Source organism: Archocentrus centrarchus, chromosome 23 (genome assembly GCF_007364275.1).
Source record: "Archocentrus centrarchus isolate MPI-CPG fArcCen1 chromosome 23, fArcCen1, whole genome shotgun sequence".
NCBI classification, from domain to species: Eukaryota; Metazoa; Chordata; class Actinopteri; order Cichliformes; family Cichlidae; genus Archocentrus; species Archocentrus centrarchus.
Window position 1 is genome coordinate 14,682,866 of NC_044368.1, and position 72,089 is coordinate 14,754,954.

Below are 72,089 nucleotides of genomic sequence, written 5' to 3' on the forward strand. Positions count from 1 at the left end.
AAGAAAAAAAAAAGAAATACTACTGGAGTTACCATACAACAGCTACCATCAATGCCTGGAGCACTGCAATGAATATGTTTTCATATGCCTTTCTGACAAAGATGGCAATAATGAATGCAAAATGTGGAGAATTATTCAAAAAAGAAAAGGCTGCAAGACACAAGTTGAATAGCCTTTAGTTTGACTTCAGTCCTCACAGGGGATTGCACCAGAATCAAATCCCTTATTTTTGCATAATTGCAAAGAAAACCTTGTCTCCCCTCATCCAAAAGAATTCTCCACTTGTCTTCAACTGGCCCATAATGTCTTAAGTAATGCAAGTTAACCTCAGTATGATGTGTGCTCACTAAAAAAGTTACTTTCTTAGTCAGAAGATGAAGATGGTTATGATAGTCACAGATGAACTCTAAGAGAAATATTCAGTTATCCATCATTGTCAAAAACCACCAAACACACTGAGGATATGAAATATTTATCAGGTTTAGAGTCACGCTCCAGTGTAGCGTTATATAAGGCATCAAGTAGGTGCTGTTGGCTATATCAGATATTTCTCCACACGAAACCTACAAAAAAGTAGCTTCTGCTGCAGCTTCATGCCCTCCTAATTGCCTTGTATCTTCCACTCTGTAGGACTTGTACCGCTCCTCCTCTGCATTCCCACAATGTGCAAGTGAGCACAGACTCAAACTGCCCACCAGTAATTGGCTTGGTTCTGAGGATCTATTCCCTGGTGTTTACATTAAACAAGAAGAGCAACTAATGTATTGGTGTCAGAAAAGGTTAAACGTCTACACCGGCGTGAAAGTGTAATTAAGCTCTTCTCCTGACATGAAAAATGAAATCAAACGCTAAATTCCATATTTTGAACACAAAACATTTATAAAAGATGCATTATTTTAACGTCCCACACTATATTCCTCTCATATAATAGTGCCACAGAAACAGATGCAAAAATACAGATATACAGCAGCAAATATCCCGAGACCCCAGAAGTAGCACTGCACCATCAGTTATTGGAGCCGAGGTCTACAATGCAGCTAAAATGTCCCTTGGCTGTTTGGAGGCAAAGCACAGTAATATAAAAATACAGGTTTAGTTATTTGATTGTAACTAACTGTACTAATCAAATAACAACATGAATGTCTGTTGGGGTGTGTGTTAATTCCTGGGAGGCTGTGGGTTACAGAAGCGATGGTTAACCATTAGCATTTAGATTATGTTCAACACACTATACAGACAAATGGCCCTGTGATTAAGGCACAAAGGACCAGAGAGTTTGCTTACTATGTTTTTGTATATCTGTTAAGCTAGGCTACTTTTAATAGCCATGAAGACGTCTCTCCCCCACGGGTCTTTCTCTTATCACTGGTGAAGAAATGGAGGATTCGTGGTATTAGTTTCACTTTATTTTATTGCTTATTAGCAGGCCTGAACACCCTGAGGGTGCCATGGAGGTAAATATAAGTGAGATTTAAGAAGACTTCACCTAGTGAATGGGTGGATTACATGATTACAAACACCCCTGCAGGGAAAGCGTTGGCGTTAGCAGAGACAAGACGCGAAAAGGAAAACATAAGTAAGCGGAAGAGGACAGAAATTAAGGCGCATTCAATATGTGATACAAATGGAACTTTTCTGTGGGTAAACACAATCAATATTATCACCTTATATCGAATTTGTTAGCTATTGGTTTTCCGTTTACACGTCCAGAAGCGATAGAACAGCATTATCATTTCTTATATCGCTGAGTGGGTTTCCAATTTCTGTGGCTGCAAGAGAGCATCAAAAATGAAGTAAAACTAAAACAACTGTAGCAGCTGAAGAGTCCGGAGATCAACATCCCTGCACAGGGTGTGATTTGTGACAGTCGCACCATGTGTCCTCCTGTGTGTCCCACACAAAATAATTCAGAAACCACAGTGGTCCTATATGTTCTGAAGCCTGTTAGGCTTTGAGAATGAAATGTTTATGAACTCATGAATATAACAGCAGTGTTTACAATAATATTGTAACGTGTTTTTTTATATGTCAAATTAAATCCCCCTTCCGCTTGGTGCTATTTGGCATATAACTTCAATATTTAACATGAAATAATGCCAAAATGCAACCACACAAAATGCTGTTGGTTTAAAGAAAGAATTAAATATTCCACTACAGCAGATTCCTGGGAAAACAGTCTGCTTTGGTAACAATTATTTCTGCTTTCCTGCCGTGTGTCAGAATTTTTTACCCACATCTGCAAAACTCTGGAGAGGGAATGTGTTTGACAGCATCATGGACTGCAAAGCCAACAAACTTTCTTCAGCAATGGCCTTCATAGTGATCAGCAAGACTTTCTAAATTCAGGATGTTACAGGCAGGAGCCCTGGCACATTGCTACAATTCAACAAGATGAATAAGAAGATGGCGAACTCGCCTTTGTAGGGAATTCTGATGCAAATGATCAGGCATGTGTTTGAGACTCATTATAAAATACTTGTAGGAGTTTTTGTGAGGCTTCTGTAAAATCTGAATAATTTTGATTGCTCTTTTATTTAGTTAGTGTTAGTTTTCACATGGGAACAGCAGCAGTATAATGGTGGCATAATGAAAAGTTGGAGGAGAACCACATCTGGATCACTCTCCTGCACATGCAGTGGATCATGCAAGTGTTTAAAGTTAAAGTCAGTTTCTGATTTTATTGTTGTTTGTCCTGTAACTGTAAAAATCAGAAGGCAAGACAAATTTAAGACAATTATGGCAATTTTATTATGCCAAGCATTACTTTGTGTTTCAAAAATATTTCAAGTGAGCACTGCCCCAGCAGGACAATGCACCATCTACAGTGCAAAATCTGCTCAGGAACACATTGAGGAACATATCAAAAAGCTCAAACTGCTTATCTGGACTCCCAGTCTAATCGAGCAGGCCAAATCCCCAGAGGTCCCCTCCCCTAATCCAGAGGACCCCAGGTCCCAGACACGAAGAGATCCCCATTCTTATCCCATAGAGTCACAGCTGCACAAGTTTTGTTTAATGTCAGGTGCAACTTGATACTCAGCAGCACATGGTTTTAATGTTGTGGCAGATTTGAAACACAAATTTGTTGTGTATCTTCTTGCCTAAGGGCAATTCTGCGGGCACCGCAGTCTTTTATTCGGCCCACTCTCCTACCCTTAATCAAATGACAGTTACTTATGAGACTGTTACACTGTCTGATAATAGGAAGGTCTGCTCCAGGGTCTGCAGCTGACTGGTGACAGACCCTCTAAAAATGGTGACTCAATCGATCAGTGCATGAAGCAAACAGATGTTAAAGTCAGAGGGAGAGACAAATGCAACATGTACGGTTTGTCTTTATTGAATTGTTGCTCAGTTGATTTTTAATGGGCTCTGCTGTGTGAAAATATTTAACAAGCATGATTGATCTCAAAGCATGCACTTCTATCATGATTTACAACAAGATGCTTAAAGAGTTTTTTTTTTTTATTGATATTCTTCAAAGTTTATCTTGTTTTCTTTTTCTTTCCTCACTCTCCTTGCTTAGATTAATCTTTTATTGATACCCATCCCTCAGAACTCTGTTTCCTTTGCTGCTAAAAGTCTGGAGGTGTTCTTTATGTGGTGAAAACTGTTTTCAGCCTTCAACTAGTGCATAAGTCATATGCACTCAAAAGAGAGAGACAAGGGGCCAGCAAAATACACCAGCCCTGTCAGTATCCAATGTAACATCTTATTTAGAGAATCTACAGTGAATATCCTTTAAGTTATTCATGTAGGATTCAGGATACCTGAGGGCAGTTTGACAGAGGTTGTTGTAAATGTGGGTATATTAATTCTTGAATCATTTTTATAGTTATAGTCTTTTTGTAGCTAATGACCAAATACATGCTAAACTAATTTTATTCCAGCCTTCGTGAGTTTAGTGCTTCTTCTTTGCATGCTGACGTCAGCATATTTAATTCAAAGCTGCACTGTGCTGAAGGGGCTGAGTTACACTGGAAAAGTGGCATTATCTGAAGTGAGAAGCAAGCTGTCATTGGAAATAGTATTGCTCAGAATGGAAAGTGGGAGATGAAGTGAGAGCTTAATGTTAAAGGCTCAGCTCTATCTCAACTAAACACGGACATTACAGTCATGGCATGAAGTGGGCGGGATTTTTGTCTGGTTTTAGAAAGTTACAGAAAAAAAAAAGGTAAAATTAGGTAAATACAACTTCAGATGAACAATGACACAGGACATATATATTGTACAATAGCATTATTGATTCAACAGAAACTAAATCCAGAAGCAGTGCATGAAAAGCAAAGCATACCCCATGATTCAGTAGCTTGTAGAACCACTTTTAGCAGCAGTAAGTTCAATTGTTTTCTGTGTGACTTTATCAGTGTCTCACATCATTGTGGAGGAATTTTGGCCCTCTCTTCTTTACAATGTTGCTTCAGTTAATAGAAGTTTGTTGGCATGCCTTTATGCACAGCTTTCTTAGGGTCCCACCACAGCATTTCAATCAGGTTGAGGTCTGGACTTTGACTGGGCCAGTGCAACATTGTTATTCTTTTCTTTTTCAGACGCTCTGTTGTGCTGTGCTTGAGACCATTGTCCTGTTACATGACCCAGTTTCAGACAAACTTTAGCTGTTGGATAGATGGCCTCATTTGATTATATACCACTTTGTTATACAGAGGAATTCATGATTGACTCACTGACTGAGATAGCTGTTGGATTTTTTGCAGTTTCTCAGAGAATGACCTTGGGGGTGAACTTTTCGTTTTCTCTTATATTTTGTATTTGGATGGTTTGATGCTGGAAACTAATGTCACCATGGCAATGAATGCGGTCAAAACATTAGACAAAGGAACAAACAGTACTCAAAAGTATGGATTTTGACTGCCACAGAGGGTACATATGAATGAGCGAACTCTGATATCCTGTGTGATATCATAAAATTACAGAAACTATGAAGATAGGATATATATATTTTTCTTTGTATAATCATGTCATTTGGTCACAAGTGGGGAAAAAAAAGCTCATACTAAACACCTTTTATTGCCTTTATGCAAATTCACTATATTCAACGCAGACTCATATAGTGCAGCTTTAAAGCAGCCTTTAACCAAGATCCTCTCAGCGTGTCCTCCACCCACCCCATGATTTAACTACAATATCACTGTGAAGTTTCTCATAAACCCAGATCAGTTGATTTGAGTGGGACTTGTCTCATTTCCTGTGTTCATTTTCAACAGCTTCACAGGGACTGTAGAAGAAGAGGGCACCATCTGTGCACCTTTGCCCAAACAGAAAAAAAAAGAAAAAAGATGAAGAAGAAAAACATGTCATCTCTGTGTTTGAGATAATCTCATCGAGGCTCTTGTTCTATTGGAAATCCTCTTGCCACTGAAATCAATTTGCTTTCATCAGGTTTAATGACACTTGGTTAGGAACCCCATTTCCACATTGGCTGCTCAGGGAGCTATTTGTCCAGAATGAAGTAACTTGGTGAAAACACTTCAGTAGCCCATCCAGTGATCCATATGGTCAATAGACTTAGCTGAAAGGATCAAAAGAAGTGCACACACCCGTTGTTATTGGGCTTGACAGAGAAGGACGTTAATGGGGATACATCTTATTAGCTCACATTTGCAGAACAACGTCGTACATCTGGATGTCTCGTTGTTTATGTCTGCAAAACCTTTTTGGTGTACACTCCCGTTTCAACTTTAAATCTGCTCCAGCTCTCCTTAATACAGTCTACAACCTAGCATAACATCTAGATAAATGTAAGCCTCTAGCTACACACAAGAAGATTAACATACCCTTAGCAGTAATGCTAACATAATTACCATTTGTACCATCTTATTTTTCATTTTCATTTCATTTTTATTTTTATTTTTATTTCATTCAATCAACATATAAATAATTCTAATAACAACTAAAAAAAGGAAAGAAAAAAAATCATGACTGAAAGAAGTATAAACTTATTATATCTGCCCCTCATTCACACACATACAATTTTTTTTTTTTAGCTATTCATTTTGGAAGACTGTTAGTGGCATATTTCAAATACACAAAATTGCAATACAGTGGCTTGCAAAAGTATTCATACCCCTTGAACTTTTCCATATTTTGTCACATTACAACCACAAACATAAATATATTTCACTGGAATTTAATGTGAAATACCAACACAAAGTGGTATACAATTGTGAAGTGGAAAGAAAATTATACATGATTCAAAACATTTTTTTACAAATAAAAAACTGAAAAGTGCGGTGTGCAAAAGTATTCAGCCCCCCTGAGTCAATACTTTGTCAACTGCATTGAGCTAATATGATTGCCACAGTAACTCAAATAATCACTCATTACAACCACAGTTTGCAGAAGGCCATCTCTGAACATACAATATGTTAAACTTTGATGCAGATGGGCTACGGCAGAAGCCCATGTAGAGTCCCACGTTGCTTGATTTGACAAGTCTTGTTTTCTGGCTGCTGCTGGTGGTGGTTGTATAAAGCCTTAATACAAATTAAGCATTATCAAAGTGCCACAGACTGTCTGAATTTTGCTGCTGACCACGTCCACGCCTTTATGACCACAGTGAGCCCATCTTCTGATGGCTGCTTCCAGCAGGATAACACGTCATGTGACAAAGCTCAGATCATCTCACACGGGTTTCTTGAACATGACAGTGAGTTCACTATACTCAAATGGGCCTCCACAGTCACCAGATCTCAATCCAATAGAGCACCTTTGGTATGTGGTGTCTGAAGAAGGGCACTCCGGCCCGAAACAACCATGTTTTAACGTTATGATGGATTAAAAAATTTTCCAAGGAGCTCTTTGGTGTGCGGACCTCCTCTTTTTTGTTTATTGAGTTTTGCTTGGATCCAGCACCCTAGTTAATGTTTGGATGTGCGTGTTTTTCTTCAATTAAGTGGAACTTAATTGAAGAAAATTAAGTTCATCCCATCATGGATGTCCAGCTGACTGATCTACGTGATGCCATCATATCAATATGGACTGAAACCCTGAGGAATGCTTCCAGTACCTTCTTGAATCTATGTTACAAGGAATTAAGGCAACTCTGAAGGCAACCAGGCATCCAACCCAGTGCTGGTGTACCTAAAAAAAAAAGGTGTCAGGTGAGTTTATAATAAGTAGTAAAAGTCATATATATAATACATTTCATTGAACAGTCTCTTGAGAAGTCATTGTTTCACCTGAAGTCCTGATTTGACAATAGTATTGTGAATACATGATTTATGGCTTATATTAACATTTAAGAGCCATCTTAAATATAATTAGCTAAGTTTAAAAGCACAAGAAATTGCTGCAACAGAAACTTGTTGGATTGCCGGCACTGAGTAGTCGGTTTGTGGAAGTAATTGTCTCTTTTACCACAGTCTACCATATAATTGGCTGTCTGGCACTGTTAATTCTGTAAAACTCAGCATGTTGCAGTGTAACTCCTCGGGATAAAACAGGCACACTTTAAGTAGCCAGCTCTGCAGGCACAGAGACCACATATTCACCATAATTAAAGGGAATGTGAAGCATCTCATCAGCTGGCAGTCCAAAACCGGAGGTCCTACTTCAGATATGAACAGCTGTGGGCAAGTAACTGGCATCAGTTGGTATTTATATGTTGTCTTGTGGAAGGATGAGATATTTAAATTAGTGTGATTAATTAGAAGAAGAGTATTTCCTATGCATATTTTATTACAACATTTGAAAAGTTTTTAGAAAAAAAGTGTTTCTTTTTATCCACGCCCTCTCTCTACACAAGGGAGCTTTAAACCCCCCCCAAGCGGAGCAGAGCTGGTATTCCCAGCACAGCACTCTAAACCACTAAGCCCATCAAGATGCTTGCAGTAAACCAGTAATAACTGAGCAAGATAAGGAGCAGTCAGGCAGATCAATGGCTGAGCACATCACTGTCTAATCAAAGCCTTCACCCCACAGGAGAGACTGAAACAGAATACCTTTGTCTCTCAGGATAAACCGGGATTTAGAATTGCTGGGTTATGAAACCAGCTGCAACCATCTGCCATTGTCACTGCTGAGACAGAAAAGTCCTTGAGAGGGACTGTTTCAAATTATTATGCTCATATTACAGATCTGTTTACACTGTTACAAGAAAGTTTGAATAAATCAAAAAAGACAAGAAGGGAGGTGTCAGGTATGCATATTTTTTTTCTTGTGTTTTTGAAGTAAATCCCTTTGTAAAATGTAAATTGCAATTTCGCTCAGGATTCAGGATTTGAGAAAAAAAGCAGCTCATCTTGAGCATGTGATGTTTTGTATTTATTCCACTTGCATTCAGAGAGGCTGATCTAAGAGAAATATTTGAAACAAATTATAATGTGGCCATGGAAGCAATGTCATCCACAAAAACATCCCATTTCAGGCTTAAAACCATTCCCAAATCACAGTCTTTAAGTAAACTAAACCAAATGACAATCTGAATCTAAGAATTCATAAAAAATAAAGAATACATAAATAATGATAGTCCAACGCTGGACGTAGTCCAAAGTCTCCTGTGTGAAAATCCATCGATCTGTTTTCTACCACATATCTGCGTCCAGGTTGCACCTCTCTATATGTTCTCAGGGACAGCTTGCCTCTGGTAGAATCCCTCAAGACAAAATGGTCCAATGAAATTCAGGTGTTCCTCTCAGTAGCTATCAACCTTGTTCAGGATACCAGGGCCCACCCTAGAGCCAGGCCTCAGGGAGGTTCATATGAAAGTGTGTAGTTGTCCTAATCTTTCACCATGGGGCAAAGTTAGTGGTGTAAGACTTTGTGAATTGAGCGAAGGTCAAATGCAGTGACCTGTGCAGGTCAAAGTAAGATATGCTCATGTGAACCCAACCAAACAGTAACAGATAATGAAGGAAATCCATCCATCCATCCATCCATCCATCCATCCATCCATCCATCCTCTTCTACTTGTCTTTGTCAGGGTTGTGGAGGGGCTGGAGCCTATCCCAGCTGTCATAGGGTGAGAGGCAGGGTACATACCGGACAGGCCGTGAAAGAAATCATAATATAAAATAATATTAATATTATTTTATATAATATTAAAAAACAAATACTAATAACGGGCCAAAACAGACTCTGCCTCTTTCCCAGTGACAACTAGGAATTACTTAAGCAGAAGAGAATGGATGGATGGATGGATGAATGGATGGATGAATGGATGGATGAATGGATGAATGGATGGATGAATGGATGGATGGATCAAAACAGGAGACAAACCCCAGTTTCCGGGGTGAAAGTCTGCTACACCACAACGGCCTTTGTCTTCTAAAGAGGAACCCACCTGTCATTGATATCTTCTTCATATGAACCAGGACATTTATGTAGATTTCTCGATAGAGTTCCTTTCCATTAAAATTGTTTCCATAGTTCCAGCACATAACCTGAACATGTCGCATGTCACCAGTGAATATAAGGTTGTGCTTTTGTATTTCTGTGAGTCCTGAAAGTCCTGAAATTACACACCAGAAGGGAATCGTGTAATGCAGCATTCTCCAAAACACACAAACCTGCTGTGCCACACCTAGCAAATCCTATGAGGATCTAATTCATGTACCATTTGCTTCTTTGTCCGCCATCCCATAGAAAAAAAAGTTACAGACTCTGTTTCCCACCACTCTGCCTTCGGTTCCAATTACCACAAGTGTTAAATCTACACCGGGTCTGGGCCTTTGAATATTTTATGCCACTCATTAAGCACAAGTTGAGCCATTTTTCCTGTGAGTCTTCCAGCTCGGTGTGAGTTTTCTTTCAAAAGTAACAGCTCTTTAGCTGCAAAGTCTTTGAATGTAGAGACTTTGAAAAAAGACTGAAGTGACAAAGTAAAGCAAAAGTGGAACTGCTGAAACTGCACATTGTGATAGTGTTGTAGTACTGATCCTAATGTAAGGCAACTCAAAAGAAAAGGTTTGATATTGATCTCAGTGTCTTTTTTAACTACTTAGTGAGCCTTATTTATGCTGCATCCCGGCCTAAAGACGTACAAAAGAGTGAACATAACAGAAACAGCTGCTTTCAGCAAACAATCCTACAGTGCAGTGAAGCTCACACAAAAACTTTGTGGTGTCAGGATTCAAGAAACCTCAATTTAATGTTTACTAATGAGTGCTTGTTGCCTTGGAGCCTTGTATTTAATATAGATGTGAAGGCTTCCATGTCTTAAAAAAAAATACAACACAGATTGAGACACACACTGATTAATGTTTGAGTAAATGTGTCGGGCAGACCCCAAAAGCACCATGACCCGGGCCAGTAAGATTCTGATGACTCTGATTTTTGTTTGCTACAGAAGTTATACGAGAGTACAGTCAGCTGTCCTTCATGGGGAAAAGATGGTGAAAAATATCCATTTGTTAATTAGAAGTCTGAATGAGCCATTACTGCATAATTGGGGCCATAAATAGAAGTTTAATGAATGGAAAATTATCAGTCATTACCCCACCCTAATCAGTCATTTATTCCACGATAAGACACAACTCTTGATTGTGCTGCATATTATGATGTATGGCAGACTTTTTTCAATTCTGGTGGCATGATAAACACTGACTGATCAAATCGTCATCTGCAGGTCATTCATACCGCACTGCACAAAGATTTGAACTGAGTTCACATTGTTAATTGTTTTTCTCCCTTATGCGCTTGGCATATTAATATAGTGAGACACTCATGTGACTTTAAACCGCAGTCTTACCCTGTAGCGATTTCGCAGGAGCAACTGGGTGCTAAGTGCTGAAATTACCACACAGCAGCACAGTTAATCAACCTTTAGGCTGCATATACCTTAATTAGTTGAAACAGCATGTGTAAATGAAACATGTGTCCAGCTGTCCTATTATTGTTCTTGTGATAATTACAACTTTTATTATGGATGTATTATTATCTCTTCTCCCAACACTCAACAACAGGCTATTCATGACAATAAATAAAAATAAATACAAATCATAGTAAAATTTTCAGAAATGATTTCGTTTCTTCATTTTAAATATTATACAGTATTTTTTTTATTAGTAGTGATATATAGTAATTATTAGAGGTACTAGTTGTGCTTGCAATTGCAAAAAGTAGCATAACTGTTTTATTGTCTCTTTCTCACCCATATTTTCTCATTGTTTCTCTCCCTCATGCACCTATTTCCTGCTCAAGATTAGAGTGCATCATGACTAATGGGAAGGTCATTGGTTCGATCTCCAGCTCCTCCAGTTTGCATGATAAAGTATCCTCGGGCAATTTCAAATTGCCCACAATGCATTACAGATGTATGTATATGTGGAAAAAGCACTGTATGAGCAACAGAAAAACAACAGAAAACGTCCTGCTAATTTTCTGCCAGCACATGAGGATTATGGGCATTTCTGCAAATGGTAAATTGTACAATTCAATGCATAGTTAAAAAATACGGAAAAACAGCCATAAAAAAAAAAAAAATCCTTCATTTTAAAATGCTACATTTCACTGCATGTGCATACAACACAACATCAACACACAAAACATTTATTTGTTTCTCTGCCCTTTGATTATCATTTTATTTTGTGCATGCTGCCCTGTTAATGTTCTGTCTTGAAGTAATGCAAAAACATAAAAAACAAAAAAAAACCCATTATGCTTTTACTCCAAGATGATCTTTTTCCTTCTTATAATGGAGCATCAACTGAGCATCTTCTGTTTTATTCCTATTATTGGTACACTATATCACACACGCGCAGTCAGCATCCAAACACATGCATAATGTGCCTCCCTTCTCCCGTCACAGTGTCTAAACCAGCATCACAGCAAAGAACACCTGACTTTGTTCTACTTTCCCCTCACTCGCTACTCCTTCAAAGGAATCGTTAGATTAAAGAGAGGCAGGATGCTGCGCTTTTTCACGAGCTGCGCTGCAGCAGCAGGCCCACTCTGCTCACTTCACCTGCTGGAATTTGAATGAGACAGATGAGAAGAATGAAGGGAGAGGAATCAGGATGGAATGCATACGTGTGTTTGCGTTCAGGGCGCCACTTATTACTGCTTGTGTCTCAAACAAACAATAGTCTAACATCAGCAATGTTCCAGCAACATTCGATCTTCCTGCAGCGCTTTTGTGATGGTGCAGCCCACATTTAATCAGGCAAAACAATAGATGAGACCTTTTGTTTGGACACTTTTTTCTGTACATGTTTCTTTTTTTCTTCAACTAATAATGAACATCACATTGCATCTGTTAATTAAACAATAGTTCCACACAAAAAATGGTTAGTTCAATGAAAAAATCTATATGTGCCTCCCACTCAACCCTGTAATGAAAGTATGCAGTAAAGATACACGAAAATAGAGGCTGGAGATAGAATATGGTTTTGACGCTTGCTAGAAGAAAAGCCTGGTATCAAAACGTTGGTAAAAAGGAAAACTTTATGTTATAACCTCTTCTGACCAGACACCCACATGGTGATACGACCCTTTGAAATTTACCCAAAACTCACTTTTTCAAGATTTCTCCAGCGAGTTGTCAGAACACATATAAAAGATCCAGGATAACAGTGTTAGTTTCTGTTACTCTGTATCACAGGCATTCAATCGTGGCAGTTTTGTTGTTGAAACTAAGATGTATCTAATGATCTTCATGCTCAAAAAAGCTGGTTATAGAAAAAAAAGTGAGGATAGAAACAAGATATTAGATTTCAATTAGAGTGAGTGCAAAATTGAATTTGGGTGCAGATTTATTTATTTATTGAGTTATTTTACAAAGCTTTCATGTGTTTCCTGACCCTTAAAAAGGTGAAGTGTCTGTCACCTATACTTTAAATTTATGAGAGCTCAAAATGCTGGAAAAAGATTTAATTAAAAGAGCAACCCCTGTCTTTGCCCAGTCTCTTTCTAATTGTTGAATCGTGAACTCTGACCTTAACTGAGGGAACTGAGGCCTGCAATTCTTTAGATGTTGTTCTGGGGTTTATTTGTCACCTTCTGGATGAGTCACTGATGCACCCTTGGAGTAATTTTGGTAGGCCAGTCTCTCGTGGGAGCGTTCACCACTTCCAGGTTTCCTCCATTTGTGGATAATTGCCCTCACCGTGGTTCACTGCGGTCCCAAAGCCTTAGAAGTAGTTTAGTAATAGGTGTCAGTGCCTTTGTTGCTGGTTTCTTATAGTGTTTTTAGTTTAAAAAATAAAGAGGTCAGTATGAATGTTGTTGGACAGATTTATTAATGCAAAATCCAGCCCTGCTGTCCAACCAGCAGAACCACTGTGGAGATGTGTTACCTGCATTGTATCCCACAAACAGTCACAAAATGTCATCTTTGCTCGTATCATGCAATCCAGTTAAACTAGTGAACCCCATTTACTTTTATGAACATCAAAAAAATATATACTGGATGATAAACCATGGTGAGGAAACAGCTTGTTACATATCAATGCTATAGTGGATCAGTATTAGAATGGTGTTGCCATCTAAATGTGGCATGACAGTTGCCAAAGGCAAGGGTTGGCAGTCTGGGAGATATGTTTAACCTCATGATCTGAATCTATATATCACCTGACCTTGTTCTGATTGTCAGATATTAATCATCAGTGACTGAATCTGATTCATCAAGTATTTCTCAGTATATGCATGCCTCTGCATCTAAAATAAACTTAAGAAGTGTTTTCTTCTGTAGAGCGGATTTTCTGTGATAACAGCTTACTTACAAAACACTGAAGTAAATGGAAAGCTTGTTATTCTCTTATCTCGAGAGCCTGAAGCTTGTGTGCAACCCAAGTTTCAAGGCTTAGTGTTAAGCTATGTATTTTTGCTCATGCTATTGTGCTTCGTACATGTATGGAAATCCAAGCCTGTTCACGCCTAGGCCACCATAATACCGCTGGTGTGTAACAGATCAACATTCAAATACATTCAATTATCTTTGCATTGCACATTGGGATTAATCATTTATAATACTAGGATGACTGCAGCGAATTATTCCTCGGTTCCTGTGTCACTTCTGTCACACGGATATAACTGGCTAGATATTATATGAGGAGATGGGTAGCTGTGAGAAAAGTGGGTGCAGTGCTTACCTGATTTAATATTATGCATAAAGGCGCTGGTGATGGGGATGTCGTTCTGATGTCTCTCATTAATTCCTCAGTTCAGTGGGCTGTGGACAGACACAGCAGACTGACAGGGAATGAGGAGACTTCACTGGTGTCTCTTTAATGCTTTGAAATGGGAGTATAGTTTAGCTTTGATGCCCCCTATCACTAAATGGACATGTACCCCCCCCCCCCCCCCCCCCCCCCCCCCCACACACACACACACACACACATACACACATTCCCTGCACAAATATCCCACCCCCCACAATGTGAGTCAGTCATCCTGGTATGAATACATGAATACTGTAAACTGTAGCGACAGGCAAAATTACTATGCGTGCTATCAAGCTACAAAAAAAAAAAAAACATGCTTTATGCATTCTTGTGAATATGAAGATTTGGAGACTTGGTAAAGCCTTGAGGCAGGTGTGGCATTTTTCCAGGTGTAGCATTCATTCATAAAGAATATAAGGAAATGAGCAATCATTTCTTTATGATCATTCACAATGATTTGAGAGTAGCCGATTGCACAGTATTGATCAGCAACTTCGCTTTCCATCAGCTACATTCCTTTATTATGAGTCTCGTATAAACAGCGCGCCTACCTTCTCTCATGCTGCCTGATGCACATCCATGCACATCAAATGTGTTGTCGCTCTGCAGGAGACAATGCAGTCTACAAAGAGTACACGTTCATAAGAATGCCTCTCATATCCAAACATGTAAACTTCTGTCCCCAGCATGCATAATGCATGGTTTATTTGAAGAAGACATTCAAAGTGAATCACTAAAAAATGGTGTTCGGGGCTCTTTGACACGCAGGAGAGAAATGTGTAGTGGAAACAATTTTGTCGAGTATTCTGATTTTAGCAACTAATATTTACAGCAACAGTATATAGGGACACTCCTTGAGCATGCCACTGAATTGGTTCCAGTGTAAGGATTGACAGTGTTTCATAATCAACAATTATATTAGGAAAACATAGACTTAAAGGCTGTGTGAATTAACATACTGTGGTTCAAGGTTCAACTAATCGCGTGTTCAGAAATGCTCTTCTGCATACCTTGGTCGTAACGTGTGGTTAACTTAAATAATTGCTGTTGCCTTACTATCAGCTCAAAGCAGTCTGGCCACTCTCCTTTGCCATCTCTTGCATCAACGAGGCATCTTCTCCCAAATAAGTCACCTAAATCATTTCTTCCCCCTTCTGATGCTCAGTTTGAACTTCACCTGTTCATCTTGACCTACATGATCAACATGAATAAATGCATTGAGTAGTTACCATGTGACAGACTGTTTAGGGTTTCAGTGTTTAGGAGGTCATTACTGACTAAAAAAAGAAAAAAAAATCTTTCTACAGATTTCTTTTTTTTTCATTATTCATTTATTACAAACATCACCATCAACAAATACTGAACTCAAGGCCTCTTCAATTAACTTTACAGTGAAAACAGCAGTTTGAGTTGAAAGGCTGCAAATTAGATACATTTTCACTGACAGCGCCTTGAAAAGTGTTGCCATTTCAAGGCTAGCTGCTCTGAAACATTTTAGACAGGTTATAAAAATTAATTTACAATAAATACAAATAACAGTAAACAATATAAATAAGAATCTGTTTAACATGTTTAACGCAATTCACGCCTTTATGTTTCAAAGGGAGGGTTGAAGGTCAGTGATTCCTTTTGCCCAGAATTCGAATACTTGACAAGTCAGTTTGTTTTTTCTGTAAGTTGAGGTAAAGCTGTATTAAAAAGCCCTCCCAGCTCATAAACAAAATGAGCTTTTGAGATGGCATATTGAGTCTTTCAGTGCCTTAAATTCAGTGCTGTTTATCAGACAAGTCTGACTCAAGTGACTTTATCAACACAGTAAAAGCAGTGGTTTGCGGAGTCGTAGTCCTTCAGCATTTTAATTAGGTCTCTCTCACTGCGGGCTACAATACAATCAATTAGTGTCACCTCTGACATCGATGATTTGGTGATAACGAACATAAATAAGAAATTATAATAAATGTTTACAGTACATTGACATTCAGTGTAAAAAATTCTTTACAAAAAGCAGTGTGAAAAATATTGTATTTTCCCCATTACTAAAAAAAAAGCCACCTTGATCGAGGCAAGTGAAGTTGCTTCATGTGCAATGAAACAAAAGAATCGACAGTATGGACACAAAATGCACAGTATACACAACGTTAATGTGTTGGTCCCTCAGTCTGTTACTTGAATCTCTTTGAACCAACATGCTACCAGAAGCAGGGAGTATTACCAAAATGCCAGTGTAAAAAACAGTTTGTATGGCCGAGGTCTGGTAATTGATTGTTGAACTATTCAAACATTCTTAAAGTGTTAGTTCCAAAGTGGCTTTGGGAATGCTACAGACGTCCTCAGCATTGACATATTTGATTTAATCTCAAAAATGTACACTTTTTAAAAACCAAGCAGTAGTTCCACGATTGCTGTCCACCTGACTCGATATCTTGTATTAAACAGTTGTGACAGAAAGAAAGGCATTATGGACTTTGGAGCCCTCTGGGACTCTGGCCCCATGGCTCATCAACTCCTGGATAGTCATCCAGTTATCCAGGATCTTTTTGTTTCGTTTCTTCATCATCTTTTTGTGACTGAGCTCTAAGATATTGATCTCCTTCCTGCCTTCAGCTCCGCTCACTGGTCCCTCCTTTAGACACTCCAGGCGGCTTTTTTGCATAAACTCCCTCCTCTTTCTCTGCTCCCTGGCTCGCGCCAAGTGCTGCTTCCTCTCCTCTTTGCTCCAGTAGCGGCCCATCTTCATCTCACTCATGGCGTCATCATCTGTGGTCATGCCCCCGCTCCTCTCCTCTCTGATCCTTAGCGCCCGCTCCCTCAGTATGCGATCACGAGCAGGCCTCCGCGCAACATATCGTGTCCCGTCAGCTCGAACTTTGACTTTCCACTCTAGTCGTGGTTCCCCAGGGCGTCCGTTACGGTGCACAGGATCTCGACAGACACTGAGGAGGCTCAGCTGGCTCTGAGAATACTCCATGGATGAATGCTGCTGTAGCAGCTGCATGTAGCTCTGCAACACAGAGAATGGTGTTAACAAAGAGATCTTCAAATACACCTTACTCAAAGACATATTAGCAATAGATTCACATGCATTTTCTTGATGATATATACCTGGAGTTGCTTGGATCCTCCCTGGCCATAAGGGGCTGTGTGATATGAAGAACCATAGGGAAGCCCTCTCCTTGACTCTCTGTTCCTCCCCTTCTTCTCACACCTCTCATCATCTGCAGGGAGAGCAGGGTCCGACTCAGACCTGGAAGGGTTGCTCTGATCTGGGCTGCTTGAGATAACAGGACCTGGATCTGCTGGTCTGCTACGACTAGATGCGCCCTGGGGCTTGGGGATAGGGATGGGACTGGAGGATGTGGAAGAAGCCAGTCTGAGGTTTTTCTGGTTGGTAATGCTGATGTGTCTCTGCAGAGAGTGATCAGGAGATCTCTCCATACCCAGTGGTGTTGAGCGTGCACTCTCTGCTGTGTTGTAGGCACTGGAGCTGTCTTTCTCGCGTATCTTATCGCCTTCAGACCTCTCTGGGTGTTCATGAATGTCAGCCAGCCTGCCATGCCGTTTGTGTCCATCTTTAGGGCTCCTTCCTGGTGAGCAAGGCACTGTCTGCGACTGCTCTTGCTGGTGGGACTGGCGGAGCTGATGGGCCTGCATGATGCTCTGGCATTCTAGCTCAATGCTGCGCAGTTCCTCATTTAGCATCCTCAACTCCTGCTCTACCCCTCCCTCTCCTCCTATATCGTCTACACTATCTTCATCCTCTCCTCCTTGCTCAGTAAGGCTACACTCTATACTGTGTCGAATTGAGTATACCCCACACTCGCCTCCATTTCGGATCTGACACTTGAGCTCCAAGAGTTGCTGGAAGCGATTCTCCAAACCCAAGATTCCACCTCCACCACTGCGAACACTCACTACCCCTTCGTGGCCTTGGCCTGTGGACCGCGTTCTCACGCTCTGGTTTTCCTGTGGGACAACAGCCCCTCGCCTGGTGTGGGGATGCTCTACCCGCCATCGCTCCCTTAGGCAATGGGCTGGGCTCTTTCTTTGGAGTTTAGCCAGCAGCGGCTGGTGCTCTGGACTGTCCGTACTGCGTCCAAACCCACTGTCTTGATTGTTGGAAGAACATGTAGCTGTGTCTGTTGTCATCCCTTCTTCAACTTGATGCTGGGGAATTAAGAAAGAAACAATTATAATACTTAAGGGCTGTTTCACTCAGTTGTAAGACCATAATTTTTTTGTTGCTAGTGATTTGGTTTCACATAATATTGGGAATGAAAGTTCAGTTTAGTCCCTAAGTACTGGAATTACACCCATATGAGACAATTTGTGCCAAAATCATTTGCCAGTGTATGATGTATGCAAATGTAGAGAGGCTAGAAGTCCTCTGCGGTATCCATTAAAAAGAGGATTTTCAAGGTTGAACTCAGAAGTTAATGCTAAGCAAGCTAGCTTGTTGACCTCTATAGATAAAAGGTAAGCCATGTTACAGCTGAGGCATTTCTAAAAAATATGTACTTGACTGTTTTACCTTCGGACATAAACAAAGATGAAAAACTTATTAAAGCCATCGAGGTTTTAAAGAACTACCTGAAGTTAAGCTAGCACATAAGCATTTGGCAAACTGCAGATAGCTAAACTGGTATTTTTAGGATAATACAGACACAGCAGCAAGGGCACTGTCTTTTATAGGTTTAAGGTTGAGGGTTTAATTGTTTTCAATAAAAGTACATGTTGAGGGTCGGTCAGGTAAAGCACAGTAGATGGTGAAAAATAACTAGTCAAGAGTGTCTAAGAGGACATTATCCATGAGCTGAAACACTTTTGCATGAACTGAGTCATTTTCCTCAAAGCAAAAAACTGTGATCCTGAGCTTACTGAAAAAGTATCAGATAGTTATTAATCTTTGAACCATTAAAATGTTTGCATCTCAGACACCATAGGCTCCCATGCTTTAGTGTACACTATGAGGCTTTAAAAGCTTAGCTTAACCCTCATCTACCTACATATCTAACACACATGGACTTCAGACCTTGGTCTCCGAGGACCCCAAGAATAATTTACTGTGAGACGCAATCATTAAAGCAAAAATAATAACCAAAACTTATTAGTTATGTAATTAATGTAATCTAAAAACATAGATTTTTTTTACTGCTTGTGCAAATTTACTATTAATATTATATGCATATTTTATAAAGCAGAAATTTTTAATCATTTATATGACTTACAACATTTATCCAAGAACAATCCACAATATTACTTAAAGTTTATTTACCATCCTGACATTCTGTTATTTTTTTTTAGTTTTCAGTATTTTTAACATTATTTGTGTTGTATTTATATGATGAAAACAATCTGGGTGATTTTGACCCCAATAAATAATAATTAAATAGCCACACAACCAGCATGCCTAGAAGTCTAATCTCTCCAATATTTCCTAGATCTGTCTTTGGGCCTTCTTGGTTCCTCACCTCCTCATCCTAGAACCTGCCCAAAACAGTCTCTCTCTTTACCACAGCAGACCAGCACAGTGTTCATATTACAGCAGAAACCGCACCAATCTGTCAGTCAGTCTCCCACTCCACTCTCCCCTCACTCATGAAGAAGACCCTGAGACACACTTGGGGGATCAACTCCTCCCTGACCTGGAGTGGGTATTCCACCCTTTTCCAGCAGACATGGAGGTGCTAATTTTCATCCCAAGCCAACAGAACCACATTATCTGCAAAAAGCAGGGCTGAGATCCTGGGAGCCCTGCTCCCCCCAACCACCACACTTTGGCTGCACCTAGAAATTCTGTCCATAAATATTATGAAAAGAATTGGTGACAAAGGACAACTGTGTCTCTCTCTGACTTACTGCTGGTAACACAAACCAAGCTCTCGCAATGGTTGCACAGGGACCAGAAATGACTAAAAACAACTAAAGCTAATCTGACACAACAGGCAGCTTGCCTCATGCTATGCTCATGACATGCTGGCTTGTGACAGGAGGAGCAAATAGTTTCTACTGTATGTTCCTGTATGTGATTCAGGAGCGAAGGTAACACCTTTGTTTTCTTAGCTCATTGGACAGTCAGCAGGTAGAGCTTTCTCATTGCTGCTCTGATTGGGGCTCATGATGTAGCAGCATCAGCATGCCCCAGCTCCCTCGGAGACACAGTAGATTCAGCAACGTCTCCAACATTCAGATAACTTCCACTCTGATGAAGACAGCAATGTCATCTGAGTCTTTCTTCATTAACAGACTGACAGAGTGCCCCTATCTCCCCGGACACCGTGTGTTATTTTAATTTATTAAGTGGATAAATAGCTCAGTTTATTAACACGGCCCCCCTGGAACCCCAAAACATTTGGATTTTTGAAAAGTACTACTCAAAGCAGAAATATAAAACCACGATGCCATAAAATTAGGAATAAACTAACAGTCATAAAAATTGGGATGATAGACCAAAAAAACCCCCCCAAAACATGTGTGAGATATGCAAGGACTGCTACCTTCTGTTGCTTCTTCTCTCTTTTCTTCCCGACCCCATCTCCCTCTCACCTTCTGCCTTTTTAATGGACATTTTGTCTATTGTTTGTTTCACTTAGAGCACAGTCTTACCTCATCTCTCTTGTCAAAGCTATGCTCCTTCTGCTTCCTCCTCTCCTCAAGGATCTCCTCCATCAGCTCCTGTTGCTCATCATCCAGCCATCCAGCCTCCTCGTCCAGCTGAAATCACAACATCCTGTCAGAAACCTCCATCTTTCTCTTTGGTTTTGAATGAAAGTGTTTGTGTGTCTGTAGGAACTCCAATCACACTGACAGGAATGGAAAGGGAAAGGCAGGTGCTTTTATTTGACATGACATAGGCTGTCAAGATAGGGCAGGAAGGCTGTGTAGGGGTGTGTGTGTGTGTGTGTGTGTGTGTGTGTGTATACCTGGATTTCTGGCCTTGTCACCAGTAGTGTGATGCTCCTTGCTTCTTCACTTGACAGCAGGGCAACAGCCTTCTCTCTGTCTTGCACTTCACAGCCATTTATCTGTACATCGAGACGAGAATACATGTTTGAGTCAGTGAGAAAGAACTCATACACAAGTCACCATACCTTGCAAAAGAAATGTAATTTTATCACCCATATACCTATCACAAATAAAATGCATTCAATAGTTTTTTTTTTTTTTTGCAAGACACGCTGTCTTTTTATATTTATTCCCCTTTATGGACATTTTCTTCCTCCATCAGTCTCTTTTTCATACATTTCTTTCTTGGCTCCCTCCACATGCCTTCGCTACAGTCGCTTGAGAGTGCACAGTCCGACCTCACGAGAATCTGCTCTCACCAAACCATCCAGACATACAATTAACTGTTCTTTGACAAGTGGCGTTCATCTTTTCCTCGCTAGAGTAATGGGCCTGTCAGAAGTAGATAATAGGGCCAGGAGTACAGCAGGCCTTGCTCCCCACAATCATTCATAGTACCAGGACACAGAAACACTGTAGAGAGAATGGAGTAGTGAATGCAATAAATATGGAGGAGGAGTAATGTCGTATACTGTTGTTCAGACTAGAAGCAAGTTGAGATGTTGCTTACTGAGGCCATCAATAATAGGACGACTTATCTGATTTATGCAAAATGAATGAATAACTCCTTTGTGTGAATGTCATAGGCTACACATTCAGTGTGTCCACCAGAAAAAAATTAGATTCAGCCCACTGGGGTGGGATTTAGCATTACGCCCGCTGAATGTACCACTATCCACCCGTCATAATGCAGAACTGGGATGCTGCAGCCCTCAATACATCTTCTGCGCTGACACATTGTTGCAGATGAGAGAGAAAGGGAGGCGCGTAAGAAAATCACAGGGAACCTCGTTCACATAAATTAATGATTTCGAGGGTGCTATGTTTTCCACAAGTCCTTTTTGTTCTTCTTCATAGGGGTTAGGGTTATTTATACTTCTTCGGGATAAAGTTCTTCATAGTTCCAACTCTTATAAGCTGTCTTGAAAGTCTAAAAACAGTAACAAAGCTAATCAGAGACATCCAGTAGCTGGCTCCTGAATTGTGTGCCGAGACACAACAGTGTATTGTTAGGAAAGTTCAGCTGAGCTGTGGAATTGTGCTACAGCTGTATATTATTACTGCAACACACAACTGCACACCAAGTTTGTCAATTTTCTATTTGATATATCAATATTTTTGCCTTAATAAAAACAAAAAAAAAGTGGGTAGATGGGAATTAAGGAAACACCGCACATCTAAAACTGTAATTAACAGACTGGATCGTTTTCTTTGGTGGTGCAAACCACAACTAACTTTTAGCATTTTATAGACATGATAAATAGTCATGTATATAAAGTCCGTTCTAAGTGTGGAAGATAAATCCCTTGAGAAAACAGGCTCCTTTTTCCCTCCTGAATCTATTGTGTGATGTCCTGTCAACTGTTAAATCTAAAGATAAGTGAATGCTTTGAAGCAATGCACAGCCTCATTTTTTAATTGTCTTCCAAAGAACTTAAAGACCAGAGGCAAACACTTCTGTAAGCCATCAGTTCACCTTACAGACTGTGTGTCTCTACAGGCCTAAATAGCCCTGCAAGGGAACAGCAGCAGCCAATCAAGAGGAAGACACTAATTCACTGACAACAATGTGTGTTCAGTGAATTAACTGCGGGATTACTATGAGAGTATCCAAATAAATGTAGAAATGCATGCACATACAGATGGAACATGTGCATGAATATGAGTAAATACAAAATAAACATTAACAGATTGTATACCAAAAAAAGAAAAAAGAAAAAGAAAAAAAATACCACCAGGCAGCTCATCGTTAAGACTTAACGAGGGACCATTCACCTTGGTTACACACTTGGAGCCACTTATTGGTAAGCCCGGTGCTAAGGATGCAAGCCTCTTCCCGGTTAATCCTGCATCCCAGTAGGAAAACTACTTGATACATTTCAATGTAAAGAACTGCACACATTTCATTTAAAATAATCCCTAAAGCCTCACAACAATTTATTGCAAGTGCTGACCCTTCTCACCCTCAGCAAAGTACTGACTGCCTCTCTCTCCTGTAGCACTCTGTACACAGCCAGTTGTGCTATCTCTACACTGTAGGAAATGTGACCACATGGCTGTTTCTGCATAATTAGAGACAGAGAAAAATTGCCACAGAGAGACAGCAATCCTAGAGATGATGTAGTGCCTGTTGTAACTGCAACTAAGGTACTTTAATTTCCCTGGTAAAACGAGGTGATTAAATATACATATGCTTTCCCAGACCGGAGACACCAGCAGCTTGGATATTCTGTAAAGAGGACTGCCTTACGAGCTGGAGGACGTCCAGATTTCACACAGAGAAACAAAGCAGTGTTTGTATGTTTTTTTGTTTGTTGTGTTCTGTTTTATGGCTGATATTAAGATCACATGCTGCCAGTGATGTGAATGTGAAGAACAGACAAGGAGTCAGTTCACAATATAACCTGCTGTTCACGTACTTTGGTCACTGACATGAAAATACGCACCTGTAGAATACGATCTCCTTCCTTTATGCGCCCGTCTTTTGCCGCTATGCTGTTTGGCTCCACCTGCGCGAGAGAACTTGAGAATCAATACTGACAGCCAATCACTGCACATCTCTGTATTCACTGATAGACAGCGGTGAAGCACCACACTTACACTGCTGCTCTTTCATGCCTGCTGGTAGGAGAAAAGTCTGTTTTTTTAATAAAGAAATGATGCTTATTTTCTTGCCTTCAACCTCCTATTTATGATTTTCACAGATTCTTAGAGCTGAGCTGTTTCAGAGATTCACATCAATCCTCTTTTTTTTTTTTACCTGATGTATCATGTAAGTGAAACGGCACTAGATATGAAGCATGATTAAAAGACAATGGGAGAAAGAAGGAAAAGAAAAAAATAACTTAAAAAATTCCCAAGTGTTTGTGGCCTAAACAGGGATCTGTTTTAGCTCAATGAAACAGCAGTGCATATTTTTCAAAATGCATCTCAGCGGATATGCATATGAGCTACGGCACCACTCAAAGCCCTCAACAACCACTTCATAAACTTTGTTGTTCTTGCATTGAAGATCAAGAGATTTAGCAACATGTGGAAAAGCAACACTTGGTGGAGTGTGGTTTAAAAAAACAAAAAAAGAAGAAGGAGAAAAAAATCCCGGTGTTCCCGAAGTTACACTGATACTGCATGCATTTTAATCCTGGGAATTAGCATTTCTATCCTTTTATCAAACATACAAAAATAGATCTGTTATGTTGGTTGGAGCCGTCAGAATCTGCTGAGGTGCAGCAGGTGTTTGTGCTTTTTTTCCCCTTCCTTTTTTTTCTTTTCATGCTTTTTAACAGGTGAAAAACCAGAGGAATAACTGGCAGTTCACAGATTTACAGTGCATATGGAATTATTTCTAAAATAACTGAAATGAGCTAACTACAGTGCACGTCTTTGTGTTTCTGCCATTTATGTTGGTGAGCTAATCCTCACTGTAGCTCTTACTTTTCACAGCCTTGCTTTTGTGTTCATAATGGGATTAAAATTGCACCTGCAGTCAGACTAAACATTCATTGAATTCATTTTACAGCCCCCATAATTCTATCATTCATTCAGCTCTATCGTAGAAAATGCAATAATTTGTTTTCATTCTGTCATATTTAAGTTTTTTTTTTTTTTTTTTAGAAGCATTGCAAATCATTTGAATTTTAAAGAATACCCGTAATGCATTCCTTCTTTGATATGTGTGTTTGGCATTCAGATGGCAGATTCCACTAAATAAACTATTTAACATATTGTATGTGTGTGTGTGTGTGTGTGTGTGTGTGTGTGTGTGGGGGGGGGGGGGGGGGGGGGTCGCTCAGAGCTTATTAAAACCTTCAATTCAAACTACTTAAAGGAGGAGGAATGAGAAAGTCAGGAAGGGAATCACATTTCAAAGCTGACTTCCTCTTTGTCCATGCATGTCTTATTCTGAGTTTATATTTGACTGGCAAACAGTTTTTTCTTCTCCCCAAATTCAGTTTAAAATGCACTTTGCTTCAGTTCCTAAAAATGAGAATTCTTTGGGGATTTCATGCTTTCTTTTACTTTTAGCACTGCTCTAAACAAAACTGATCACGGGGCCTTTGGTTTACTACATGAACAGGCTGCTTCGTCTCGGATTGTCTTCAGTCCTTTTTATTCTTAAGGGCTTCACTGCAGGACATTTAGGAAGAAACTAACACTATTTTCTCTGTTCCCACCTGGCTGACATAGATGCCAGTGTCCTCCTCATCATCAGTCCGGTAGCACAGTGTCAGGCCCAGCTTCTCTTGGGTGTTCTGTCTACATAGCTCCACTTCCTGTTGCACACATACACACACACACACACACACACACACACACACACACACACACACACACACACACACACACACACACACCACACACACAAAAACAATAATGATTCTTTGATCAAGACGATTTTAATCAAAAGAAGATTATTCTGTCAATCTGCGGGAGATTATATTTGGTCCTGGGAGCAGAGCAAAACCAAGACCCTCAGGACAGAGTAGAGCTCGCATCAGTGACAACAGATGGTATAATTCCATTAGATACAGAATTAAAAGGAAAAACTGGGGTAAAGGTGGCATACAGGGGCAGCAGCAACTATAGGCAAGTGGAAGAAAATAGTGAATTCTGTATGGAATTTGTCAGAAGGATGTGCAACATATTATGAGCTGAGCCATCAGCCAATGGGTGCCAGTAAAATCAGGGTCAGGGGCTGAACTAAATCTATTGTCAGTTTGCTCGAATAGATTTGATGAATTCCAAAACAATATCATTTGAAGTACAGTCTGTATTGCGGCTAGAATTATGCCAAGTATGGGAGAAGTTGTCTAACTTTATGTGTTCTGCATCACTTTACCATGTTATATAGGTTAGCTGTTCTTTAGTCTATTGAAACTGCTTTTGGTAAAGAGAATCTATGATTATTTTCCCTCTTATACAATATCCAGGCAATGCCAGCCTCTTCCTCAATAACATGTGCACGCACACGTTTACATTACACTCATGTAAGGAAGAAAGTTTTTACTGGACTCTATGCAGTCCTGTGAAAAAATAAGTATAACTTTACTGCCTCCAAGTGCTAATCAAATGCATTTGGTTAATTGATCATTAGACTGCCTCTATAAAAAGTATTATTGTGCGCACAAAGCTACCAGTTTGTGCAGCTTTCAGAATGACTTGCCATCACCCGCGATATTTCCAATTGAGGATTCTGATACCAGATTTTTCACTCAGCAAAAAAGATTTGCAAATAAGCCTTTTAAATGTGAACATTTCCACTGTAGAGAATAAATGGGACAAACAGGCTGAGGAGGTTTTTCAGTTCCACATTGAGAGTGCTCGTTCACCCACACACAGCGCTGCTTCAGCTAGAATATGATATAAAATTGCAGTGATCACCATGCACAATAAGCAAACAGAAACACACATAGCACAATAATATATATGAAACATTGCATAACATCATATGTGTATATAAATACAGGCTCAAATGCAGCTCCATCAAGTGATCTGTCCATTATTGACGTGAAAGCTTGTCAAACTCAACTCAACACGCGGCAGCATAGAGCGCAGATCTTTGATGGCTATGTTGATGCTGTTTCACTCACCGACACCCTCCCACAGGAAATTCCTCTAAATTTAGCTGAACTCACAACTAGCTCCTTTTGATCTCGGCTGTGTACAAAGGTAATTGCATAAAGATAACTCCAGAGGTGATCTTTATTAACCTCACAGTGCCAAATTGATTTCATTTCATATGAAAGGAGGGGTGTGGTATAGATTGCATGGGGCTGATTGTGGGGTATAATGATGCTGAGGGTGAGTGTAGTGGTGGTGGTGGTGGGGCAAGAATTAAGTCCCCCAGTCCCCCTTTTTTTTCTCTCATGGGAAACCATGACAGCAAAGATTGACAGGTTGGAAGAAATTAATTTCTGTGGCATTTTACCCCTGTGCAAGCAGCCCTGACCTTCAGAGGTTGGGTGGGGTGTGTAAAGGAGTTTACAATATTGCAACACCACGTGCTGGTTTTGACAAGCCACACTCCAGTTTAGTGCAGTGTCTGATTTGTACAACCCCTGACAGTGAAATAACAACTGCATGCAGCGAGATCAGGCAGCACTAATGCCTAATGTCAGCGAGCATTGGGTAGTTCGCCAGGTTTCAGTGGATTACTGGATGCCTGCAGCCGTGGGTCCTAAAGCTATGAAGTGACTTGATTAGTGATGATTGGATCATAATCTGTGCTGCTGTGGAGTTTGGAGCATGGCACAGCAATGACTTAAAAACTCATTTCATCTGGCTTACAATGCATACGACAGTTGATGTGGTTTCCCAGCCTAAATAGGGAGGATCACATTTACCACATGTTACAAATGTGCAAGAGAAATAAAGACATATTGACAATGGGTGGCATTTTAGTGCCACATTAAACATCTGGTAGTAACATTTCACTTTAATATGCACTTAACTGTTACTTCATGTTTCATTTTAAGAGAAATAGCTGCCAAGTGTAATGTTCACCGGCTCATTGTTTCCTCATTGCCGATGATGATGATATCCTTCCAGCTTTTGCTGTTTCGAAGCGGCAGTTTTTGAAGCATAGTGATCATAATTCAGTCAATCTGAAAAAGATTGTGGATGATTTTACAAGACAGGCTTCCCACTGATTGCCATTTATTGCGACAAATAGGTAAAACTGGAGCCCAGCATTGAGTGAAACATTATATCTTTTCTTGTATCACCTGCTTGTTTTTTGGCCCAGTACCAGCCCCTTTATTCAGAGCTGTATTTTACCAATTTTCCAAGCTTTCCATTCACATCATGCTTCAGCTTCACTGAACTTTCTAGTTTTTAGCGCTTGTAGGTCTTTCAGTTTAATTGAATTCGAGTGATTATGCACTGGGGAATTAAAAAGATGTGGTTTCTGACACAAGAGCATTCGTGTGCCACGGTTGCTGCCTTTGACATACACTAGACACTGATTTTGCTTTGTTACTTCCTCTGCTGCTGGCTTAAAGTAGGAACCACTGAGCTCCTCATTCTGCCTTTGTACCTTTTATACAGAATAAAGCTCGAACAGGCTGTCAGATTTTGTAGCAGACTGTACCTACAGATTTAATAGGAAACGTTGCCTGTTGAGAGCGTGTAGTGGCAAAATACTAATAGAAAACAATAATGAAACCCGAGCTGCAAATTGGGGGTATAGATTTTTAAAGTCACAGAGTACAAAGAGTTTAGTTACATCTGACAATTACTGCAGAATTTAATGCAGTGGTTCTAGGTGTTTTTGCTCTATTTCATCTTGCTTTATACTTCCACGACCCAAGCTTTCAATAGGACTCTTTGTTCGTGCACATCTGTTTGCATACCAGTATTTGCTTCAGTTTTGGCTTGGGAGATTAAAAATTCAGCATTTGAAGTTTGGCACCTGTTGACAGTCCATAATTAAGACATTAGAACAGGATTAATTTGGCAAACAGATAACTGGATGCTGTCTGGCAGGCTGCTGCCACTTTATTAACTGCACTATGCGATCCGGTGATCACACTGAGTCTTCATTAAAATCTGTTGTTGCTCAATATTACTTTGCCTGGTGAGTAGATATAAAAAAAATCAAAATATGTCCCCCCCCCCCCCCCCCCCCCCCCCCACACACACACACACACACACACACACACATTTCTGTGCCCACATGGTTCCAGTGCCACATAACTGGAATGATTTGCCATTCAACAGTGAACTTTATTTTTTTAGACTAGTAATCAAAGCAGCCACATAAAAACTACTTTGAAAGTCTGTTGCTACTTGACAATATTGTGGTATGGTACATTTGGCAGAAGGGGTATTATGACAGCAGGGGTACCCATGTGTACGATCAAACTGAAGTGAAGCTAAACCTGTCAGTCAGAAGTAATGTTCCTGGGAATTGCAGCCCTATTCTATTTCATCCAAGAGGAAAGCAATTCATGTTTCAGTTAGATACACATGGATGAACACAAGAAAGTGTAGACAGCTGATTTGGTGTGTGTGTGAGTGTGTGTGTGTGTGTGTGTGTGTGTGTGTGTGTGTGTGTGTGTGTGTGTGTGTGTGTGTGTGTGTGTGTGCGCTGACCTTGTTCTGTTACTACTGCTATTACCACACACAAGCCCTCCACCCTCAACCTTTCCCCGACCCACACAGGAGAGTCTTTCAACTGTAAGGTAAGACCACAGCTGGCAGTAGACAATACCCTAATGGCCCACAATGCAGTTCACTGAACCAGGAAGGGCCCATTAAACCAGCAAGGCCCACTGTCAGTAGCAAATATCACCCATCACTGTCACCTGGCACGATATTGAGGTCTGCTGGCTGATTGGCACCATTGATCTGTCACTTGAGGGTGCAGACTGTAAATGTGCTCTTTTAATCACAAGATTTTAGAGGAAGAAAAAAAAGAAAAAAAGAAAAAAAGAAACGTAGAGATTAGTAAATTAGAAAAAATAATAAACATAAATCATCCACTTGAGCAAATGATATAGACCCACTGCTTAGCCCCTGGTAATGTTACCCTCAGTTTCCTGTGTGAAAGCACTTTTATCCAGTGGGTTCTTCTGCTGCTGTAGCCCATCTGATTATGACCTGATGTTTTCTCTTTTTTAAACCCTAGAGGTGATTGTGTGGGAAAATCCCAATAGATCAGCAGTTTCTGGAATACTCAGACCAGCACCTCTGGCATCCAACAACCACGCCACGTTCAAAGTCACTTAAACCACCTTTCTTCTCCATTATGTTGCTCGGTTTGAACTTCAGCTGGTTGTCTTGACTGTCTCTACATGCTCAAATGTATTGAGTTGCGGTCATGCAGCTGTTTAGATATTAGCATTAACAAGCAGTTGAACTAGTGGACCTAGCAAACAGCCCTGTGAGTGTACATACTCATTTATTTGTAATCTTCGAAAAACAAGCGGTTTGTTAACAGAGCCACTTTGAACACCGATTTAGTCTTGATCCAGGATGCTTTGCTTTGGAATTTGGTCAGCTGTGGTTGCTCATTATTTTTGCCCAGTGTATAAATGCTAATGATGATCCCATCACATTTACTATAGCACCTATAGCACCACTACACTTAAAGAACCACTACACCTATAAGTCTAAGGCATTATTATAATCATTATTGTTAAATGCCTTGTGAGTTAAATATAATGGATGATAATTTAAAATGATCCCCTGACTCCTGACTTTACCGAGTTAGCTACTGGTCTAAAACAATGACCTCACATTTGAAATTCCCTTTAGCTTCAGCTGTTCTGTGTTAATTAGGTGCTAATTGGGTAATGTTGACAAGCTAAGATTATAATAGACATTGTAAATATTGTATAACTGTGTATATACTGTAACTATGTTAGCATTCTTGCATTAGTAAAGAACTATCCCTAAAAACCACAGCTGAAAGCCCACAGGCTTGTTATAAAATACAGCAGATGCAGTTTGAAATCATTAGCTGCTTTAATTAAAATGCCACAGATCTCATCTTCACATTTTTTGTTTTGTTTTGTTTTTCACTGGAACAGTGAGTGCTTGCTCTTCATCCACAACATATTCACAATTTTTGTTCAGCTTGAAGTGGCTGACTGAAAAGGCACACAAATATTTCTGACAGACAGTTCATGATAAAAGGGAAGCTAACCGCCTGTGAATAAAACACACAGGTAATTCAACAGGGAGGCCTTTCAGAGAGGGATTTTCTTTTGGTACAATTATATGAAGAATGGTCTTCCATCATAAACCTAGAGACTTTGCGATGCTACACAGAACAATCTAAAGAGCAGATGCTGCTTTGACAAGGAGCAGCCAATTTTTTTCTATTATTGGAGTGGGCAATTTTTCTTGTACTGTTAAATTTGTGAGCATCATACGTCTTGGCCAGCCTTGTATTATCTTCTGGAATTGTGTATAACTGACCCATGTGGCCTCTGTCCTCCTGCATCAATGGAAAATAAGCTTCATCTGTTCTTGTTAAAATAACCTAAATTAGATTTTTATTCCACAGGTATTGTGCAATGTGTGTCTTGGGCTCCAACTAATGAACTGTCTGGATTTGATTCGTAATTTGCTTTTAGGAAATTAGGCTTTCATATTTATTATTATTGAAGAACTTTTATGCCTTCATTGGAAAGTCAGTTGTAGAAACTAGAGAGATGGCAAAGAACAAAGGACATGGTCCTGATATCAGATTTTGTTTATGTTGTTTTGTTTATGCACTGCTTTGCTGAGGTCTGGACTTTGCCTGAGCCATTGCAACACGTTGATTCTTTTCTCTTTCAGCCATTCTGTTGTAGATTTTCTGCTGTGCTTGGGATCATTGTCCTGCTGCATGTTGGACAGATGGCCTCACATTTGATATACAAAGGTCAAATCAGTGACTGCAAGGTGCCCAGGCCCCGTGGCTACAAAACAAACCCAAATCATCACCCCTCCTCCACCGTGCTTGATAGTTGGTATGACGTGTTTGTGCGGATATGCTGTGTTTGATTTTCTCCAAACGTGGTTATATGCTTTATGGCCAAACATCTCCACTTTGTTCTCGTTTCTCCACAGGGCATTGTTCCAAAGGTCTTGTGGTTTGTTCAGATACAATTTTGCAAATCTAAGCTGTGCTGCGATAGAAGAGGCTTCCTCCTGGAAACCCTTCTAAAAAAAGTCATACTTGTTCAGTCTTTAATTATACTGTCATGAACTTTAACATTTAACATGCTAACTGAAGCCTGTAGAGTCTGAGATGAAGCTCTCGGGGTGTTTTGCAGTTTCTCTGAGCATTGCATACTCTGACCTTGGGGTAAATTTACTGGGACGTTCACTTCTAATAAAATTTAGGCATTGTGTTAACACATGCCTGAATCCTCTAGAGCAGCAAAACCTCTGCTTTTATAGAGGTGGTCAAACTTGCTGATGATCAGTTAAGTGTATTTTCCTATGGAAGCAGTGTGGTTCTGTGAAAACTTTTTTTACATGACAGTACATCTCTCCTCTATGGAAAATAGCAGGATTGGCCACTTACATAAATATATCAGCATTTGCTTGAGTTCACTGCAGGCTTTTTCTTTGTTTGATTTTTGCCTGGCTTTGTATATCCATTTTGCTTACCAAGAAAATTTTTCTTTTTTTACTTAAAGCAAAATTACTATATAGTGCTGCAAGGTGGGGACTCATTTCCCATTGTTCTGTCATAATAAAACTGAGTGTTGTACACAGACACTGATAACAAAGATTCTTATGTATGACTATCAAATTTAGCTGTGGAGTCCCAGCACTGTATGGCCAAAGTTAAACATTGTAGCACAAAGTGTGGAAGTTTCCATTCTCATGTCCAACAAATTTCAGTGAGCTATCCCAGAGCCTGTGCCAAGTAAGCTAGCCTAGTGTGTTGCCAGCTTATCTTACCACAGGTTGTGCAGGTTGTGTGTCTGGATCATTTAATAGCATATTTTATTCTTGAAAGTGAACAGAATAGATGATGCAGAACTCTACCTCATACTCGTACTCTTCAATCCTCTCTGCATCTGCTGTGGTGTTAGAGAGGTACTCTGGACATTCATAAAACTCATGTTCCATGGTGTGGATGGAGTGGCAGCTAGAGAGAAAAAAGATAAGGTTGAATGTTAAAGGTCATTAATATATGTCCCTGAGTGTGTGTGTCTGAGGGGTCCTATATTTTAGTTAAGCCAGGCCAATGGAGCAATATTGAAGACACCACACAAAAGTTGTATAATTTAATACACTGGACAGTTACTGTTATTATTTAGTATTCATAAGTTATTATTTTATATCACATTCCTTAATAATGGTTCTCATTTCACCACAAAACTCCAAACAAGCGATTTGGTCATCAACCAGCGCCCTCATAAAGGCGTGACCTCTGCAAAATTGTCATAATGTAACAGGCTCTCTGTAATCACTGACCACGACTAGCATATTTGTAACTTTATGGGACAAAATGATTTCATTTGCTGCCAAGCAAAGCCCTGTAAACAGCCACAGAATGGATGTAGCATCAGAATGCCTGCTCTATCAGCCCATTGGCTTTTAATCGCCCAGCAAAAGTTCCCATTACAGAAAATGGATGTAGCACACCGAAGCAATTATTACATGCGGGTTTGGCTCTGCATAATGATATCAGAGTACTTAGCGTTCCTGGGGGTTTCCAAACTGTGATACGGCTGCTTAATAGCTAATAGGAAATGAAAGAAAACGTCGGTGAAACCTCCGTTAAGCTTCAGATTCATTTGGGGCAGGAAGAAAATAATTTCCTAGCTGTGGTTAAAAACATTTAGAGGAAGGATTTCCATCCCGTTTGTTTCGTCTCAATGTATGACATTAACAGTCATTTTCCTTTCAGTAAATAGGTGGGCTTAAACTATGACTTTCCCAAGTGCTTGCCCTCACCTGTCAGACAGCAGGAAGGGACAGATGTCAGGGACGGGTGGGGTAGCAGGCCGAAGTTTGGCCAATGCCATAATGTGCTCAAAGGTGATGTCTGTTTGCGTGCAGACATCGACCACACACACATCCTGGGGCAAGCTGCTGCCATTGTTCACGACAGCCGCCGCGGCTCTGGTTGGGGTATGCCGGAGAACCTGGACGACGATAGGGTCTCGCCTGATGGCCTCCACCACTGCCTCATCATGTTCAACCTTGGCCAAGCCATTCACCTGCGAGAAAACAGAGAGCAAAGGGTTTCATGGAGGTTTGCATTGTGTCACTGAGAAATTTGCCAATTAATGTACTGTCTGTGAGAAAGGAAAAAAAAAAAAGCACGATTAAGATCCCGGTGTTTTGTTGTTAATCCAGGATCAATCTGACTGGCATGCATGCTCTTTTCAGCAGCAGCTTGTCTCACATTCACACCTGGAAATCTCAGTACCTCTACAACGCTCCACAGTTAGCACTAATAGCTTCCAATGAAGCAACTACCACATGAGTTAAGTGCTTTTATAAAGGGCACTTTGCCTGTAATTCTTGATGCCGAGAGCACCTTATATACAGCGCTCTCCCTCTTTTTTTTTTTAACAACCCAGTACATTTTCCCAGCAGGTTCAGACATTTTAACTGTTGACCAGATATTCAAAAATGTGCTAACCTTTAGGCAGCTAGTAAATTTACAGAGGCTGTACTAGAGAATACAGAGAGTGCTTTTCAGAATACTTCCAAAAGCATGCTTTAATGGGCCGTTCTGCCCCATGTTCTTCTGCAAATCAGTCTAACTCAGATGCATTATTTACATTGAATCCCTACCATTAAGTCCATTAGATGCAGAATAATAATAATGATTTAGGCAAATGAGCAAAATGGAGTGGGTAGACCTCACCCCAGCGGGGGCACATTTTTAGCAAGTAGCACTTACTTAAATCACAAGGTCAACGAATGGGAACAGATATGCTGGTGGAAGATGTCATACTGACAGATGTCAGTGTGCAGCAGAAGTAAAATGCTTACCAAAACTTAATGATTCTAGCCTGACAGGTGGAAATTTGCTGCTTTTGTTGGCCGGACCAAGTAAGCACTGCTATTGTCTCACTGTGAGCACGGAGACTTCTTTTAAAATACATTTTTAACAAATCACTTCTTTTCGGTTGCTGTAGTTGCAGATCTGCTGAACCATTTTGTGCTTTCACTCAGAAGTGTAAAATCATAATTTGATTTTAAAACTTATTTGGCTCCTAGTAAGCATCAAATCAGTAATGAGAGAAGTGAAATTTTATCAGAACAATAGAGTTTATTTTTTGATCCAATCATCAAGTGATCATGACCACAGTAAAAAGATCCACTCTAAAGATAAACCAAACCAAAGCCCCCTTCATATAGCGCTTTTAATCTAACATTCACACACACTCTGATGGATCAGGGCAACTCGGGGTTCACTATCTTGCTCAAGGATACTTCAACACATGGACTGAAGGAGCTTGCACCGACATTCTGATTGGTAGATGGCCTGGTTCTACCACCTGAACCACAGCTGCACCTGATCCAATCTAGTACCTACAGTTTCTGGATATTCTTTTTCCTGTACATATTTATTTACTGACCTCAGTGTCACCTTGACACTTTATTTCACCCAATTAACCTACAGGGTTTTCACCAGTGCTGACATTTACCCCTGGTCAAGTCACCTACCCTCTGGGAAGTGCTCATTAGCAGCATGCTGTCCCTCTGTTTTTGTCCTACTGGTTTTTGCCATTATGTTGCACTATGTGACAAATTTGTTGGCATTTTTAAGACCAATACAAGCTCATCAGTATACACCACTACCTGGCAGCCACACTCTTAACAGAAATCAAACCTGTAACTGAAATGTCCCTGTTTACTCTGTTTATACTCATCTTAAAGAATGTGTAGAGAAAGTTTCATCACATATTTAAGTTGTAATGAGGTCCAGATGGGCACATTAATCTCCAATCAGTGGGAATGCTCTGTAAGGCAGAAACTATTTGTTCGGGTACACCTGCCGGCATGTTTACCTGCTGTTGTCCCCTCTATTCAATGTGCCTGTTGAGGAGATAAATGGGCACAGATTAATAGCCAGCAGATGTGACAAAGACTGGGGATAATGACTCAGAACGTGTAGGTTTTATGTGTGTGTGTGTGTGTGTGTCTGTGTGTGTGTGTGTGTAAGCGTTTGTGTATCACACATTTTGAAGATCATATACATTGAGTTTATCACTTTTGGGATAATTAAACCACAAATGAGGCAATAAAGAGAAGCAGACAAGTCAAGAAAATTTTTAAAGCTTTGAGACAATTGAGATGTGGATTGTGCAAACATATTCTGAGTCACAAAATTTATTTTGTGTAAAAAATAACAGCAGCTCCCTGCTGTTGATGTATTATTTTTTTTACTTGTGCAAAGGTAAGTTTCATTAAGTCACAGCATCTACCTTTTTATCTGTATGTGTGTGGGGGTGTGAATAAGCATATATGGGAGCAATGCATCCAAGAGCAGTAGATGTATTAAGACATATATAGGTGTGCAGATTCCATCAATATGAAGCAGTAATTCCATTTTGATGACAAGATCCCTTTCTCATTACTCAAACCTGCTCCTGTGACCAAGGTGACAAAGAGACAATATTACCACATTGCATCATCCACATGACCCACAGAAGCTCCAAGAGAATGGTAAAAATAGCGTCAGTTCAAGGAGGCCCATGGGGACAGCTGTAATGAACCAACAATCTAAGCACAGCCTTCATATGCTTCTCAAGTTAAAGGTTATCATTGCCAATAAAAAAGAGTTCCCACTAGACCTAAACTAAAGCTTCTTTTCTGCCCAAACATTCGTTCCTAAAGGTCGAGGTTCAAAGTGGTCTGATACACTTGGAGTGGAATGAATTTTGTATATTGTAGTTTATATGTTTAGGTGTTCGGTGAGCACAGTGTGGGCATAACATTGAACTACGGCCTTCAGTGAAAATTTCATTAGCTTGTTATTGGACCACTTTGTATTTCTGCTTAAGGTTTTCTATGTTTTTTTTGCCTTTGTTTTATACAGAAAGAAGAAAAAGTTGCACATCTTAAAACTGAATTACAATTATGTGAAAAATGCAGCCTCTAGATAAAAATAAAATATAAAAACGTAAATTGTTTATTAAGGGGAGCTTAACAGCGTCAAATCAAATTCTTCTAGATTAGCAGTTGCTGCTACTGCAACTAGTTTAGCATAGTTAGCCTATTAGTAAGACTATTTTGACGTGTACTTTTTATATAGAGTATGTTTGGAATTATCTGCTGTCTGTTGTTACAGCAAACTGTATTAATACATTACAGCATCAATACTGACTTTTGACTTATTGTAATTAGTAAGGAAAATATTGTTAAACTTAAGCTAATGCTGTCTTCCCAACTAGCCTGATCCAGGGCGTTTTTCCTTCCCACTGTCGCCAGATGCTTGCTCATAGGGGGTCGTTTTGACTGTTTGGTCTTCTCTGTTATTATTGTTGGGTACACCTCACTAGTACTGGGTTGCACTCCCTTTTACCTTCAGAACTCTCTTAATTCTTGATGACACAAATTCAACAAGGTGCAAGAAACCAGTTTGAGATGATCTGAGCTTTCTGACATGGTGCATTAACCTGCTGAAAGCAGCCATTAGAAGATGTATACCCTGTGGTCATAAAGGGTTGCACAAGGTCAGGAACAATACTCAGGTAGGGTGTGGTGTTTAAGCAATGCTCAGTTGGTACTAAGGGGCCCAAAGAAAATATCCCCCACACTATTACACCATACAAGGCAGGATGGATGTATGCTTTCATATTGCTTACACCAAATTCTGACCCTACCATTCAAATGAGACCAGAGTCACCAGAACAGGCAGTTCAACCTTCTATTGTCCAGTTTTGTCTAAGTTTCCTGTTTTTAGCTGACAGGAGTGGCATCCGGTGTGGTCTTCTGCTGGTTCAAGGTTCAGCATGTTGTGAGATGCTATTCTGCATATCTCAGTGATGAGTGGTTATTACGTTACTGTTACCTTCCTGTCAGCTCCAAGCAGTCTGGCCTTTCTCCTCTGACCGCTGGTATCTACAAAGCATTTTCACCCAAAGAGCTGCCGTTCACTGGATATCTTGTTTTTGTCAGACCATGTAAATCATAGAGATGGTTGTGTGGGAAAATCCCAGTAGATCAGCAGTTTCTGAAATACTCAGGCACCAACAACCATGCCAAATTCAAAGTCACTTAAATCACCTGTGCTCTGACAAATCTGAATTGGTGAAATATACTTTATATATATTTTTTTACTACAATGATTACAAAGAATTTTGGTAAAATCAAGTCTCACCTCCAAGCTATCTGTAATATTTTGCTCCCTTTGATACAGGAATTTCACACACCATTGCCTATGAGGGGTTACTATTGGTGTAGAAATGGTTGTTATTTGTCTTTAGGGAAGGTTGAAAGTAGCACAATGCCTGGCCTAAAGCTTTTAATATTCTCTATAAGTCCGGTCACCCTTTAAATGTGTCGAAGGTTTTATCAGTTAGCCACCAAGATGGCTAAATGTTGTTTCCTCTTTTGAAATCCAACAGGGGTGATAAGGAAAGCCAAGCGATAATAGCGAGTGTTTGTATGGGTGAGCCTGCGTCTAGCTGTACTTGTGAACGGTTGTGTTTGTTGCGCAGAGATAAGATGGAAAGCACTCAACCTCGCAGCTAAATCTGACAGATAGGGTGTCATTGTGAGCAAATGGAAGCCAACACACACAGAAGACATGCACACACACAGTTCCAGCATTACATCAGCTCCAGACAGACTTTCAACAGCACTACAATGTGGTTGTTTGCAGTAACCACGTTTGACTGAATAATATCAGCGTCTCCTGAATAGGTTCAAAATGGACCACGAAACAATAAGCTGCTGAGAAGAAACCCCTCCATTTATTCAACCCTGACCTCATCTGTCCCTGAAGAGATGTAAGCTCAACACCACCAGCTTTTTTTTTTTTTCAGATCAGATCATGGTCATGATTTTGTGAGCTTAAGCTGAATACACACAAGGCTGCTTTTAAATTCATAGAAATTGCCATATTGTGATGAACAAGGAAACGCAGGTGGCGTGCCCTGGTAATCTGCCAAATCTCATTTTTCTTTCTCCTTTTGTTGTATTGAGATGATTCGAGAGGGCCCACTGTCAAATGCCTCATTTCAATAATAAAAGTCAATAATAAAAGACATGCAATATCTCCTAGTGTTGCAGAAGCAAAGAAGCTCATGGTTTCATACATTTGAGTGACAGGCTGTGCTATATGCTTGGCCAATTGAATAATATGTGACGAGAACACTGTGATGCATGTATGACAAGCAACCAAGAAAAAATAGCAGAACAAATATGAGTTGGATTAAATAAGCCTTTGTTTAAAACTGCCTTTCTAAAGCCTTCTGTAATATTATCAGATAAAGGTTCACATTATGTAAACTCATTTTGCAAAGGCTCAGATACATAGACTGTATATAAAAGCCGGTCACTGGATTTTGCTGTTGTAACTATCCTGACCTTTTGAAATCAGATGTAACAAAGTGTATCGGACTGAGAAACTAAGCAGCTTTGCACGCTCGTACGGCTTTTCAGTCACAGTGTAGTCCACCCTCAAGCTTATCCCACTTTAACATCCTTAATGAAGATCATTATATACAAAGTAAATGCCATGTTGTATTAAAAGTACAGTCTGACATTTTTTGAGATTATTTAATAGAGAAAAAGAATATTGTACTCATAAATATACATTGATTACTGTGTAATTATGTCTTCCAACAAATTGATGCATTTCCATGAACTCTAACACATAAAACTTGCATAAACATGTTTATTCCCGGTATTGTCGCAATAACTTATTGTCAGCAGGTTAGATATGCAACCGTCCCATCTGTAGACAGCTGATAATGAGCCAAGTGACCTTTACTGATTCATCAACTCATATCAGACTCCTTTCACAAAGTTTTACAGCTTACTCCAGGCAAAATAGATATGGACATACAGGGGTTGGGCAATGAAACTGAAACACCTGGTTTTAGACCACAATAATTTATTAGTATGGTCTCCTTTTGCAGCCAATACAGCGTCAATTCGTCTCGGGAATGACATATACAAGTCCTGCACAGTGGTCAGAGGGATTTTAAGCCATTCTTCTTGCAGGATAGTGGCCAGGTCACGACGTGATGCTGGTGAAGGAAAACGTTTCCTGACTTGCTCCTCCAAAACACCCCAAAGTGGCTCAATAATATTTAGATCTGGTGACTGTGCAGGCCATGGGAGATGTTCAACTTCACTTTCATGTTCATCAAACCAATCTTTCACCAGTCTTGCTGTGTGTATTGGTGCATTGTCATCCTGATACACGGCACCGCCTTCAGGATACAATGTTTGAACCATTGGATGCACACGGTCCTCCAGAATGGTTTGATAGTCCTTGGCAGTGACGTGCCCATCTAGCACAAGTATTGGGCCATGATATGGCAGCCCAAACCATCACTGATCCACCCCCATGCTTCACTCTGGGCATGCAGCAGTCTGGGTGGTACGCTTCTTTGGGGCTTCTCCACACCGTAACTCTCCCGGATTTTGAAATGATCGATATCATTTTAAAAATGAAGCCTATGCTTTGCTGTTCATGACTCTCCTTGACAGACATAATGAATGCCACACTCTGTAAGACATACTAACTTCTCCCAAATTCAAAATCAATTGAAACTGATCCTTTAAGTAAAGGACTTTATCTATCTTGTACTTTGGGAGGAAGCAGATTAGAGAACTGAGAGTGCCTTTTTTTGTGGTGTGATCAACTAGACTGTTGGGTTTTAAATGGTCAAGTTTAGTTTCTTTAAAACTTTTAAAGTGCTCTGGAGTAAAGAAAGGAAAAACACAGCTTGCAAAAGCTACCACTTTAAGCCATTAGAGAATCTTTAGTGCTGTATGTAAGATGTGACAGAGTAGCTTAAGTTCATATGCAGCCCAGTCACAGCCAATTTCAAGCTGAGTGCGATGACTCTAAAGCAGATTCATTTCAACCTATTTTTAATTACAGAACAATGGCTGAGCACGTAGCTCCTTTGTTAGCAACATGCATACAAGAACAATCTCTTTCTGTTTGTGTGTGTCTGTCCTTCACTATGCAGTCATGCAGTCTACTTCACACTTGGTGAGTGTGTTCCTGGACACCCACCGAACTGTATTGGCGATGGTAAAGTCCTTTAGATGAGTGGTCCTCATATTTTGGCTATAAGCTATTTTCTGTTTCGCTGTCACAGCAGGAATTTTTTTTCAGAGATCTTAGCCTTTGTCGTCAGGTAATGGTGGCACGTTCACAGCCTCTCATCAAGCGACCGCAGAGCGTGTTAAATTCAGACTTATTACCATCCACTATTAAAATGCTTTAACTACAACTGTCCCATCATCTTTATTGCCTTTATGTCAGTGCAAGCAACTAACAAAAGGGAAATTTACATTTGATTATTTAGAAACGGCAGGCACGTTTTAAAACGGTTACTCCTACCAACTCAGGCTTACTGTTTTGGCCTGTGACCAACTTTGCTGTAGCAGCTGGGGATGAGCTCAAGGGCACCTTTGCATGCTTATGGTCACCTTAATAGCTGTCTGTGCATTGTTGCACTGATCCACAATTCAAACCAGAAACAATTCAGTCTTGAAACATTTAGGCCACGGGCCCCATTAAGAAAGAGAAACTTTGGGGAAATCATATCCTCCAGATTTTAAGTGATATCCCCGCCTCAACTTTATTTACTCTGTTTGTTTTTAAGTGTACCTGTGCTTTGCATTTTTTTTTTTTTTTTTTAGCCAGGCCTGGTCGTCTTTTCCAATCAGCAACTGTTCACTATGCATTGTACCGCTCTGCTGTTTTACATTTCTGTATCACACCAATTAATCAAAGTGACAAGGTATTTAATGAGAGGCAATTAGAGTGTTAACCAAAATGCAAATCGGACAGGGAAGCAGAGCAGGAAGGGGGAGCATTTTTGTGTGTGTGTGTGTGATAAGCTAAGAGTTCAAGGAGATTTCACTTCATGGTTTTATTAGGACCCTTACTTGTCAAATTGAGTTTAGCAATTCCCGCTTGGGCTTGTCTGCACCTGCGATCGCATCCGTGTCCACGCTCGTGAGTGTGTGTACAAGTTGTTATGAGTGTCCTTCAGTTATTTTTTTTTTCCTCTATTTTTTTTTTTTTTTATACACTGGCTCCTGCACAACAGGCGAAAACAACCAATTAGTTCTGCTCGAGGAAGATGGCATGACAACATGAAAAACAGATTAAATAGCTGCTGTCAGGACGGATGTCAATCCCTTCTACATCACAGTGCCTGTGTGCTGTAGATTAGACCGCGTTTCCTCAAGGAAACACTCTTCACAGCGCTGGCTTGTTTTAGCTGCTGGAGCTTACCTTCACAGGGAGCAAATGGTAGAACTGTTGTTGAAAGTGGAGTATCCTTTAAATGGTCTCGCAGCAGCTAGAGAAGCCAGTGTTCTCTGTGCGTCCCTGTTAAATGATAATCGCTGAAAGTAACAGGCTGGTGTTCTGTCCTTCAACTACTTATCCTGCACTGAAACCCTTCAACATGATGCATGGGAACCTCTCAAATGTGTTTAAACGAGATACAGTTTGGAGGGTTAAAATGCACTTTCTTATTTTTCCCTTCCCCTCTGATTATCTTAATAAAATGCATGGATTAGTGCTTTTAAACATTAAGACTCCAATCAGGATCTGTGCTGCTTGCAGGCTTCTGAGTTTTTAGATTTTATAGACTGTGTTAATATTTATTTTGTGAATAACTACACAATCCAGGACTCCTTCAGCTATCTCCTGATGACTTAACCCTTTATTATACTCTGTTGTAGACACAGAGAAGGACAGCTGGAGACATGAAGGATGAGTAGTTATCCCTGTATATGTCTTTGAAGTCTGCTGCTTGGGGCACACGCACAGCTGGAGTATTGCAATATAAAGTCTCTGCAGACAAATCTGCACGCTCACAAACATTGACAGGCACGCAGATGTCCACATGGACCTTCGCTCCCACCGTCTGATGATGAAATTCACATCACTTGGATCCAAGTGGACCCTCGTTCATATGCGGAAAGTATAATCATGGCCTTAGCCTCTGAGGATGGCGCCAAAGCTAATTTGTTCCAAGTTCTGGGAAGCAGGCAGGATTGGAGATAAACCTTTCTCTACTTTCAGGTGATCGACTGAAGCGACCAATGAGAGTGAAGAATACAGCTGATTGGCACATGACCTGGTAGTAAAGACTTTAGAAGGTTACTTAGAAAACTGGAGCCCAGAATGTCCACAAGGGACCAGCTGTTAGCTTCAAAGCGACAAGTAAATCGCTTCCAGTGCGTTAGCATCTGTATCCATGCATATGGATTTTGCACATGCAGGTACCTTTTGAAAGATGAGGTATTACCTTTTTAATATGCATCTCAAGCCATCCTCAGTCCACGCCAAATTAATTTTTAAGGGAGCTGGAATGCCTTTTTGATTTACTGACATTTACAGAGGATTTGATGTTGAATGCAGCTGATAAAAAACAAAACAAAACAAAAAAAACAACAGAGTCACGAATCTGTCAGCCAAGTGTTAGCTTTCTTTTCCTGTTTGCATCTTTTTCCAGCCCCTGTCACGTATAGCACTTGAGGGCTGACAAACAACTACGCATATAAAGAAGTAGTTTAGAAAAGGATTGCCTTTATGTGAGCGTATTCAGTGCAAGAAATAAACCTGCAAACTTCTATCGCTCATCTGTTGCACTGTTTGTATGTCATGTTATACGTATGGTACTCCATATTCTTTTCTTTATGCTTGCTGAGTGGTTTCACACACAATTACGGCTTATTGTTAATATTCTATGGCAGCAATTGTTTCTATTTCATATATAATGGCTGATATGATTTTATTAGTAACTTTTATTTGTCACATTCATCTCTGTGGACTGCTTTTCTTTGTTGTACAGTCTCTGTGTTTTGCCCTTCTTTTTGTCTGCAATTGTCCTTGTAAGTCAGCCCACTTCAGTTTGATTCACCTTGTTAAAAAAAAAAAAAAAAAAAAAAAAAAAAAATATATATATATATATATATATATATATATATATATATATATATATATATATATATATATATATATATTCTACATAGCCAAAAAGATTGCTATAAACAGATACTGCATATCTCTGTGTTCTGCCTGTTTTTTTGTTCTTTTTTGAGTATTTCAAGGTGTTTCTCCTCTCTCACTCTTCACGTCTATCATTTCCTACCTCGGTGCACCAACACCAGCAGTAAAACATGCATGCAGACATCAGAGAGTGTTGACTTGTGACTGTCATTCCAAGCAGCCAGTTCTGATGTAAGTGGGGGGAAATCAGAGGTTATCATCTGTCAGGGAATGCATTAAGAACCATCTCATTTCCTGCTCTTTGTACCACTTCTATATGCAAGACGGGCTTCCTTTCAATTAGGCTTTATGAATACAGATCCTTCCTACTGGTTCAGCCTCAGAATGAAACATGATTTGTCTTGAAACATGATTTTGTGCTTTTTGGGAAAGAAAATATATTTTATTCATAAGACAGAGTGCAAGCTAGAGTTACTTTCAACAAATGGTCTCCCACGGTATCACCGCTGAGACAATCCAAACTAGTTCAGCTCCAATTAAAAGATACTTTCATTTAATTTATACCTGATAATTAAAAAGCTGATGGCAAAAGTCAAGAGGTTTGCTTCTTATTCAACACCTACTCTGTCCTGGCAATTTGCTTCATTTTCTCTCATAAAATGACTAATGCCTTCTTGCTGGTGGGCTCATACATCATGGCAGGGCCAATGTGTCTGTGTTTAACTAATAGGCTCTGTGTCCTCAAGCAGCCAGGGATGGCACGGGTTATGACAAACTGCATCAACAAGACATTCATTACCCTCAACATCCTAGCAACCAAATCACAATTACCACGATCCAAGAGTGAGCATCCAGCCCCGCTGCCACGCTCCTATTCTCCGCACACCATGTTGCCAATGCATAAATTAGCCTCCTTTTGTCACACCGGGGGGTTGCCGGGTTGAGAATTAGCTCTGTTTGTTTTTTTCTCGTGATGAGATGGGATGCACTGATGATGGATGACTCCAAAAACTTCTTTACTGACAAATCAATAAATGCGGTGTGAATCATTTTCACTCATGCATCTGTGCACATGAATGTGTTTGTGTGCCTGGAGAATTGCAGAATATTTTCACGTGTACATTTTACTCGGGCGTATGAGTGTATTCGTGCAGATAGTTGTTCGGACTGACTAATGTACTTGGTCTGCGCTGTAGCAGAACTCTATTGTTGCTCTGAGTCCTCCCCACAGCCATTAGATCGCCATTAATCTCTCATCTGCCATTAAAACAACAGCCATTGAGACGGGCTTAACAATAGAGCGGCCCTTCCTCCAGCCCCTTGATACGTACTAGCAATGAGTTTGAATTAGGCTCCCGGGGTCACCGATTAGACCCTAATAATTCATCCAGATGGCTGAGTTCACAAAGAGGTTACATGTTACACCTCTGTATGAGAAAACTAAACATACGTGCACATTTCTTTGGAATATAGAATATGTTCAGTCTATATTTCACTTAGTCACTAAACACTGAGTCTGATTAGTTAGTTTAAAAAAACAGGCTGATATAGTTTGTTCTGCACATAATTGCACATCAGACTATTCAGAGACAGCCAGTAGGGACTTTAAATACAGGAGCTAAGGATTCTGAAGATGGAGCTACAGTATCAGGCAGAAGGTAAAGCGGAAGTTCACAGAGAAGGTCCATGGATGAAGGTGAGGTGGACATGCAGAGGGCTGGTGGGACAGAATAAGTTAAAGGGGATGGGGTGAGATGCTGTGGCAAGCCCTCAAAGGAGAAGCCGGCAAGAAGAAAAAGAGGAAGATCGCATTTTCTTTAACAGTAGAAAAATCTGGAATAACCAGAATTTATCCTAGAAATCCCTTTTTAAAGTGCAAAGCCAGCCGATCCAGATTACAACATTTCTACTTTAATATTTATGGCATTAATGATAAACCGCCATTTATACTGATGTCTGTACCTGTCTCAGATGAACTGTTGTTTGTGAGAAGAAACAAAGAAAACTTGTTTATGCTCATATGATTTACAGCACTTCATGCTGACCTTTAGATGTGGCCATGGTGCTTTCTAGGAGCCTTTCAGTGGCAGTTGCCTTTGTTTTTATTTTGTGTGTATTTAACCCCATAGTTATGGGTTACCATACAGAAACACTGTCAGGGTTTTAACAGGTTTGAGGAACTGACACATATTCAAAAAACAGCAACAAGACACATTAAAATCCAAGGCTGACTGCAACATCTGTTGGAAATTAGCCTCTTGTTGCTTGAAGCACTGAAGCAACAACAAAAATCTACTCTAACATAGATTTCAAACAGGATTTTGCAGAAGAAAATATCAATATTATTTGTTAATTGATTGATGATTAACAACGAGATTGTTAAAATGAGTTTTACCATGAAGTTTGCGTTGTATGCATGTTTAAATAAAAAATGAGATGTTCAGGAAGTAGGCATCATTAGTGAAGCAGACTTGCTGTGAATCTTAGTTATTCACATGGGCACAGATTTGGTTGAAGGCAAAAAAAAAATAAAATAAAATAAAGGAAGGAAGGAAGCTCTGGATGCAGAGGGCATAATTAGCAAAAATGTTAAAGCTTGGGAAGTAAAAACATTTTACTGGGGAGCAGTAAAATCAAAGATTTATGTGCTGCTTTTTGCATAAAATTAAGTATTTTTTTTCCTCCTCTAAAGAAGCCCAGAGTGTGAACTTAACGTTTCCCCTCCTCCCTTGGAATTTTAACCTATTTCATTTTAAAGTGATGCATGTTTATGCACACTGGAAGCACCTAGCGCATTAGCATTATTCATCACATGAAGCTTCCTCAGTCCGCCCTTTGGTGGGGAAGAAAAACGACTTCACACTTCACTAGCCGTGAGCGGGCAAGAAGAGCTCTTCCAGCAATGAAAAATCCCTCCATCCGAAAGCATGGCTGGTTAGTTAAGTGAGAGATGCACTATGGTGCAATTTACCCCTCATTCGACCCAGCTTAATCAAGGCTTAAACTGTATTCACCATTTTAGGCAGCTGAGTGTAAGTCTGCAATATGACTGAGTGAATGTCTAATCACGTTTGCCACCAACATAATATAAGGCGGATGATGATTAGTGGTTGGGCTATGCCGAATTTCAGACTGCACCACAAACTGACTCGTTAAATCAGACCGTTGTTTCTCAAAATGTATCGCACGTCTCATTTATACGAGTTTTCGCACAACAAGGCAGTGACGCATATTGTAATATATTGGCTCACTGACTAAGAACATATGCACTCATCTTTTCTTCTCCATGTTGTTTATCCCTCCTCACAGAAAAGTCTACACTGGGCTGGTCATGCTTTAAATGATCTATGACCTGACCTGAAACCGTAGCTGTGTGAAATATTACTTTTGTGTGTCAGGTACAAAAAGCAGTTGTTTGAACATTACAACTCTTGGTACAAATTGGGTTGTTTTGTATCTTTTTTCCTACTGAGAGTGAAGACTGTTCTCTCACAGAAGAGGTTTGCTGTGAAAGCTGTTATTAGTATCCTGCATGAAGACGTGCGTGCAGAATGTGAACTGGGATCACCACCTGAACTAAACCCAGTGGAAGGACAGATGATTTAAAATGGTGTATTTTAACATACGCTAAAACTGGGAAAGCTTGCATGTGTGGTTTCCTACAAAACTGTCTTCGTCAGTAACACGGTTGTATGATCATGATTCAGACTTTATGCTTGGATGAAATTTAGAGTTTGGACAACTTTAAATGATCTGATCTGTTCTGGCCAACTCAAAAATCCAAAAATGATGCCTTCCTTCGCCAGCAGGCTGGATATGAACCTTTGGCGGGCCGATGCTGGCCTGTGCGCCATATTTGACACCTCTGGTTTAGTGTGTGGACTTAAAACAGTACAGTGTAAAAGTCTTTCAAAGTTTTCCTTTGGACATTGGCTCTTTTTTTTAGTAATTTTCCATCCAGTCCTTGTACCTGACCAATTTTAGAGGATTTTTTTTGTTGTTTGTTAAGCCACTTAACACCGACCTATAAATCATTCAAACAAAAGGCACCTAAATCAAAGGATGATCCAGTGGTACACACGTCATGTCCCTAAGAAGTAAAAAAAAAAAAAAAAATCAAACAGCAAAGACCTGACACAGGACCCTGAGAGTCTGCAGCTACCTGTGGAGGCTCTGTCATGGTTTGGGGCTGCATTTCAGCCAGTGGTTTGAGGAGCTTGTCAAAATTAATGAAATTATGAACACAGAAAAACACGATTAGAATTTTATCCACCGTGCAATGCCATCATGACGGCCTCATATTTGAGCATGAACGATCCCAAACACACTGCCAATGTAGTAAAAGCATACCTGGATAGAAACACACACAATTGAACACTATCAGAGTGTGGGATCATCTTCACAGAAAGCTCTGCAGCTAACAAGCAAGTGGGCTTTGGGTGCCATCATTTTTGTGTGCCTGTGTCTAGCTATACCAGTTTCTGTTTCATACCACTGGAAGAGGACGGTCTGGAAACATAATCATGTTTTCACACACATTTGGTGCTAGGGTTAAGTTTAGAATAAGGTTAAGGTCAGGGTTGGACACTCAGCTGGGGTTGCTAAGGTTAGGGTAAGATGCTAGGGAATGCATTCGTCAAGGAGTGCCCTCCCAAAGACACACACACACACACACACACACACACACACACACACACACACACACACACACACACACACACACACACACACTGGTTTATCAAACTCAGGTCATAGCACGGGCCGATGTGCAAACATTCTGATGAGTCATTTTTACTATGAGCATTTGTTACATTTTTATGACAGCACTTGCAAGCACACAAAGACATCAGATCGTAAAAATCCTCACATGTATGTGTGTGTATGTTTTTTCCCCTGTTATTTCAAATAAAAACAGATGATGTGAACTGCACTGTTAAGTTTGAAGCCTTAACTGCACTGAGAGCTGGTTTGTATTCCAGCACAGAAGCTGGTGAGACTGGTGAGCACATGCATCCCCTAAACTTAACAAGCATGAATAAAACTGCACCTCTTAATGTATATTTACACAAATAAACAACAACAGCAACAAAAGCTGAGCTTCAGCCCCTCTCCATCCAGAGGGCATTTCCCATCTCAGCATAAGGCTTATGGTTACACCCGCACCCCCACCATCACCACCACCCCCCACTATGCAGATGGTTTAGTGTTATTCTATCTGTTACTGGACTCGATGCCAGGCTGAGTGGGCCTAATGACTCCTAAACCTGAGTTGGTTAAGTGGGAATTCAACACCATCTCCCAGCTGTAACCTAATCTCCCCCTGGACCACCTGGACCCGGGATACACCCTGTGGGTTCAAAACGCACTTGACTGTGAAACAATAACAGTCCATTTGCATTTTTAAGCACACTGCTAACAGCATCTCCAAGACACATGCAGACACCATGCTGTCGAGCACATGATGCAGAGGCTATGAAGGAAAAACATCATAGCCGATATTATGAGCCACAAGCTGGAGAAATTCCTGGAAAAGAGATTAAAGAAAAAAAGGGGGGGGGGGATGTTTGAGTTTTTAAAGTATAACTTACATTTGGTCTCAGATGAGAATCACACCTTCACTGCCAAAGAACTTATTCAAAGACTGGGAGAAATTTTATGCTAATGTGAAGGGTGTGAGGTTTTTATGTCTCAGAAGTTGTGTTTCAGTATTTCCCCTCCCTGTGACGGCTCAATATCTGGGGAAGTATTTTCTGCATATTTCATGTATATGTGTGCATTTTTGTAGCAGCGTGTAGCAGCAAAAGCCTGCAACATATCCATAACAGCTCCAGATGGTTCGTCATAACATCTGTCTAACCTGACAAAACATAGCCTGCAGCGTGCGGCCATAAGGTGTATTATAGGGTTATTCTGGCACAAGGCTGGCTTCAGACTGTATAACAGTCACTGGCTAGCAGCACACACACTGAGACAGGACAAAATTACTGTCTCTCTCTGCCACACGTGAATGACAGGCTGCCTCTGTGCCTTCTATTGCTATCTTTTTCCTTCCAGGGTCTATAGAAAATCCATGCCACCTCCGAAAGTGGGGTCATGCCAAAGTGTATGATGAGTCGGATAGACAGACAGCGACAAACAGGCAAAAAGACAGACAGGGGCAGTGAAATGGAACGGACTTGAAACAGTGTCTGGTGACTGATAAGTGATGGGAGGGGGAGGAGGGTGACACTTTGTGTTCTGGAGAGGGAGAGGTTAAGAAGGGAAAAATCAGGAGAATGGGGTGGATTTAAAAGACTTATTGATGGTGCACAACTCACATTTCCTTGCTTTCAATTGCCACCCTCATTCTTTCTTACACTCTTTCCCCTCCCTTTCCCCTTCCAATTTTACTTCCACCCCACCCTTTTCTTTTCCCTTTTTTTTTCTGTCTCATATCATCTTGCCCAGGCCACTTGGCTGATCAGCGAGTATGGTAATCAGGGAGAGGCTGATAACAACTGATAAGTCCTCTTGTCAGGTGCTGAGGGCTTGAATGACATTTTTACACAGTCGTGAAAAGGGGGAAAAAACACAGTAAAGCTGGTGAATGGATGGACCCTGTGATTCTGCCTGTGTGATACACAAATAGGCATATCTACCCTTGTGCTGTGTAGTTGCATGTACATGCATCACGTGTGCATTCTTTGCCTTGTCTGAAGGGGCTGCAGGGGAGGGGGGTGAGGAGTGTCACTCTGCCCACAGAAAGGGCTTTCATCCTGGGCTTATCAGAGCCAACGCAGGGGGAGATTGTTGGCTGGTGGAGCGAAACGACGACTCTTACTGCCCCCACAACCTCCCCCACCACACACACTGGACCTGTCTTCCCCCGACTTTTGTGACTCCCACTCAGACACAAACACAGGCACAAAGTGTATATTTGCTCACAGACAGGTAGTCAGACACACAAAGGAAGATAAATGAACATTAAATGTGCTTATGCTTTAGTCCGTATGCATCTTCCATACTCCTTTTCTTCCTATCTCTTAAATACACTGCTAAGCTTCACATGCTCAAGCTTGTATTTATTATTAAAGATATCCCACATATTTCATTTGTTTCTCACACAACACAAGGATGCTGTTTCCTGTATTAAACTGGCACTGAGTGATCCCCCATTTCCTGTTTCCACTTTTGGATGGCAACCAGAAGACGTGCTACCCACAGTGCCAGTGACGAGGCCATATGCACCTCTAAATCATGTGGTATTATCACCACGCTGTGCTCCAATGAGCAACTATAACCATGATGGAAGACACCAGATGATCTGTCTTTAGCAGCAGTGTTCATTTCCATAATGCTAGATTAACATTTTCTGGAAGGAAAAATAGTAAAATGCTGCTTTCTTTTTCCCAATTCAAAATGCAAGTCTTGCTAATGCCATCATAAAACTGCCAATCCTGCAGGTGCAGATTGATTTTTCTGACATGCAATACAAAACTACATGCAGCAAGTTCATGCAACTATGCATCTGTACAAAAAGGAGACTTGTCAAGTGGAATTACACTCACAGGTAGAAAGGTCAAACTCACTGACCCACACAGTCAGACAGACAACTTGTTGGGTCAAAAAATGGAAGAAAAAAAAGTGGAAAGGTCAGTTCATCCAATACTTTCTGCAAAGCTCAAAATCCCATCAAGGAGACAGATAGAGACACAAGAAGCATGTGCGTTGTGCTCCTCTGATAAGGTAACTATTTTCTCCTTCTGTGACTCCTTTATTGGCCCAAATGCATCAATATGAGTTGAGACCTGGGAGCAGATTACATTCAGTTCCCAGACTTCTGTGTCACGTGCACTCCATCAAAAATAACTTTATTTATCGTGTTCACCTATAAACATCTCTACATTGGTTGAGAAGAAGGCCCGACCTCTCCGGCTGATGTGAACGAGAACAAAGGTGTGCTTAACATCACTGTCAGGATGAAGTCACGGTTGAGGTCGGATTTGGCCATATGGAGGTGACGGCTGTGTGGGTCTGACCACACCCTTGCTTGCTCTGTGGTACTCGCTGGATACCATAGGTGGTGGCAGGATAAAAGGGTTGTCCATGTAGCCCCTCCAAGCTGTCTAACAGGCTGGACATGAGGCACAGCATCTGTCTCTGGAGGACATGCCCAAAAAAAAGACTGGCCTGGTTGAAAAAGGGGGAAAAATGACAAATCTAACTTCAAGGTGCTATCATCCAGACAGTGACGTGCGATAACAAGAGTGCAAACTGCATGGAAGTATCACATGATGTTTCTCGCCATTGTTAAAAGGTTTGCTGAATTGTATCCCGTATCCTACTAAACTAAGCCCCCACTCACATAGGCGCAGAGACGTGTTGGCAACCGCCTGGTAACTACGGGATGCTTGGGAAAAAAATGAGTATTCCCTGAACAGACACATTTTTCCCGAGCAGCCAGAGGTTGACAGGTGGTCGTCGACTGGTGTCTAGGTTTGTGTGAGTTAGTCCTGACCAGCTGACATGAACACAACACTACACGTTGCTGATCAGAAGAGAAGAAGCATAACTTTTATGTACTGTGACAGCCCTGACAAGTGCTTTCACACCTGATCAGACAGGAATATGTGTGTGTGTCTATATATATATATATATATATATATATATATATATATATATATATATATATATATATATATATATATATATATATATATATATAATGTTCCTATTGCAATAATATGAACAATATTTTTTGGCTTGTAAAGAAGAGTTTGCCTGGATCAACAATGTGACTGTCGGGCCATCTTAGTTGCAGGCTCGCTCTTTTACCATAAAAAATGCAGTTTGATGGTTTCTGGGTGTGATAATGATAACACCTACATGCAGTAATTGTCTTTTGTGAGAACAATAAGAATCCAGGAAAACCTAAAAATCTGGGGTAAGGTACATCAAAATCCAAAATGAAAAGACAAAAGCTAAGGTTGCATGAGGAACGCTGACAGACAAACGCTGGGAACCAGACAAGAGGAAGACATGAGGCTATAAATACATACAAGGAAGACTGAGTGATAAAGATACAGGTGGACGTTAGGGCAGAGCAGACAATCACAGGGTGGGACAAAGAATGAAAAACACCAATGACAGGTAAGCTAAATTTGTTGGACTGTTTGTAACATCCATCTGATCTTATTAGCATGTAACACAACAACACAGGCCAGAACGTCTATTTAGATAAGGGTTTGCACAACTGCAGTTTGCCTACAAACACTCTTTGATTATGTAGATGAGGGAATAATGCACAGGGCAGCGAATGACTGTTGTATCTAAAAGAAAAAAAATTGCTGCACAATCAGTATTATCTGTTTAAATAGTGCTGACTTTGCTACAACTAAAAGCACAAAGCACATGGGCCCTTTGAGAGTCTGAAGGCCAGAGGCTTCAGGACAATTTAACACAGCCACAAGCAAAATCCACAAAATGACATTTGCTACATTGTGAATGGAGTCCTGTGGTGCGAGTCTGCAGAGACATTCACCCACAAAATTACAAACGAAACACTGAATTGTAAATTGTCCGACGAAAGTCATAAATCTCCCAGTGGCCGCTGGGCAGCTGGGGTCGAGCGGCCAGCAGTCCTGTCAAAATAGTGCCGCTGTGTGAACACAGACAGCCGCCGGTGTAGCAGACAGCAGGGCAGGCCGGCAGGCTGAAATCTGGAATTGGCCTCTAAAATGCTCTGTTATGTTTCTTTGAAATGAAATGTTCTGAAGTAATTTGTTCCCAAGCATTATACAGTATGTCCATTTTCAGGGGCAAGCCATTACCATAACTTCAAAACAGCCACAATCTATTGTTTCATCTAGATAGACAAGACGTATACATATATATAAAGGAAGAATTGCTTTAAAGGCCCAGAAGCACCAGAAGATTGTGCTTAGATGGGCTAATTGGTGACCTAGCTGGCAAGCTAGGCTCTAACACTTTATAAGAAAAGAAGTTATTAGACATTTTTTTTCACCACTGACCTTTAAAACTAGCATGACTAGGTCCTTACAGCATAATTGATCTTACCCATCTCCCTAAGGTGGAAGTCATGGCGTCAAATAACACATTTTTGGTGTTCACTAAGACTTCTGAGCTTCTCTGCTGATCTGAATTAAAAGAAAGTTAATGAGTAAAACTGAAAGTTCCTCACACAGTCTACAACAAAAATGCCCAAATCACAGTAAAATCAAAAGCCAACAGGAGGGCCACTGACTATGACAAGAGCAACACACATTGCACACAGCATCTACAAAAATGCTCATGCGAAACACGAGTGCAGTAACACTATGCACCTGTTCCAACCCCGCTTTAGCTACCTTATAAGCATCCTTCAGTTTTTCACTTGTTTAATGAGCAGGTGGTGTCCTGTTGGGTAGCACTGTTGGAAGTAAAACAGAACAGAAACACATTTAAAGTCTGTAGTGCTGTGCGCGTGCCAAAGTAAAATGAGAGAGGGGAGAAACAGATTGCTGAGAGGGAGCCAGTCGGAGGGAGAGCGGGACTAATGAAGGTTACAGAAAGGGGAGAAAGTATGAAATAGGAAGGAGAAGAAATGAGTCTGGAATGATAAAAGGAAAAGAGACAGTGGGATTGTTGAGGAGTCTCTCTGGATTTGCAGAATCCCCTCAGCCTCGAGTTTTGGTACAAAGTCACACTGACACACTTACTGCCTGGTGAGCCCTCTATCTTTCTCTTCCTCCACTTTCTTTCACACTGGTAATGAGGACTGTAGGTGTCCGCCGACTGTCACATGCACACCACAGAGCGTTTAACAGTAAGGGGGGGGTGGGGGTGGGGTGCTTATATTATTCTTGGACATCTGCCATCGTGCCAGGACCTAGGCTACAATGTGATGTTGAAATAGGAGGGAAAGCATAAGGGGTTCTTTTTGTGTTCTCCATGCAAATGCTATGGTTTATATTACATCTGCTGTTATGTTTTGCCAAATCCTTTTGACTTTCTTTTTGGTGCCATTTTAAATCTAATTCGTTGCAATGCCAACCAATACCAAACAGCAATGCTCATGAAAACTCACTGTTTGCTTTTATGCCTAGTAGAATGATGGAGATAAGATGATTGATACCACTCTCCTGTCTGTAACACACACATAGCTTTAGGGTGGTATCAGTCACCTCATCTAAATCAATACACACAGTGATTGGGTGTTTTAAATACTTAGTGATCATATACTTTTGTTGACTCCCTTTAAAACATCAGTGTTCCAGCATACAGCTCTTATGCCTTTTATTTTGTCAAGTCTGTGCTATTCCATCAGCAGTAGCCTACAAATGCAGCCACAGCCTCCTAGAGTTTCTTTTAAATTGACGCGGCCAATTTTCTTGCACTCCACCCAGGCAGACAACACAAACATCCAGTGCCTCATTAAAAGCATGGGGGCATTTAGTCTAAGAGCATAATGAGCTTGAGATTGCAGCACTGTGAATAAGGCCCATAAAAGCAGCATCATGCAGCGGTGGAAAGTTACGGTAGTGACAATATATTTGTTCCATTTTAGAGAGGTCATAACAAGACAGCTACAGCTGCCTTGTCATCATTAAACATCATTAGCATCAACTAACTGACAACTGTCTGACATTTAGAGTATGATCCCCACCTGTCTGTGTATATATATACAGACCGACACTCCGGATGGTAGTATATGATTACAGTATATTTTACATAGCAAAACTAACCTGCATGCAACAGAACTGCTCAGCCACTTTATACCGTATCTAGTTTCCCTGCTGTCTGTAACAGTGTAAGATACTAAATGATGAATGAATTTTGGCCTAACGTTTGCCAGCACTGTTCCCAACAACAGAGATGATCCAGAGCACGTGTTTCCTCACAATACAGAACTGCACAATGCAAGGTTATCTAATCCCTTACTTGCTGTTTAAAGTTGTTATATACACCTGAAACCTGCTAAAATACATGGTTATATGTTTTTCTCAGGTGATTCGCACTCTCTGACATTCCCTATCTAATCAACACATACAAGCCAAGCCTAGTGCAATATGACAACTTACTTATTCACCACAGTTTACAACAATGCAATGTTTTTGGAGATACAGAGACATGATGTGTACCTAAAATTAGAAAAGTATATATTTTTCTTAATCATCTGTTTTATTTCTCCCTATATATTTGAGGACTTTCATATGAGCAGCAAAGCTAAACAGGCTTTTCTACATGACAGCAGAGAATCCCCCCCACAAAAAAAAAAAAAATAAATAAAACAGTATATGTTAGGTCAGAGAAGTCCACTTCTGACAAACAACACAAAGGAAAACAGCAGAACATATTTGCCGGCTGTGCTTTGAACTGTATTGCTTCTAGACAGTCACAGTCAGAGGAGATGTGATGAATTCCCCCGGAGCCAGCGCGGGAAGAAGAGCTGAACTTGTTCTCACATCTCCTGCTACTGAGGAGAAATAACTAGCTTCACTCACTTTGATGGAGAGAGGAATACACACACGCACACACACACCCACTGGCTCTGTGCCTGGCTGCTTGGAAGTAACTCATTTTTGTACATCTCTTTCTTGCACCCTCTCCCTTTTTTTTCTTCTTCTCCGGGTTTCCCCACTGAACCTGACTGCTTTCTTATACCTCTTCATTTCATTCTTGTTATTCAGATTTTTGCCTTAACGCCAGTACTATTCAAACACCATTAGTAACATTGTCACCTTTGCTTATCATTAACTTTATGGCAACGATGATTGAGCCACCACCAACGCATTCTCCTTCAAGTCTCACTTACCTGTGCAATCTCATAGAGCAGTTTGTAGTGTTCCTCCCGTTTCTGCAAGGTGCACAAATTGCAGCCCATTCTAGTTGTCAGGGAAACAGTGCCGAGTGCCCGCTGGAGTGTGTGCGCTGTCTGCGGTGTGTATGAACTCCCCCTTGGGCGATACACACTCGGGCTCCTCTTCCTTGGCTCCCCCACACCTCTTTCTCATCCGTGTATCCTCAGAGATCCCCTCTGTCGCTCTGAGCGCACCACACACGTGTTTGAGTTCAGTGTTTCAGTGGAGGCTCTGGAGGTACCACCTTCAGTTTGAGTGTGAGTGTGTGTGCGTTTGTGTTGTGTGAGTCAGTAATTAGATGAGTAAAACGCACCTGGCTTCCTTCCCCTCTTTGCCTGTCACTCCTTTCCTGGAGTCTCACTTGCATGCCTACGTACACCCTCTCTCTCTCTCCCCACTCTCTTTACTCCACCACCTCCTCTCTCAGTGTGAGCACACTCTTGTGCGTACACACACTTTTGGCTCATAAAGTCACACCTCCTCCTGTGGCAGGCTGCCTACACATGCCTGCTCCTACTCTACCTCATGAATAGACAGCATCCTCATTGGCTGTTTAAGGAGAAGGGGGCTGGGAGAAGAAGAGAGGAGGGGATTGCTCCTATCTTGGGAAGAGTCAGATTCTGAACATCAGTGTTGTTGCATGCAAGCAAAGTGATGGGCAGGCTGCATGCGTGTGTGTATAGACAATCAAATACTTCAATGTAAAAATAGAAAAAAGAACCCTTCAAGCATCAGTTAAAATGCCATCCCTGCAGTTAATCAAGTTCCTAAGAGGGCTTTTTGTCAGTCCACACATTTAACAACTGGATTTGACATTGAAATCAATCTAATTTGGATTCGATCAGATAGTCTTTTGCACTTAGCACACTGGCTGGAGGAGTAGTGTTTAGCGGCTGCCATAGATTTATAGTCAGAGGGCGTTAGTCACAAAACAGATGCGCCCTCTCTCTCTTTCTCTCTCTGCCGGCAGTTAGACAAGGGCACCGGACTAGGTTGACACACACAGGAAGAAACACAGACTAGTATTGATTGGCTTCAAATTAGCTTCTAGCCCAACTGGCCCGTCTCTACAGGGGTGAGGAAACTAAAGAGGGAGCGAAGGGACGTAAGGAAAGAGGAGGAATAAAGGAGGATGGAAAACTCAGAGATGCTGCTAAGATAATGTATGATAGCCCAGCAATGATATTACAACACTGCACTAGCAATTATGTTTATACAGTTTATACAGTAGCAAATATGCTCTGAGATATGCTTTTATTGGCATAATGATGAAAGGTTGTTGCACAACTCATCCAGCAAGTTGTAAACTGTGGATATTGCTCATATCTACGATATCCACTCTTACAAAACAGCTTATAGCAGCCACAGCATTTATTAAAAGGAAAAGTTTATTTCATTCCAGAGTAGCTGCAAGAATTGAAGAAGGCATCAGATATATTCCAATGTAGCTACCCTCCTTATGAAAACATGCCGTATATATATATATATATATATATATACTTGTTTAAAAAAAAACTTTGCCAGTGTGAGGCATGACTAAGCGCTGGAGGCAGAAACAAAGGTGGATAATGCACCATATTTATAGCGCAGATTAACCTGACCAGAACAGAACTGTGAGAAAAACTTAAGACAGTAAGTAAGTAAGATAGTGGCCTACTCACCACCATTACTTGACACACAATGAAACCCAAGAGGAGCTCCAGCTCCTGCTTATACAATACGTGGCTCCTCCCATTCCAGGAAATGACATTTTATATGACAGGACTTAATCGCTTATTCAAAATGTAATTTTAATAAGTTAACAGTCCGGAAGCGCATATATATCAGCACATCCTGCAAACATCAGCCAAATCTCCCCCTCCATACTACACTTGGCACATTCCCTCTGAAACTTGACCATAAAAATTAGTTAAAAAATGGGTCTGAACTGGTTTGGCAGTTCCTGGGTGCAAACCAGACGGGAGGCCAAGTGCAGGTTGGAGGAGAGGGGAGTGCTTTGAGCTAAGGGCTAACATACTCACAGTGCCAGTACCAACAAGCTGGTGTTTAGCAGATAAAATCCTAACTGTGGTCACCATTTTTTTTATTTTAGTGTGATGTGCTACTATTTCCTAATTAGCAATAAGCACAAAGTACAACTAAGGCTGAATGGATAGTAAGACTCATCTGAGGACACTCACTATCTGTACCTTATTTAGTAGTTCAATGACCTATTATGTTAGTGAGCTATTTACAGGACTGTGCAAAAGTCTAGAGTCACCCCCTTTTCTTTATATTTTGCTATATAAGGCAAGAACAGAGTTTATATAATTCTAACAAGCTTGAATGTCAATATTTGATATGACAACCTGAACAGCCTTCAACACAGCCTGAACTCTCTTAGGCAAGCTTTCTGTAAGTAGTCTTTAGGTGTAGTTATCCAGGCTTCTTTCACTTTGTTTTGTGCCATGGAGCATACTGGAAAATGTTTATTTTTGTCTGAGCTCAAATTAACATAAAAATAAATAATTCAAGTGAACCTACATGAGGGAACACTACAATTATTTTTGTGTCTACAATCTGTAAGAAAAGCTTTTGTCTTAAAGCAAACATGGTATACAATACTCCCAGTTTATACTACAAAATAATCTATTGCAGTGATATGTCATGGAATAGCAAGAACTTCTAGTCAAGAAGCAGATATAGCATCCCTGCATGACGAATAGCTGTCACTACTAAGACTATAAGCAGAGAGCACAGATGTGTCATAGCCCTTATCACTAGTCATGCAGGTACAGGGACCATAGTTGTTCAGTCAAGGATGTCAGAGCAAATCCAGATACAGCTCCCGAGATAACACTTAACCCTTTCCCTCCAACCACTCTTGTCCCTTTCTGATGAGGTCACTGCTTTCTCCTGTTAACCTCTGAAGGTGACTTTTCAGGTTGACACCACCAACTAACAAACTCCAAGATTTTCTTTTGGCTTTTTTCCCCTTTCTTTTCTTTCTCAAGTGCCTCAAAATCTCTTTCAGTGCTGATGTTTGCACTCTGAGCAAAGGATTACCAATATTACCAGACTCTGGTTAAACTGCCACTGTGGTTATCCATAAACTGAGATTTGCTGACAGAGACACATACAGCTAGAGAGCTAAACGTGCCTGCAGTACTGAAAGCTTCTAATGGCATTCTAAAGTGCTTCCCAAAAACAACATCAGTTGTATCTAAAGAGCAATGAGGCAGACTCAAAGTGACCACGCCATCAGAAGATCAATACATCAGGCTTGTTTCACATGAGAAAGGCTACTTCATTACAGATTTTTCTAAATAAAGACTACAAAACGCCATTACTGTCAAAAGAAGGCTGTCTAGGAGTGGTCTCAGTAGTTGGCATGGACTGACATATGAGCATTCTGAGAGGGAAACAGAGACTGTATGTAAGGACACAAAAGAGCGAATGACACTGCAGTATATCAAGTCTGCAATAATGCCAGTCATTGCCATTATGGAGCTGGACAACTGTGCTAAATCAGCACCCTGACTATGGAGAAGTACCTCTGCACTCTACAGAAACATGCTGCCTTCTGGTTTGTATCGTTCCAGACAAGGATTCATACTACAGCATGATAACACAACTTCCAGGCATGAAAAATGAAGCCAACACTGCAGTGCCAAAAACTGAATTTCCTCAAAGGGGTCTGCAATGAATCAGTCCCAGCAGAATTACATGTTAAAATGCCCCAAATCAGCAATGAATTCAATGTGTTCACAGCCTTGTACACAAAAGAAAAGGGAAGGAAAAATAACCCACCCTTTTGAATTTTGCTAAGGCTTAATCTTTAGAGCATGGCTGCCTTGTTTGACATTGTCAGCAGCTGCTGCTGTTGCTAGCACTTTGCTAGCTCTCCGCTAGAACACTGCAATGCAAAATTGAATCGCTACTGTGTTTCTGGTCCACTTTTGGTTAGTGAAATTCTAGCGTTTTACCAGTCAGCATTACTAATGAGCATCTACGTTGGTGCATTGCAGCCATAGGCCCAGTTTCCCGTACAGGGATTATGTCTAATTCTGGACTAAATGCTTTTTCCTGTTGTGGTCTTCATTGACTTTTTCCTTTTAGTCTAGGACCATGCTTAATCCATGACTGGGAAACCAGCTGATACAGTTTATGGATGCAGCCTCCTAACCAGGCTTACAAGTATTAGCTGATAATTATCGCTTTGCTCTTTCATCTAAACATGGTCCGCCCTGGCTCCATCAAACAGCATCGCAGCAGCTAAAATATTAACATCGGGGTGACATCATGATTGCTGCTTCCATCTGTTATTACAGTCTTTATCCTATAAACCTAAAGGCACCTCAAAGCTTTGAAAGAATTATTTGAAGACCAAAGGGGACCAGGTATTGCTACCTTTATGGGACTTTACACTACATTCACCTGAACTCAGCCACACTGGAGAAAGAAAGATTTCAATTCAATTTTTCAATTCAATTCAATTCAATTCAATTCAATTTTATTTATAAAGCGCCAAATCACAACAAACTGTCGCCTCAAGGCGCTTTGTATTGTGGGTAAAGACCCTACAATAATACAGAGAAAACCCAACAGTCAAAACGACCCCCTATGAGCAGCACTTGGCGACAGTGGAAAGGAAAAACTCCCTTTTAACAGGAAGAAACCTCCAGCAGAACCAGGCTCAGGGAGGGGCAGTCATCTGCCGCGACCGGTTGGGCTGAGGGGAGAGAAAGACATGCTGTGGAAGAGAGCCAGAGATTAATATCAATTAATGATTAAATGCAGAGTGGAGTATAAACAAAGTAAATAAGGTGAATGAGAAGAAACAGTGCATTATGTGAACCCCCCAGCAGACTAGGCCTATAGCAGCATAACTAAGGGATGGTTCAGGGTCACCTGATCCAGCCCTAATTATAAGCTTTATCATAAAGGAAAGTTTTAAGCCTAATCTTAAAAATAGAGAGGGTGTCTGTCTCCCGAATCCAAGCTGGAAGCTGGTTCCACAGAAGAGGCGCCTGAAAGCTGAAGGCTCTGCCTCCCATTCTACTCTTAAGTATCCTAGGAACCACAAGTAAGCCAGCAGTCTGAGAGCGAAGTGCTCTGTTGGGGTGATATGGTACTCTGAGGTCTTTGAGATAAGATGGGGCCTGATTATTCAAGACCTTGTATGTGAGGAGAAGAATTTTAAATTCTATTCTAGATTTAACAGGGAGCCAATGAAGAGAAGCCAATATGGGAGAAATCTGCTCTCTCTTTCTAGTCCCTGTCAGTACTCTAGCTGCAGCATTTTGGATCAGCTGAAGGCTTTTCAGGGAGCTTTTAGGACAGCCTGATAATAATGAATTACAATAGTCCACCCTAGAAGTAATAAATGCATGAATTAGCTTTTCAGCATCACTCTGAGAAAGGATGTTTCTAATTTTAGAAATATTGCACAAATGCAAAAAAGCGGTCCTACATATTTGTTTAATATGTGCATTGAAGGACATATCCTGGTCAAAAATGACTCCAAGATTTCTCACAGTGTTACTGGAGGCCAAAGTAATGCCATCCAGAGTAAGTATCTGGTTAGACACCATGTTTCTAAGATTTGTGGGGCCGAGAACAAGAATTTCAGTTTTATCTGAATTTAGAAGCAGGAAATTAAAGGTCACAACAAACTAAGTGGAGCAACATGGATCAACAGGCTGTCGACTCAATATTTGCTCCCGTACATGCTTTCATTAAAACAAATAGGGAAATTATAAATGCTAATATATCCTGCAATTCACATATATTTTTCAGAATTAAACATTTCTGTCATATTATTGAGTTGATATCATTTGTATTGAGAAACTTTGAAATAAATTCAAAATAGGAATTCCTTCATTTGTGATCTCAGACTTAGATCCAGTTTTTTATCTTTTCTCTGATATTAAAGCAAATACATGGCATTTCTGTTGAAGGAACATCATCATTATGCATCATCCACCTGTTCTTTTTATCTTCCATATTATCCACTTTCCATCATCTCTACAGTTCCTTTCGCTCTCTATTTCATCATCTCGAATTACAGGTCTTTTTTAAAAATGAGTTGCCTGATGAACTTGCAGGTAATTTACTCATTTACAGTTGAAAAGACTTTAAGAGAGATGGAATTGCAAACCCAGGATTAAGAAATTATATAGAGAATTTTGCAGCTATCCACAAAATATGCCTTCATCTGTACCAGAGAACTATATTGCAAGTCCTGAGAACTGAACTTGCAATATAGCAGCAAAGTGGTGTCATACCTGTATGCATGTATGCCCAGTACAGTCTTTGGCAGCTAGTTAACTTTAAGGTTAGAAGGGCTGAGGTGGCTTTGAGCAGCTTTTTATTCACTGGTAAAGTCAGTCAGTGGGATCAGTCTGTCAGTCAAAGGTTAACCAAAAATAGCTCTGTGCACAGGGAAAGTGTTGCACTTCAAAGGAAATCTAACACCACATTAGCATAATGTCCTGTGCAGCTATGATTGGAAGAAAATGGACCACTTCGAACGTCTCCATCTGAAAATAGACTTCTTAGGTCAGCTCTGAACCATTTCATTTTTTTAATTTACATTAAAGTTCTATGACTCTAAGGCTACAATATGTTTAACAACTGACAGAGAAGTGCGTCATGGGCAGTAGAGCTGAGCTGATCAGGAATAATAATCACATAGTTATTCTGTGCTCAAACGCCTGCCCACAGAATACCAAGAAACTGTTAAATAACTTACCAAAGAAAGCTTTCCCTTCTTTTCCCACATAGCTGATTGGAGCAAATTAGGAGCGAACCAAGGAAAAGGCACATCTTTAAAGCTAGGCAGACAAGAAACACCTCCAGGACTCGTAAATTATTTCACAACCTGGGAGAGTGTCCTTCATGAAGTGTCATTTATTAATCCTTAGAATGACAACTGTGATCAGTGTGCTCCAGTTAAAAAAACAGCGGTGATATTTGCAGCATTTTTCTTACGGCCCAAGTAGAAAACATGCTAATAGGTTCTAATGTCAGTTAACCTCCCCATTTTTTAATTCAGTAACGGCCACCTGCAGTGATAAAGTTTGCTTTTAAAGTGACTTTTAAATGCCACAGCATGTATGGAAACATCAAAACTAAACAGCAGCATTTCTGCCGGTGCAGACAGCTGGGCGTCTCAAAGCCAATGGCGTGAGAAAAGCCTGAGGGCGACCCACACATGGCTCTCAATAGCCATAACCCATACATTATTCAACGCTGTGAACCATTCATCTAGGTAGAAACATGATTAGTTTGCTACTTACAGCATGGAACTAAAGGACGAGAGGAAATAATGGTGCACTATAGTGGCTGAAAAGTGGCTTTCTTTTCTCTTTTTTTGTTCTTGTAATTACATTGTAACTATTCATTATTGTCTAATTAGCTTGCGAGAGGCCAATGCTTCCGATCCAATCCTCATAATGACTGTCTCTTTTCTGTTCATTGTCTCCCGATCCTGACTGTTAAAGCAAAATTACTTACTCTGTAAAAAAAAAAAAAAGAAAGTGATTCTAGTGATTTAATTATCAAATTATGATCATAGTTATAATAGAAACAAAAGGCAGTCAATTGACAAACGTGAGAAAAAGACAAAATAGCTTAACTGGGATGTATTCAGCAAAACACAGAGGGGCCATTTGTTCTTAATTTGCAGACTGCCAGTGGGGCAAAAATCATTCATTAATGAGCTGTTGTAGAAACTGTGTCCCCTTTGAGCAGCCAGCCAAAACGAGGCCAGTGCATACACACAAATTCACACAAACAGAGTGTGTTCATAAAGCCAATCTGAGTTTGGCATCAAGCAAAGCAATGCAGCCATTTGAAGAAGTTAAAGCATTGTTAAATTAGTCACTGAATTCTTTTTCAGTGCTCCATTAAACAATACTATTTAGAAAAGCTTCTTCTTGAATGACTCTGACCAGACACCCAGATGCTGGGCTACCCTCTCCTTGGTTTAGTTCATTATTCAATATATACAACAGGTTGCAGTCTCATATTCCGCCCAAGTCATGCTGCTCTTGTGATGTGACAGCATCCTTTACTTTATAAGCCAGCAGTCAAACTGGCGTCTGACCAGCTGACCTTACATAGGGTCAAGTAGCCCATAAGGGTGGAGTTGTCCTCAGGCACTGGTTCAGATTTCCTTCAGCAGCTTTTTTCTGACTATTGAGCTGCATGAATGGAGAAAGTGGGGCTCTAAATCAACCTACAACACATAGAAGGTACTTGCTCTAACAAAATCATAGCTCAAGTATCATTTTTATCAGTTTTATCAATTAAACCAGTCCAAACTGGTTTGCACATTTAGTTTTGTGTTTTGTTTTCCCCCATAGTGTTTCTTCTTTGGGAAAGGAAATACTGGTGTGTCAGTCTGCTTTTGTACACATTCATGAATCCTAGGGAATGAATCCTGCTAAACTTGGTTGTACATTGACTTTTCCTGTAGAACCATGTGATTGAGATTTTTTTAAACTACTGAACACTGAACTTTTTCCTTTTGATTTAAACTAATTTGACCATGATTGGGTTTTTTTTAAAAAAAGAAAGAAAAAAAAAAGCTTAGTCCCCAAAAAAGTCAAATATGGTGGAAACTTTCAGACCTAAAAAATAAAGCTAAGGCAGAAAGAATCAAAACCTAAAGTTCATGAAATGCCTACTTGATCACTACAAGAGTGACTATCTCTTTGCTAAACGTCACCTTATATATAAATATATATATATATATATATATATATATATATATATATATATATATATATATATATATATATATATATATATATATTAGGGGTGGGACTTTAACGCGTTAATTTCGATTAATTAATTATGGGGAAATTATCGCGTTAAAAATTTTAACGCATTTTAATCGCACTTTGCACCGTGGAACGTTTCTCAGTGCACGAGTTCCCGGCATACAGATTATATCGACGCACAATGTCCAAATTAGGGGCCGCATCCTGCGAAGGACCCGGCCCACGTCTTTCGCAGCCCACGAACACCACAAAGGCCAGAAGTGAGCGGCTAGCCTTCATATCAGCTGCCGTCACCTCTGCGTAGCTCATGTCGCCTAGCAACCGTGAGTGTGAAGCACAGCTGTGTAAAAGCAGCTGGTTAAACGGAGAACGAACTTTTTCTCCTTTTTGTGGTTTAATTTAAAGTCTTTAATTCAAAATAAGCTGTTAAAACAAGCATAACACATTTCAACATCAAGGAATACAGCTGAGAGAATGATTAATTTCCAACTATAACAAGTGAGACATTAATGTTGAATAAAACTATCCAGTTATGATGCTTAACTTTAATTTCAGGTGTTTGCTTATCACAGGAGCACTTCCACCCTTCATTGGTCTGTGTAGTAGACTGGTGGGAAAATAAACAAAATTTTGAAGTTTAAGCTTATGTATATTGATTCATTCATCAACTAAACTTAACTTAATATTTATCATGTCAAATATTGAAATGCGATTAAAATCCGAGTAATTTCGATTAATTAATTACAAAGCTTGTAATTAATTTGATTAATTTTTTTAATCGAGTCCCACCCCTAATATATATATATACATATATATACATATATATATATGTATATATTATTCATTTATGCATATCTGACATATTTTTAAGTCTATGTGCTACAGACCCCCCCCCCCCCCCCCCACACACACACACACACACACAGACACACACACACTGCCTTTCTAAATTGTAAACTAAAACTAAACTTTAACTTTAACCTGTGTTCATTGAGATAACTTATGTAATGGTTATTAGCTGGGTCTTTGATGTCGGTGAGTGAGTTTCACAAATAAAAATATATATATTATTATATTTTTCTCAACATTATTAGATGCATTCATTCTCTTGTACAATGATGATGTAAAATAAGTTAAATCCTCTTTTAAGCATTACTCTATGCACCTGTTAACATTATATTAACATTTTATAACTCCAGCTTAACTAATTTATAAGTTCGTCAGTTAAGCAATGTGTGAATTGTCCATCATTAATATACAGTCTATAAGTAAACACTATGTGTTCAGCATGTTAACACTGTCACTGTAAGCATGTTAGCATTCAGATGCTCTGCTTCTGCATAGATTCAAAGACCAGCTACTATGCTCAGCTCTAAGTTTTGTAGCCTTTTGTTAATCCATGCTATGGTTATTTTAATTAGTAATAATAGATTCTGATTTCATGCAGTTATTTGATCACAGCATGCAAACCAAATGGAGCCCTTACACAGCTGAGTCTCATGTTTCACTATGACCTGTGTGTGTGTGTGTGTGTGTGTGTGTGTGCGTGTGTGTGTGTGTGTGTGTGTGTGTGTGTGTGATAAAGAGTAGGAAGATGTTACTATCTATGCCATTGCCTTAGGGTATAAACATACAAAGCTTCCCCCTGTGTGCGCGCACACACATTTGCACTGGAGTGCTGCTGGGCCTGACCCTGTTGTGTTAACCCAATACCATAGCTGCAATAAAACTGATTAGAGAAGTCTTCCCCTGCTGCTCCCAGACCCTGCTGCTGGACTAATGGCACAAGTGGGCCCCTTAAACTTTCCACAACATCTGTGCCAGTATTGAACCATAAGGATGGATTGAGCACCAGGGCCATGAGGCGCGGAGGGAGGAAGACACATAAGACAGATAGATTCAAATATAGAGATAAATGGACTGAGTTAGACACAGTAGATAGAACAAAAATAGATGAGCTGATATCCCTAGATTTGGCCACTCTACTGACGTCCTACTTTTCACCATGCCATAGCGCACAAGAAGGCCAAGCCAGCTGTTCTTCTGTTGTCCAGGTGCTGTTCTCACTTTTTCTCATTTCTTTTTGTTAGCCTGGGAGTTTTGACAGTCTGGAGCGCTTCTGATCTGTACCCTATTCTTGTTCAGCCTGAACTTGAAAAAAATATTTTATATGACCTTTATACTGAACACCTTATACTGGCAGAAGTAATAATACTAAATTCCAGTACTGTCAGAGTAATAATGTGAGGTGTTGATTTTCAAATCAACTGTCCGATTCTGATTAAAACCTAAAATGTTCAAATTTTTTATTGTGCAAATAAATGCTGTCATTATGGCAACCATGATGTTGGCTTACTTGACTAACTTGTAAATCAGGTTCCATTCCCTTTCTGGAATTTTTTTTTTTTCAAATTCTCTTTCTTCTTCCCACACTTATGGATTAAAAACACACACATTAAATCTACTCACTTCGACAGTGGACACTGATGGTACACAGATTGTTTGCTTTGGCAGTAGCTTGTGTTAAATGAACACAAACTATTTATGATCAATTATCAAAAAGCAAAGTTTTTCCAAGTTGATCCAGTTCCATTAAATTTAACTTCCTACACAGTTTCAGCACTCTTCTAAGAGTTCCTTTCATTCCATCACAGTTTGCTCACATAATTCTAGTTTTTCTTTTAAATATCCCCATATCAATTAAATAAAATGACCTGTGTATGTGTGTGTTTGTGTGACCATAAAAGAGAAAGGGTCGGGATATGCAAATATCCCCCCCGGTTCAGCTGGAGGTTTCTTCCTGTTCAAAGGAAGTTTTTTCCTCCCCATAGTGCTGCTCACAGGAGGTCATTTGATTGTTGGGAATCTCTCTGTATTATTGTAGGGTCTTTACCTTACAATATAAAGCACCTTGAGGTGACTGCTGTTATGATTTGACGCTACATAAATAAAATGAATTGAATTGAACAGTCATGTGAAGAAGAAAGCCGCAGTAAACTCTTACTGCTTCCTTAGGAATTACTAGGGTAAGTAGCAGTGAGGCGCTGCTAATCGAATTGAATCAAATCAACGTGATTAACTGACCATCAGCAAGCATGACCACCTCTGTGAAAGCAGACCTTTTGGTAGTTTGCTGTTCTGTGAGTGTCAACACAATGACAGCAGTGGATGTTCCAGCAAATCCGCCTCGAGGTCTGACTGAACAATGCTCAGAGAAACTGGAAAAACCTCAAGAGCTACATGTCAGACTTTACAGGCCTCAGTTAGCATGTGAAATATTAAAGTTCATGACAGTACAATTAGAAAAAGATTGAATAAGTATGGTTTTTATGGAAGAGCTGTTCTCTAAAAAGAACATGGCAGCACAGCTTAGGTTGCAAAGATACATCTGAACAGCAAGACTTCTGGAACAATGGTTTTTGGACAGATGAGACCAAAGTTGAAAAGTTTAGCAATAATCACATTTGGTGAAAAACAAACACAGCGTATCAGCACAGCACCTCACACCAACTGTTAGCACGGTGGTGGAGGTGTGATGATTTTTGGCTTTTTTTGCAGCCACAGGACCTGGGCAGCTTGCTGTTATTAAGTTGCTCACGAACTCCTCTGTAGACCAAAGTATCCTAGAGTCAAACATGAGTCCATGAACAAATGGGCCAAAATTCCTTCACAGTGATGTGAGAGACTGACAGAAAATGATTGCTTCGAGTTATTGCTCACTTTGGTAGTTCGCGTGACTGTACATCTGTAGGTAACTGAAATTTGAATTTGAAAATTTGTATTATTTAATGAGCTTTTTCTTGATCATTCTAAGCATTACCACCATTTAATTTTACCTCACTGAATACAATGAGGCCATTTAGTTTAAAACTTAGGGCCTAGCAGGTGTGCTCCCTTTTACTTTTTACATCTTATGCATGCACTTCTTCCCTTTGCCGATCACAGCACTTTTGATTTTTATCTGCGCCCCGCTTTGGTTTAAAAGGGCTTCCCTGTTGTGAATTAATGTGGCTTTAATCTGGCTCCCCACACACGGTGATAAAGCAGTGTAAGACGTTTGGTCAGAGGACACAAGATTAGTCATACACCACTGAGCTCAAAGTGGGGTCTGCAGTGTCGCCTGCCGTCTCACTTCCTGATTCCAGCTGCTGGTGCCTCCTTTCTTGTCTAATCCTGACTGTGGGACAAAACCTCTGCCTGTCGTGAAGATAAGAAAGTGGCTTTTGTCACCCCGATCATCCTTATGCCTGTATATTAAGGTGCTGCTCATGCAAACGTACCAACATGAGGTGTGGTAAGAACAGAAGAAAAAAAAATAAAACAGGGCACAATAGCTCCATCTGGAAGAAAAAGGGCACAAAAAGGACACTTACTGAGGTAATATCCTTCACAGATGTGTAGCTTGAGTTAAAATTTTTACTTGTAATTACTTCTTGGTTGTTAGAGAAAATTCTACCCATAAACATGATCAGTCACAGACACACTAATGTTCAGTTCACATTCATTCCAGGAGAAACATTCATTGAGTTTACATCTGAATGCTCTGCGTGTTCCACACTGCATCCATTACGACAGGAGCCTGAGCCCATGTAGTGAATAAGCACTGAGTATTGATTTGGGTCTACTAGTGTGCTGGCCTAACTAGCAATGGTTGTACTTACAGTCAATATGCTCAATAAGGTACACACTGTAGAACATAGAGTAATTTGGCAAATCCCAAAGAACACAGCTCTATAGTGGGCAAATCCATATAGTAGGTCAGTTGGGAATTTCTGTAGCACAAACTCAAATATGTTTCCTTTAATTAGTTGAGTTGTTTTATAATCATACTGTAACTTAGACCAAATGACCTCAGTGCTGCTTTTCTACACTATGTATATTAACCTGCAAAGTCATTATATTCTTGCAATCTTGAGAAGACTTTGAAGACTGCACTGCTTACATGCTCACAACCAGAGGCGGGAAGTAACGAAGTACAAATTCTTTGTTATTGTATTTAAGTTGAATTTTCAGGTACCTGTACTTTACATTTTTACACAAATCTGTACTTTTTCACTCCTTACATTTTCAAAGCAGGCTCGTTTCTTTAGGTTTAATGCATTTGAGGGAAGATAGCATTTCCCACCACTGCTCGCTTTCAAACATCAAACTGATTTGAGCCTAAATGGAGGGAACAATAACACATAAAAGAAAATCCTACTGGGGTATCCATCACCAGGTTTTATCACATGCAAAGAAATGAAAAAGGCAAAACCATATAATTTATTGTCACATTTATAGCACTATACTCAGGGGTTAAAGTGGGCTGGAATGATCTGGAACAGCATTTGCAGTGCAGATGTCCGTAAGTTGTGACCGCAGTACTTCAGCATCTGGCTAGAGCTACAGAAGAGGAGTGAGTGTAAATGGAGTAATGTGCTGTGGCAGGTAATTTCAAATGCAGCACTTCTAACAGCTCGACCAATATCAGCAAACACACAAGCTGTGTGTGTGCAGTTTGTCACACAGTGTGCCTGCTAGCTAAAGGTACAGGTGCTGTATTTTCAGGGAGAGAAAAGAATGAGAGAGAAGTTCTTTCAGAGATGGAGACAGAGGACAGGAGAGGAAGAAGCAAGGTTATATTTAAAGGTAAGGGCTGCTCAGTGACATTTGATAAGCTGGAAATTTAAAGCTTATATGTAATGCCCTCATTTTAAAATCATATATTGTATCTGTATATGATGTGAAGTTTTGTTTTTTTCATATTGTGAAACGAGGTATGCTAACTGTGTTATTCAAAGGTTGCATGAAAATACAGTTTAGTGCAGTATAAACAAGTTAACTGTCCTACTGTGGTGAATTTACAACTGTGTTGGACTGGTACAGAGCAGCTGTGGTGTTTATCGTAAGTTTTAGGGTACATCAAGTACAGGAGAGATAAATATGAATTTAAACTGATGATGAATTTAACTTTTATACCAACTTTATACAGTCTAGTATAGATACTATAAACATTATACTGTCAGTGTAGGGGAAATCAGCCAAGACAGCTCATTACTTATGTTGTCAAATTCAATTGTGTAAATTCACAAAGAGCAGTAAACTGCAGAGCAGCAGCAGTGGCTAATCTCACCCTTTAAACAAAGAAAACCTGCTGGAGCACACAATAGAAATTATGTTGTGATGCTTTTCACCATGCTGAGCCAATCTTAGAGTTCCCCCACCTGCCGAATCCCATCTTGACCCCTGACTGTACTCACTTTTCTGTTTAGATGTGGAGGCAAAGTCACCCTCTACAATGTAGGCAACATAAAATAAAGCTTTTTTAAAATTTTTATTTCTATTTCTTTTTCTTTGCTTGTGTTCTACATACCGTAAGTGTTCAAGCTGAGTACCTTCATTCCCATGTATGAGTACTTTTCAACTGAAGTATCTGTACTTCTGCTTAGGTAAAGAATGTCTGTACTTTTGCCACCTTTCCTCATCACTATGTTTCTGTCAATTAAGATTTTATAGACACATGACCACTAACCACATGATGTTAACTTGTCCAACATTTTAGACATGTGGCAATGTATGACCAAGTGACTACTACCCCAGTCACACAGGCTTAGAGTCTGATACGCACCATCTGGCAGGGAAAAATTAGTATTCCCCAACCAGTTGTAACTGGTTGCTGGAGGCTGATGGC

General features: G+C 40.2%; 1 protein-coding gene across 1 annotated transcript; it reads right to left on the reverse strand.

Moving 5' to 3' along the window:
* Positions 1-15,589: 15,589 nt before the first annotated feature.
* pdzrn4 (PDZ domain containing ring finger 4) lies at positions 15,590-57,053 on the reverse strand. Its single transcript, XM_030720264.1, has 9 exons — positions 56,606-57,053; positions 33,588-33,853; positions 32,673-32,775; positions 25,358-25,456; positions 23,630-23,692; positions 21,041-21,142; positions 20,724-20,831; positions 17,223-18,284; positions 15,590-17,121 (listed from the first exon to the last, which is right to left on the reverse strand). The coding sequence occupies exons 1-9, from the start codon at positions 56,672-56,674 to the stop codon at positions 16,549-16,551; spliced, it is 2,445 nt and encodes an 814-aa protein (XP_030576124.1). The 5' UTR covers positions 56,675-57,053; the 3' UTR covers positions 15,590-16,548.
* Between the last annotated feature and the right edge of the window lie 15,036 nt (positions 57,054-72,089).

Excerpts from the sequence above, each read along its gene's own strand:
- pdzrn4 (XM_030720264.1), bottom strand. The coding sequence starts at position 56,674 with ATGGGCTGCAATTTGTGCACCTTGCAGAAACGGGAGGAACACTACAAA. Across the intron at positions 32,776-33,587 it reads CCCTTCCTGCTGTCTGACAG|CTGCCACTCCATCCACACCA; the intron begins GTGAGGGCAAGC and ends TTTTCTCTCTAG. Across the intron at positions 25,457-32,672 it reads TTGAAGAGTACGAGTATGAG|GAAGTGGAGCTATGTAGACA; the intron begins GTAGAGTTCTGC and ends TGTGTGCAACAG.